The sequence below is a fragment of the Setaria italica genome, chromosome IX, assembly GCF_000263155.2.
Source record: "Setaria italica strain Yugu1 chromosome IX, Setaria_italica_v2.0, whole genome shotgun sequence".
Lineage (NCBI taxonomy): Eukaryota > Viridiplantae > Streptophyta > Magnoliopsida > Poales > Poaceae > Setaria > Setaria italica.
Window position 1 is genome coordinate 20,436,792 of NC_028458.1, and position 69,869 is coordinate 20,506,660.

Below are 69,869 nucleotides of genomic sequence, written 5' to 3' on the forward strand. Positions count from 1 at the left end.
ACTACATAAGTTTGCATGCTATTATGAGCTAACCTGAACACTACATTTGACTAATTAGTCTTTCTAATTTATCTGGTGTTTGCATTTATCAGATCAATTAATTGATTACTTCTTTGATTCCTGCAGGGACATCGATGTCCTGCCCTCACATCAGTGGAGTCGCTGCGCTTCTGAAGGCCGCTCACCCTAACTGGAGCCCTGCTGCCATCAAGTCTGCACTGATGACCACTGCATACACCGTTGACAACACAAACTCCTCTCTTCGTGATGCAGCAGATGGGTCACTTGCAAACGTATTTGCTTATGGTGCTGGCCATGTCGACCCACAGAAGGCGCTTTCTCCAGGCCTTGTGTATGATATCTCCACCAATGACTATGTTGCCTTCCTCTGCTCCCTGGACTACAGCGCTCCACACATCCAAGTGATCACTAAGATGTCCAACTTCTCCTGTCCGAAGAAATTCCGTCCTGGTGATCTCAACTACCCGTCGTTCTCAGTGGTGTTCAAGCAGAAATCTAAGCGGGTCATGAGGTTCAGAAGGGAGGTGACCAACGTTGGCCCAGCGACGTCTGTTTACAACGTGAAGGTCACCAGCCCTGCATCTGTTAGTGTCACAGTGACACCAACGAAACTGACGTTCAAGAAGGTCGGGCAGAAGCAGAGATACTATGTCACCTTCGCGTCGAAGGCTGGTCAAGGCCAAGCGAAACCGGATTTCGGGTGGATATCCTGGGCGAACGATGACCACGTCGTTCGCAGTCCGGTTGCCTATACATGGAAGATGTGAGTCTTCCTGGTGCCTAATCATGCCCCGGAGCAGGTGAAAGATAGATAGCTTGATCTAGTTTGCTGATCGCTCCACAAAGAGAATCGGCGTGGAGCACTCGACTGCAAACCTGTATTTGTTTCTTCCCTTGGTTGGTCGGTAACTCACCGGGCCTTAATATCTATCTCCTCTAGTCTTCAGAATCCGGCATGTAACTTGTGAAATTAACATGTGACATTTCCTTTCTTTTCTAGCTTATGTTTGCAGACATGACTCTTTTACTCCTGAAGCTGTGCAGAATGAAATGATTGGGTTTCTGTTTCTCTGCTACCTTGTTGCTTGTCAAGCCTTGTATTGATCTGATTTACTAATGTTTTGGACATGTTCGTCAGAATTTCAGATTTAGACTCTGCCCTCCACATAGGCTGCCGCTCTAAACGCTGGTGACGGGATATGCATCGTCCCCAAATCCGCCCCAACCATAATCGCACACAGTGGCACAACACATGAGAATTCTGAATTCAGATCCCAGAATACTGTGCCATTTCAAGGTACGTTACGTCGCGTACGCCACTAGACTGGCTCGATGTACATTACGGATCTGCTTTCTGGGACAAGGAAAACGAAAAGGCTGCGTGCGTTGTCTCACACCCACGCCGCCTTTTGCCCGGCATGCGTGTGTACGCCTGCAATGCAAAGCACGCGTGCTCCCCTACCATCTTCTTCCCCGCAGATCTCCGTTGGAGATAATCTGCATTACTATTGTTATATAATTTCTCTCCCTCTTTCTCCAGCATAATAGGATGACGGTAGCATAGTAGGATGCGTTTGTATCCCGCGTCACGTCGACCCAAAATTATAATGTGCCTTAGCCCATGTCTGCTTAAATTTACTTTGCATTCAGCCCAAATCAAAGTCTCGAGCTCATACGTCTCGTCTTGATTGCAATTGAGTAGCGGTGAGGTTTCTTGTGGTGGAACCTGTCCATCAGAATTCGAGCCCTCGATTCGGCGCTGGTGCTTGCATTTTCCTGGATTTGTTCTAGGATTTAACTGGCGTTATTCTTTTAGTGGTAGGCGATGTGCCCATTGATAGCGAGGCGTCAATCGTCAATCTTGAGGATTTGCCAGCTCAGTCTTTCTGATGTGCTCATAGGGATAGAGTTCCATGCGTGTGTTCGTAGGGGCGAGTGGGCGTACGTGTATGTGAGCATCTGTGTGTGTATGTACTGTGTGATTCGCAAAAAAAATACGTGTATGTGAGCATCTGTATGTACAGTATGATTCGCAAAAAAAAGCCTCATCTTGATTTTAACTTCCATATCTACATTGCATTTTTCTCTTCAAACCCGAATATACTTTTAAATCCATTTGGACTATTATTTTTCTTAGAATAAAGAAAGTAAGCAAATGCAGTTTAAACATTTTTTTTCAAAAACTCAACAATTTGAATGAACAGTGCATTTAAAATAATGTTGTAGGAGATGGATGGACAAACCATAATTTGATTAAAGGGGATGGATGATTAGCTGGGTTTGAATGTCGACCTTGAAACGTATTTTTCTCCTCTGACCTTAATCTACTTTAAAAATCGTTTGAGCCATTATGTTCCTTAGAATAAATAAAACAAAACCATATCAAATATGTTTTTTTAAATCAACATTTTGAATGAACCAGTTTAACTTTTGGAGAAGTCAATATTTTATCTAAAATGTTGATTGGGTTTTCAAAGTAATTATCTCTTAAAAAAATTTAAAGCTGCAAAACCATATTTCAAAGTAATCAGACGCGCACAGGAGGTTCTCCTAAAAGTATCTTACCAGAAGTTTTCATTCATTTATCATTTTCGCACTTGAATTGGTAGTTCCCTTGCCTGAAAGTATTTTTTCCCCATGATGAAAAGTGTTTTATTTTTAATTGGAAGTTTAATATGGTCATGACTGAAAGTTTTTGGCTTTAGAACCCTAAATTCTTTTGTTGTAGAGCCCTGAAATAAATTGTTTTGATGTGAACTGCAAGATTTAGGGGTACTATAGGGATGGAGGAGAGTGGTCCTCTCTAGCATCGGAGGTGATGCCGGTGAGGCTGAGGACGGTGGCGGATCAGGCGGAAGGCGGCGGGGGTGGGCAGAGGAAGATGGAGGCAAGCAATTTTTCTTTCTTTCTTTGTTTTTTTGGACGTGCGAGTGGATAAGAACGGCTGATGGGGCAGCCTCCTTTCCAAAATGCGATGATCAGTCTCCATCTTATCCATGATGACACAAACTAGATTCATTTGTAGAGCATCTCTTGTGCTCTTACACATCACCGATCGTTTATTTGTTCTCCGGCGGCGCCGTGTACACAAATGGTTCCACGGTGCCATCGTCTAGAGCAAGCAATGACTCCAGGGCCTCTACAACGGCTGACATCTGGGGCCGGGATTTGGGGCTCACATGCAAGCACTTGTGTGCTATCGCTGCAGCCTTTTGGGCAGCTCGAGTTGGGTACTGCCCGTTCAGCCCCTTGTCCATCACGCGGTTGAGCCTGCGAGAGTCGTTCAGGCACGGCCGCGCCCATTCCACAAGGTTTTGCTCTCGTGGTGGCCTGTTCTTGTCCACCGCCTTCCGCCCTGTTAGCAGCTCTAGTAGTACAACGCCGAAGCTATACACGTCGCTCTTTGTTGTTAGATGTCCTAACAAACATTAAGGAAGAAATGATAGATTGGTCATTATATCTTCGGACTTTTTGCTTGCATATGCATCTTGGTAAGAACAAATTAAAGCCAACCGAAATAATGTAAGCCTATACCAGTCATGATGTACTCGGGTGCAGCGTAGCCCTGCGTGCCCATGACCCGGGTCGAGACATGGGTTTCGTCTTCTCCAGGCCCATCCTTTGCTAGCCCGAAATCCGACAGCTTTGCTGTGTAGTCCTAAAAGAAGGGAAAGAACCACAGGAACTGAATGTTATGTTAACAAAAATTACAGAGGGTCTTCGGTATGGTGACCGTCTCACGCTATGCATGGAGGCACTGAATTATTCAACTGGTTACTACCGAATCTATGCATGTATACATACCGAGTCCAGTAGGATGTTGGAGGTCTTGAAGTCACGGTAGATGACGGGTTTTGCAGCTTCGTGGAGGAAGGCCAAACCTTTGGCAGCTCCAATGGATATCTTCAATCGCGCTGACCACGGCAGGGAAGCAGAGTATTCTGTACATCCATGAATCCATTTGGGCAGCAATGGTTAGCCAAGTAAATGTAAATCGGGAGAATACTGAAGTTATTGTTGGCGATTAACTTTTCTAAGTGTCGGTATGACTAGCTATTTGCAACTATTACTTGTCATCTATTACTTGATATTGTCCACTTGATCTAGGAATGTGGCTTTATCATCGGCTTCGGATCAAACTTCAAACCAATAACCTTTAAGGCTTTAACTAACCATTAAAAAATGCGAACTTGTCTGTGTGTATATAGTTGCAAAATGAGTTATAGGTATATAAACAAACCATGAAGTGTTAAAAAAAAACCTCTATGCATGAATCGCATCGAGGTCGTCAAGATCAGGTCATCAGATGCATGAGGAGAAAGACTGATGTATACATGTCAAATATATACGTGACAACATCAAGTCTATAAAAATCTAAAAAGCAATATGAATAGTCAATGTTGTCTCTTATATTTGGACATACATATAGACGAAAGCTAAAGGTAAAATTGCATATAGAGATTATGATAGTGACCACTATTGAGCGCCTCTGATTCTAAAAGATATAAAAAGCTAAAATGAAAATAGTTTAGAATTTGTATTATTAAGAAAAAAAAAGGAAATCATAGAATCAGCCGTACTTTTGAAGAGATGCTTCTCCAAGCTGCCCCTCGCCATGAACTCGTAGACAAGAAGCCTGTGCTGGTCCTGGTAGCAGTAGCCGATCAGTTTGACGAGGTGTGGATGCCGCATTTGCCCAAGGAAAATGACTTCGGCCTGCCCAGCCGAAACAAATAAACAATTCGTCACAAATGGATACAGGTCACAGGTCAGAGTATACATATCATCTTCTAAGTATTTTAAGGAATATTTTGACCACTGATACTTACTATAGTTGAATTATTTGACCAAATAATGCAGTGTAGGTTAGGTGGTTGACAAGTTGACTAAAGGTTTCTGAAAGCAAAAATTACGTCTGAAGAGGAGACGACTTGGCGACTTTCGTCCAATGTGATCACAGCTAAGCTAGATGGCAACACTACAATTTTCTTTAGAGCAGGGTTAAGATAATCTAGCTAGTTCTTGATTGTTAAGTAAAGGGAAAAGTCCAATTTTCACCCTTTCTTTAACTATAACAGAATTCTGATTTTCAACCCGCAACTACAAAACGGGACACGGAGGGCCATCCAACTGTCGAAACCAGACAAATTTGACCATTTGGGTAGTTTCAAGAGTGGTTTTGCATTTTCTAAAGTTTAGGTTTAATTAAAAAATTATAACTAATTCATTTTAAATTAGAAAAATATCAAATTTATGCCAAATTTTTTTCTGAAAATGTAACCTATCTATTGGTATTCTATTTAGCATTATTTGAATCTTAGTCGTTCATGTTCATTATGTTTAATTACGAGCAATAAAATACTTGGAATAGTAGCAAATATGATGTAAACAACTTCAAATAGAGTACAACAAATAGCCTACATTTTTAGAAAACTTTTGGTACTAAATTCATATTCTTTGGATTTGAAATGAATTAGTTATTATTTTTTTATTAAATCAAATCGTTTAAAATTTCTACAAAATGCAAAACCGCCCAAAGGTCCAAATTTACCCGGTTTTGACAGTTGGATGGTTTCAGGTTGAAAATCAGATTTCTGCTATAGTTAAGGTTGAAAATCAGATTTCTACTGTAGTTAGAGGGTGAAAATTGGACTTTTCCCTTAAGTAAAATACTAAAAGGGGTGTAAAACTAACTTTTAGGGTGCATTTGGATGTAGATATTGGGTTGCTGGAATTGAGTTGTGTACCAATACCAAAGCAAACTAGTTGTTTGCATGTAGATGGAATTGTTAGTTGGAATTCAATGAGATGAAAAATACCAATTCATGTTTGAGTTTGCATTTGGACGATTTGAAAATTCACCATCTCCTCCGCTCCACGGAGGCCGAGCTCCACGACTCCGACCCTTTGCTGGGGATGAATTGGACGGACTGGGATTTGACATGCGTTGCAGAGCGAAGATTTGGGCTTAATTTCTCACACAAAAGAACAAGAAGCTGAGAAGAAAAGCAACAGCAAAGTGCCAGCACAATCCATAGAAGTACACCAGCAAACGAGGAAGCCAATTGAAGCATGAATGGATCTGCACTACCAGTTCCATTAGAGCCGTGGAAGGGAACGACCATGAGGCACAGAGAAGATGAAATCGAATGGGGTATCGTGCTCCTGGTGGAAGGACGAACATGTGCCCAGCGGCGCAAGAGCAAGCGGAACTGAGAACCTGGAGGAGGTTGCCCGTGCTGCAGGAGCTCGAAGGCTCCAAGCTCGCCCGCGGCGGAAGCTGCTGCCGCCGCCGCCAGGGACGACGAGCTTGCCGCATCTGCATTCGCATTGAGGACGAAGGAGATTGATTCACACGGTCACGATCTCGTCTCGTTGATTCGCGTGCAGCTCTCTTGCGCACCTCCGCTGCCCATCGAGAGGATGAGAATGGGCGGCGCCCTTGCCGGTCAGCCCCTGCGGAGAGGCACACGCGTAGGGATGGCGGAGGGAGATGGAGATGGAGATGGGCCGCGGCGGTGGGATGCGGGGGAGCGGCGCACTTCACGGCCGGCGGAGGGACGCACGGGAGCGGCACGCGGGATGCCGGTGAAGGGGCGGCATGGCTCGCGCAGGAGAGGAAGGCGGAGGTGCAAGAGAGAGAGAGACGGAGAGACGCGGGGAGGGGGAGCGACAATGACCAGGAGACTGACAACTTTGCCATTTTCCAGTTTAGTTCTTTAGTGCAGTTTCAGTGTAAAGTCAATAAAATGCTTAAATATTAAGACAATATTCATCACACGGCCAACAATTCAATATCAGGTCCCGGAAAATCGGATTGAGAAGTATATACCCATTGTTTATTAGTACGTCTAGAATGGTAAACAGGTCCAAGGTCTCGGCTTCCTCAGTTATTGGTTTGATGAATGAACCAATCCTAGATGAGTAAGCTGCGTTGATTCAAGGAACTTTGGTGGGATAACTCAAGCCATCATGCTTATGTTGTGCATAATGAGTGAGATGGTGACGGACTAACCTATGTTATTTCTTTTTTTGAAACAAAAACCTATTTTATTTCTCAAACAAAAGTACTAAACAAAAAAATACGAGTGAGAAAGTGACGATGTAGTCGTCACATTCATCAAAGCAAACACTCCCTAAAATCAGCTACTCTAGGCTCAACCACCTCTGCCCAAACCATTCGAAAGTAAAAGAGACTATTGAATATGGCTGAAAAACGGATTAATATCTACTCATTTCAGATGAACAACAGTGCACACCAACCGCTATATTCTCGCAAATCTGCAGGGTGATTAACATTAATAATCAACTAATTAGCCGCGAGCATAGAAACTGTAGCTTACCAGCCATTCTTTGTGGCCCTGCGAGCCTTCGAGGTCGAGCAGCTTCACAGCGACGGCCTGCGGCCGCAGGCCGGGCCTGACCCGCTCGTCGACGCGGCCCTTGTACACGGGCCCGAACCCACCCTCGCCGACGAAGTTGGTCATCGAGAAGTCCCGCGTCGCCGTCCGGAGCTCTTCCACCGTGAACGCCAGCACGTCGGACCCCGCCAGCGACAGCGACAGGTCTAGGTCCTCCGGCGACGGCAGCGGCTCCGGCGGCCTCGAGCTGGAGGCCACCTTCGCGGCGTTCCTCGAGCCGCCGGAGCCGGAGTCGCCGGAGCGGGCGGCGTGGGAGGAGCTGAAGCAGCCGAGGCCGAACAGCGAGCTCCACGACGTCGACGACGACTTGGGCTTCCCCATGCGAGCGTGCGGTCAGCTGGTCGATCAGGAGTGGAGGGATTTTGTGTGGAATAGTCGTTTGTGTCGTGTGCTTATATGGGGTGTGGGCTGGTTTGTGGGAGTAGTTGCTGTCATCATCGGTCAATCAATCAGTTGTTTGGTTTGGTTGGGATAGCTACGTAATTGCTAATTAGTGGTTTCTGAGCGAGCTACTTAGCTTGTTTTGATTTTTTTCAAATTCTGCGTTGTATCAAAAAATAACAGATTATTATAACACTTACATTCCGTAATGGATTTTTAAGACTAACCAAATTATAATTCTTCCGACTCTGAATAAAAAGTCAATCATATTGTAAAATTTATATAGACTAAAATTTACTTAATGCATTACTAGTTTTACTTAAAGAATGCTTTTCATGATATAAATCTCCTTCTATTTAAGATAATACTTTTATGAGAGAAGCTACCTTAGTGCATCTAGTTATTAGTATCCGTGATGAGGAGCTAGCCGACAGGGGTTCAAACCGCAATTCTCACACATGTCCATGTGGTATTCATAATACCACGGTAACACACATCATTATACATTTCTTAGATATCACTAATAAAATTGTCATATTGGAATCCTGCTAGATCTTCACCCGGGAACACACGATCGTTTCAAGGACTCGAGTACTCAACTGCTATGTTAGGATAGATCGCTAGAATTAATGAATTAATTTGTTAACTGATGATAGTCTCGTCAAAAAATTACAGAGTTAAGACTTGTGGAGTGGTAAATACAACTCAGTTGCAAGTACCCTCTGCAACTCGAGGTAACTTATATTGTGCTTGCGAACTGCTCAGTTCATGAGGTTTGTTGTGATGGAATCTGGCCACCCGTGTTCAAGTCCTCAACTTGGCATGGTCCTTGTCTTTTTTTGGATTTATTTCAGGATTTAACCGGTGTTATTCTTTTCAGTGGTAGACGACGTGCACATCGATAGCGAGACGCCTATGGTGACTTCATCAATCTTGAGATATACCGGCTCAATCTTTCAAGGTGTTTTTAGGGATAGGAATTAGGATTGTACCTATATTCATAGGAGTGAGTGTGCGTGTGTGCATGTGAACGTCTATTGTTTTGCAAAAATAAAAATCCTTATATTATGCTTTTACAGAAAATTTTATATTGTACTTGCAGTATGTTTCCCGTCATCAAATTAAATTGTGTGATGTAGCTTATGCATGATCTCTTCATATTCTAATTCCAGTGCCGATTACTTCAAAAGAATACTCCGGTGCCGTCCTCGGAATAGCGTATCTTGCAATCCACTGCGATATTTAAGCTGGATAGGCAGAAGCTAGTAGCAATCACTGCCTGTTTATAATGACGTTAGTTGCATCTGATCCACTTCGTCAAGAGTCTCTACGTCTTGCTATTGTCCTACAGCGACTACTGTGGTTTGATTCATATGTTGTCGTAGATACGGACAAGATGGTGAGCACCATCGCTGCCTAGTTGCGATTCTTTTAATGTATTGCAAGAACAGGATGGCCCCAAGTTTCTCTCATGAGACACCAGCTCATTTAGTCAACATCGCTCTCGACCTGTTTTTCTCCCTTTTTTTTTGGTACCCTCTCTCCAAAAGCTGATATTCCTTCATCTAAAAAAACTGATTTGCTTCCTCCGCCCCAAATTAGAGGTCGTTTTAACTTTTCTATACATACTAATATCTATGAATCTATTTTATGCATACTAACATCTATGAATCTAGAAAAGTCAAAAGATTTACAATTTGAAACGTAGAGAATAACTTGTAAAAACATATGTAGCTCCAATTTGCCATGTTACAGTGATCTAGGCAGGGAAGAACGGCCAGTGTATGTTGTAATTGTCTCGTGTACTCTAAAGTTACCTGTGGCCATATATACCACGTTTCTCCTGGAAAATTTATGCTTCAAGAAGAGCATGTAGCTTTTCTCATTATCGCCATCGTTTGGTCATTATCTCTCTAAAGTCTAAAATCATGAATCTTAGTCAGACCTGTCATACTTATGCAGTTTCCAGGTCGTGGATAAGGAGTTGTATATATAAAGGGTTTCGAGGCAAAACTAGTCCATGAATATAATCACAGAGAATGTGTCTCGACAAATTAGTCCTTGCAATAACCTAAAAAGAATATGGCCTACTATATCTATAACATAGCCGATGGCTTGAGATGGAAGGCGTGAGACATAACAAAAAATAAAAGCAAATGGTGGATGAATATCAGCAACAACTGAAACAAGAAGGATGGTTATGTTATCACCGACCTATCATTCCTCTAATTTAGCTCCCGGGCCACCACTATATGCTACCAAGGTTAGCAAACCTAGGCAATTCATCGCGACAAGTAAGGTGACTGGAGGTGCTGCATCAAGAACTGGGCAGAGTGAACATGGCGAAGCGTTGAGGGCATTTCGATGTTTGACATGTCAACGTCTGGTACTTCCTCTGCTATTTCCTCAGTTGTGAAAGGAATGCTGCAATTGTGGAGAATAGGAAGGATCGTGTAGATGTAAGTTTAAGTGAATGAATCATGCAAATTAGAAAGACAGACCAATAAGTTCATGAACTGAAGCTCCATTGGTAACTAACCTCAAGTCATCGTCTAGAAGAAATGAATTAGACACAGGATTTTGAGTGTCATTGCTCACCATGTCCCTCATTTTGGCAACAACCTGCAAATAACCCACTGATGTTTAACTGAACGCCAGAAACTGGACTGCATGTCACAAAAAAGAAGATGGGAACATACATCAGCAGATACACTATGGGTACCATATTTGTCATCCCAGTACATCGTACATATACGATATATCTGTCTCACACTTAATGCCTGGCAGAAATCGAGCAAGATAAAGAGTTTTTTTATTAGGAGGACAATTCTATCGAAGCCTAACTTGTATACAGAAGTAGCAGTATTGAAATTTGTCTATACCGGGCAAATATTCCTCTTAATCTGCTCAAGGGTCTTTTTGCTTTTATGTGGAATGATCTGCATTCCATGTACTGGTTTGAGAAAGAAGCATGAAAACATTACTGTAATCTAGCTATCAAGAAATGATACTAAGTTTTACCAGAAAGTCAACCGCTTGCCTGATGAACTTCAGCTCATCCCAAGATGCACCTGCATGCTAAAACATAGAATAGAATAGGTATACTGTTGAATGCTGATCAAGATACAAATGAGAGCAAGACCTGCTGCAAACCTCTTCTTCAGCGTCTACAATCCATTTCTCAAGTACACAAAGCCCAGATTTCACATATTCTCCATTTGAAAACGTGCAGCATTCTCGTCGTAGGAGCATACTAGACATTAGAAAAGGCAGAACTAAATCAAGAGCTCGTTGACCTGAATGCTTTCTAAAATATAGTTGACATTGACAGGCTAACCTATTGAACAACTGTACATTAATGAAAGAGAAAACTTGAGTTACTAGCTTGCGGATGAAAAAAGAAGGCACCTGCAGAAAGATTTGTTTTCAAGATCAGTAAGAGTGCTTAGATCATGAAGAAAATCAACTACTCCTAAATAAGAACAGTGGGTTCCCTAAAAAAACAAGAGCAATGGACAGGTGCAAAAGAGGCTGTAAAGTTCAAATAAAGAAATTGAATACAAGCTTGTCTAGCATTTGTTTCTGTGCAATCAGGCCTTGCTCAAGATACGGTTTCTTTTGTACTTCATTGGGTTGTACAGTCAATGCCCCCACTTCCTGGGATTGTGAAAAGGCATTTCTTCCGTTCATTCAACAAACACTAATCGAATGGACCAGCTTTCTTATGCCAGTAGGACTCTCAAAATGACGAGTCAACAAGAAACCCTCAAAACAATGAGGTGGAATACAGTCACATCGGAGTCTTCATCTTCCTACAATTCTTTTCTCCATTCAGCAATTTTAGGATTCACATTTCGCTCTAGACTTAGAGCATGGCAAGTTGGTTATGGTTTATGAGATGTCTCGATTAGTGGCTATCTACTACCTAGTTCAAGGGATTTAGGAATTACACTTGCATGACTATGATGCTATAAAACCATGTAACTTTTAGTTGCCTCAAATGAAATTTTCCAATAGAATGTTTGCACATTTGGAGTATATACATCAATCATTTGTATCGAGTAACTCACAAAATTTTTATGTAGTCTATCCATCAATGAGTCCAAAAACTTAACAATCCGATCCCAGTGAGTACTTATTGGTTGCTGCACGGCCACGTCAGGCGAGTTCGCCCTCCTTCCACTGCCTCCTCGAGCAAGTTTTGGTGCCTTTTTATCAACATAAATAGAAGGTTGAAGCTGTTGCTTTGCAAGATGAACTGATAAAAAAAATGTGCATCCTCCAGCAAAGAACTTCCACATAGAAAAATTTGTGCTGGACGCAATCAGCAAGCCACTGGGGCTACAAGATCATATACCTGAATGCAAAGGCTTAAAAGTGGTGATATCTCTTTCTTTAGATTGTCACGAATTAAGCCAAAGATCTTCTCCAAGGAAGCAGTAAGTTGTTGCTTAAATAGCATGGCCGGGTATCGAGCATCAATGTGTGACATGCATGTCCGTTGTCCAAAGGCTTTCAAAGGAGACCTGAATGTCTGTAAGAATGTTCCGACAATCAATTTCAGATAGTAATTATACACTCCCTCTGTTGTAAATAAAAATGAACTAATTAACTTTTCATAAGCATCATATATTTAAAAACAGAGGGAGTATGTTTTAACAGATAGTAACGATATTAGTACTATAAGCAACAAGGTCCACTATTGCCTCTGTTTACATTTTCGGAATAGAATTCAGGTTCCCCATTTATGAGAATTGCTAACCCCAGCTGCCATGCCAGAATCCAGGTAGTTTTCTTGTATATTCCAGCCAAATATCCATTCTTCGTAATTTTCGTCTACTCTTTCCAAGCTTTTGTATGTTCTTAGTTTCATTGAGTCTATATCTTTCAAAGATACAAAAGTAACCTACTATTAGTCAGTACAAATCATACTGGCTAATACCAATGTAATTTGTTGCTGCTAGTAACAAGCTGATTTCCAGAGATAAATTGATCCTTAAATCCAAACAGCATGTACAAAAAAGAGCCGCAAAATTCAAGCTGAAAAGTGAATAAGTTGAATGGGATGGAACTCACTTCATTTGCCTTTTCACTTAAGTGAGTATCTGAAGACGATCGAGAGGGTGCCATGATGAATCCTTTTGACCTTAAATTTCTTTGTAACATGCATAGAAGGGCAGACGTATTTGCCAGCCAGTAGGGCAAAATGTCATTCTCATTTTCTGTCTGAAAAGCAAAATGTTGAAACCAATAACCAGAGCACCTCAGTCACATGGTTATCCATATAGAACAGGGTCTAACCTTCAGGATGCTATTAATTGTGTGAATTATGAAGTCAAAAATAGTAGTTCTTTCAGCCTCAAATACTCCCCAATGGAGAAGGCATTTGTAAATGATACAGGCTGCAACTGGTTTTCCCTTCTTGAATCCCATATCATCTTTGATGCACCGTTGGAGCACATCATGATAATCCTGAAAGTGTCACTTTTTTGCTTGAGTATGCTATTCATACCAAAAAGGAACACACATCCTGGAGATGACTGATATCTAGAAAGAAAATGTACATAAACATAGTGTTCTTTTTTATATTAGAGAAAAATATATTCACCTCATGTCTATCAGAATTCATCCTTGACCTTCTTGGTTCTGTAATGTTATGTGGGAGAGGTGCAAGTTTTGCAGGTGAAGATTCCTGAAGGCAGACAAAATTTCATTTATCAGTAGCCAAGATGAATCTAAGTTGAAAATGATAGTAAGGCTGCACTGTCTTACAAAGTATGACCTTGGGCTGCATGGTGAAGCCCCAATCTGATGGCTCTACGAACAAATATAAGAAAATTCATTAGAACATAGAAGTTCTTGACTCAGAATATTCAATTGAACAGAATACACATTTATTTATATAGAGAAAGAGAAAGAAATGGATGTATTTCTAGAATGAATAGGAAATAAATCCATATACCCCAGTTCGGCTGTGCCTTGGAGATAAGTTTAAGGCCTTCTGTCTCAATAAATGATTCTCATCTTCTAAATTTGAGATCTTATCCTCCAAGCTGTAAAGAAAAGGTCTACATATTTAGCAAATAGGGTTTGTCTATGTAATCATAATAAGAATAATTTTATTTCATGAGGATTTTTAGAATGGTTGAAAAATTGAGAGATGTCCATCCAGATGAATCAGACGGTGGAAAGATAGGAAGTACCTAAAGAAAAGTACTAAGAAATACCAAATACGTGGGACCACGTACCCAATTTAATTTAATTTTTTAATTATCTTTCTCAGATCAACGGCTAGCAAAAATTTAATAAAAAGGTACCTGGAAGTACCAACTGGTACTTATATGAGAAAAAATAATAAAATGTTTCAGTACAAAATGCTCATCTTTTAGAAAACACTTGATATTTGTATTCAAATACTTGACTCTAAGATATTACTGTAAAAAAAATCTTACTTTTTCAAGTTATCCCGGAGATGCACGTAGTTCTTTTCCACATCATGCAGCTTGTCCATATTATCATGGCTACATTTTTGAGCTTCTAATAGCTCTTGTTCCATTTCAGCATTCTTTTCCTGCATTACAGAAACACCTTAGAAATTAGATCGCTGATTCAACAAACCTATGAAAGCTAACATAATATGGACTGGGATTGATATGGATCATTCATTAAGGAATGCTTATATTACAACCTGTTTAGTTTGCAAAAGGCACTTGTGAGTAAATGCATGCAAATTAAGAGAAATCGCAAACTAGAATACAACTATATCAGAACATTAAGAGCAAAATGAATCAGTCACTAACACCACATTGGTGAGAGCTAAAAAAGTGAGTAGCACATACGGAAAAATTGGAAAGTGGCATCAAATGCTGAATGCATATAGAACATGAAGTAGAGATACAGACTAAACATAAATTTTATAGGTGGAAAACCACCTTCAGTGAAAAATTCTCCCTCTTCACTTCTTCTATTTGAGAAAGACTGCTACGCAGAGCTTCTTGATCCTTGGATGATAACTCTAACTGATGCTGGAGTGAGGCAATTTTCTTGCAATTGTTTTTATTTTCTTCATTTGATGCCTCTAATTCTAACTTCACAGAATCCAAGATTTTGAGAAGCTTAGATATCTCCAATGCCTTCGACTCTTCAGCAGCAAGCTGTGTACACACAGAGGATAATATAATTGATCGCTATCAAAAAAAGAATCAATATAGAGAAAAATTATATATCTTTGACAACAAATATAATAGTCTTCAACTGGACTGTTGAGAATATGAAGAAAACATAGATTATGCTAAACTATTTTGATGCTTTGCTGCTAATTGTTGTCCCTCAAGTCCTTAAAGAGTTAAAGTCCTTCAGGTTTTGGCATCTCTGTAGAGAGCATCATGTACTTGATAGGGTAATTAAAGCACTTCATTTTGAAAGTTTTTATATTAAAAGATATCTATCTCATCAAAGCATACCCTTTGCCTCCTCTCTAACGTGAATCGCAAAGTGAGATCTTCTAAGCTCTTCTCAAGTTTGCCTTTTGCTTCACGTAAAGCTCCAGCTTCATATGCAGCCTTGAAAATGGAGAAATTCAGTACTTGAAGAATGAACTAAAAATATCAACGTACTACATAATCATACTGCATGACATGTGAATCATCAATAATACAAGATATGGATACATTTGATAAAAAAAAGGTAAATGAAATGAACTACGGAATGGTACGCCAGTAGGTTTCATGCATCAACTAGTCACCCAAAGCTCAAGCTTTTGATGAAAGGTGTGAAATATACTTCACAAGGTTTCACACAGACTAGGCTAAATGTTAATAAATGTTTATTACCATGTACCTTGGTATGTAAAAATCCAGGACATGCAAGAATGAGATAGTTACAGTGTGGCCATCTGGAACGGAAAGGATTTTTTTAAGCATGATGAAATAGATATGATCATCACATGTAAAATTTCAGCTTTGGATTTCCTCAATGGATTATAAGATAGGTACTATCAATTCATCACTCAATTTCTTTATAGAACTATTTTTGGTTAATAATACAAATTTGGTGCAAAAAAACAGGAAATAGTGAATAAAATAAAGGTGATATTGTATGTCACAACTTGCGAACAAAATATATCTGCCCTTTATAGGAAACTTATGCTTACCTGTGGATGCAACCCAAACTACCAGTGAGTAAAAGTTACAAAGAAATATTTTATTTAGTATAAATTTAGGAAAGGTTCCAAACATTTTAGTTGTTATTTCCATGGTTCCAACCAGATACTTTTAAGATACATCAGAATGCAGATAGTTGCTATAGTTCATACATATTTAAGGTTTCGCAATGCCCTTTTAGCAAGCTTCTGTCTCCAACAGCACTGGATGAGAACTGTTGCCCGTCGGTATTGCTGATGGAAATTATGGAGCTTCTGCATCCTCCACCAAGCCTATGTATCAAATTGACAGGGTTCGTCAGTATACATCAACTAGATGAACAAAGGTTAAACTAAAAAAGCATAAGGATACAATAATAATTGAGATTTACAGAGGAATATTACATCCTCGATCTAATGAAACAATTCAATGACTTGAATTTAAAACTAATGATCCTACCTTGATCAATCAAATGAAACAATTCCCTGACTTGAATTTAAAACTAATGATCATACCTTGATCACCAGGAGAGAGAGAGAGAGAGAGAGAGAGAGAGAGAGGGAGGGAGGGAGGGAGGGAGGGAGGGAGGGAGATGGAGATATTTATTAATTGCACCAAAGATATTAACAGACTGAATTTAAGAGTGAGGCGGGGGTGGGGTTTCGAGTATCAAAGATGGGGCGGGGGTACGAGAATAAAAAATGAGAAAGACCTGTATAACAGTAGATGCTTTAGCATTCTTTAAGTGCTGCAAGGTCTGAACTGCTAAGATATAGCGAATGCCAGACTGGATCACAAGAGCAGCAGAACGAAGATGCAAATATGCACAACGACACAACCATCTTCGAGCGTATCTTTCGACCGAAACAGCTGCTGCTATCTGTCTCTTAGCTTCAAGCACATTTCGTGCTAAACACCCTGCAGAGCAACCAAAGCCAATGATCATTACTTTGAGGACCAAACTGATATTTGTAGTGCATCAATCATTAAAAATGTTGGGTCCTTACAATATGACTCCTCTAAGATTTTGCTAAAGTATTGGTCGATAAGATTTCTCCTAACTTGCTTAAAGAAGCTCATCAAATAAACAGAATATGGTAGCAGGGGTAAGTTATGACATTAAGGGCGACCACAATGTTGCAACAAAGTAGTCCATATGGAATAAATAATACATGCAACCCATCTATAAACATTGTGCAACCAGTCCATAGTGCTACCCATAGTGCTATTGGCTGCCCATATGAATAAAATATAAATTTCTCTCCTCTTCCTCCCTCTCTCTCATACTCTCACCTGTACTATTGCTGGGATGGTTGCGTTTGATATTTGTTTTATTTGCTTGTGGGTCCTACCTATTTGGTCCACTTGATCTTTACCATTGTGCAGAATTCAACAACTAAAGACCACTGACATAGATCCATTTATTTGGACCAACCAGTACCAAAATACATTGGGATCACCAAAGCACATTCATGAGAAAAGATGAGGATATGATCAAGAAAAGATTTATACTGTTAGTGGAAAGTAGCAGTTTTTGCATTTTTTAAAAGAATTTGTTTGTTACTTTATTTCAGGCATTTGGAACTGCGACGGCTTTATCACACAATAAATAAGCATGTTGTCTTGTAGAAAGAAATGAAGACTGAGCATGCAAAGTATGAAAACCACAGAAAGATCCATCATACCTCGGCAATATAATTGGATGGAGATAGAAGCTTTCCTCGTTGAAAGAAATTTCTTGCGAGCAACAAAGGTTCGAAAGTGACCCTGCACAATCCTGGAAGCATTGTCCAGAATCTCACCACGTCTGGAGTCCAAAACAGCAATCTGGCCAGCCCGGAGGAAAATTTTTGTTCTGCCAAGCTGAAGAATACAATCAGACTCACAATAGGTATACATCATTCAAATCTTATTTCCATAAAACTTTAGTTCATAAAAATGTCCATTCAGGGGTAGCACAAACTTTAGTGCACTTGAAGGGGCAAGCAGGTAGATTCAACCCTTCAGTTAACTCAAAATATAAAGCACTCAAAGGCCAAACATAGAAGCACCTCTCTCCATACACGACCTGTGCAACAATTGCCTCTTTGGTTCTTTATCTAATGCTGGTGATATACATATTTTGTCTTAAAAAGAGAAAGGGTGTGTCTACCTTTGCTTCTTAAATTTCATGATTAGTTCCAAGACCTGAAGAGTGACTTGCTTATATCCTTAACATTTTAGCTAAGAGACACAAAAAAAGGGAAAGCAATTACGAAAAATTGGCAGCAGGAAAACTCATAGGTGCTAGTTGAATGCAGTGCAGTTAAATGTTCTTAGTGTTAAAATAGACTCAACACAAAAGGGTACTATTTCCATGTTCCAAGGCTGGATAGAATTAGGACAATGTGTGAATTGAGCATAGCTCAATTGCTTATGTTCCTTGTGGTGGAACTTGCCCACCTGGGTTGAAGTCTCTAACTCAGCATGGGTGCTCATATTTTCAGCTCAGTAGAAGACACATGCTGTCAACAACGAAGCACTTATGGTGACTTCATAGATCCCAAGATCTGCTGGCCCAGTTTCTCGCAAGCGTTCATACGGGTAGGATGTGTGTGCATGCGTTCGTGGGGGTGAGTGTGCGTGCGTGTATGTAAGCATCTGCATCTGCACTATGTTTTTGCAGAAAAAAGAGAAAAAAAGAATTAGGATACCGTACTTGAAAGTTCTCGAGGTTTAGTTGCTTTAGGATCCTCTGTGTCAGTGATCTCTCATCAAACCTGCAATAGTAGAAGAAGAAATGCATCGATAATCCTTTACTCTATATTGATGTGATGATAAAACTTCCCAAAATGAAACATCATAGAAGTTGATCAATGCAAATATACTATTGAAAGTTGACATATTCTAAGGAGGTTCTAAAGTACTCATCAACAATGTTAAAATATTACCTTTCATCCATATGTTCTGGCACAAGAAGCCCAAAGCGATTAATGAATTCAGAGTATGTTCTCCGTGTGGGATAACCAGCAAGACTTATCCTAATGGCTTCAAGGACACCCTGCAGTTAAACCCAATAAATAAAGTAACTAAATTAGTAGCTTCTATGATTCCCAGGATGAAGCATATCAGAAGAAAGATGAGGTTCTGAAGCATATCAGAACAAAGATGAGTTAAGCAGAATGGAGAAATCATTGACATGAAACAAACTTCAATTGAGAAATCATTGAGTTTGGGGAGAAAATTAATGGTACTAACCCCGCTACGCAGTTGCTGTAGTACACTGCCATTTTCAAACTTCTGCGGACAATTGAGCGAATTTGGCTTTATGCAACGGACATAATGAGGTTCCGTTGAGCTAAGTGTCTCCATTAGTGCTTGGAGTTGTTGCTGTTGGGATTAGATAACTGACCATATCATAAGTATAATCAAACAAAAAAATGAAATTTAAAATAAGCATGTATTAGTCTTGAGGAATTTCAAAAATCTTAATGTTCAATTAACTTGAGTGCACAGTAGGTGCGCATGCGCACAGAGAGATTCATGACCGAACTCAACATGTTTCCCTGGCTGCAAGAATTTAAAATTTATATATATGTAATAATAAATTTAGAATATATTCTTGTAACAAAAAATATTGGAAATATGTTCTAGCATGCTGCTTTCTTGTTTCCCTTTATTATCAGTGAGCAAGTAATACAAATATTATTTGTACCATGCAAAAAAAGCTGTATATAAATATGTAATACCACACTGTGACACTGGCCACAGAAACAAAGATTAATAACCAAGAAACAGTAAGTAAATCAACAACTAGAAAACAATAATGTGCAATACTATACCTTAAATCGTGAAGCTACTGAAGAGAACTTATAAGATGATTTTGATGGATCATCTTGATGCGAAGCAAAGAGGCCAGAAATAAATGAGCATTTCGAGGAAGACAAAAGATTCTGGTGCTCTGCAATAACATAATCCCGGTTCTTCTCTAAAAATAAATCAGTTTGGTAGATCACCTACAAAAGGAGACCAGTTTGCCACATGTTTTAACCTAGTCAAGGGCAACAAAATGCTAAGCATATCTTACAAGAAATGTGGTTCACAGGACATGCCTTTCCAGCAAAATGAAATAGCGCAAAATCTGTGTTTGAGAGCTTTGGCTTTTCTAGTCTTGGATGTGCTCTTAAATTCTGAAACAACTTCATCGCAAAAGTTTCATGTGTTGACTTTCCAAGCATGCTGTTTAACAAGACTAGAAAGAAGTCAGAATGTTGAACTCATAAGTCTTTGATAAAAAACAGAAAAACCTTACCATGCTTCATCCAATAGTGAAACTATGCCTATTGGTTTCTGCAAAACAAAACATAAATAGCATAATTATATAAATACACAACTAGATAAGTAACATAACAATAGAAGAAAATTTCAGCACTAGATATGTATTTCCTGATGCAACCCACTAAGTATGCAAAATGTCATTTTCTACAAATCTGGTAAGATAAAATCTTGATAATATGCGCATCCAGTTAAATATCCACTCAGACACAAGCCAAAAAGGGATTCCGAATGTTAAATACAGTGATTAAAGGGACGATTATTTTGGAATATGTTTCATTTATTCAGATAATCTGCTTGCTTGAAACATAAATGGAGGAAAGATTACAAGAACAAAATACAACACTTCACACTGGTACTACATTACACTAATAACACATGCAGTGAAAATGCCATCTTTTTTCAGAAATTCAACTGTTCAATTACATGTACATCAAAAGGCAAAAGACTGTACCGACATTGCTCGCTCATAACTAGACCCGAAGCTATATGGATTACTTATTTTATGTACAAAATGTAAAATATTATTAAGAGTAATGTTTTGACATACTACAGCAATGCCACTTCTGTAAAAGTGGCACGTACGAGTTAGCGACTGTTGTCAACTGGAAAAGTGTGCATCAAATCAACTTGTACCCTTTCCATATTCGATTGGGAGAGCTAAAACTATTAGCTCTGTTTGCATTGCTATTAGATTATTCAGAATTCCGTTCAGAAATCTACTTAAGATACATTAAACAATATGAGCTGCACAGCTACAGGCCCAATGCCACGACTATAAGGGGGAAAGGAAAAAAAATTGATACATTTAGTCAAGCTGGTAAAGGTAAATCAAATATAACTAGCACACCATATTATGTGCAGAAACAATTCATAAATAGAGAATGTAACAAACTTCACTGACACATGCCACAGGTATGTCAAGACCATATCGGATTCATTATTTGTGCACACTGGTATGGCAATTGATAGAAAATCTGAGCGAACAACACAATATTGGCATATCACCATAGTATAACAGAGGATATTTCAAATGTAACTGTATATTCTCTTAGTCTTAGAAGTTTAGACCTTTTCAATAAGATCCAATATATCTTGGTTATCAACAAATTCAATGTAGCTCCAATTGATTTCTTCTGTTTTATATTCCTCCTGCTCCATCTTGAAAACATGCTGGATCAAGAAATTAAAAGAAAAAAGGAATCAAATATTTATATCCATGAAAGGGAGCATGAGAGGCAGGTTCATAAAATACCTTATTAAAATGCTGTTGGAGCTTTTCATTAGCAAAATTGATGCACAACTGCTCAAAGCTAGCAGAAGGAAGGGTCATCAGAAATTCACGAACGATAAAAATTAATGAAATAGAAGACTGTCAACAGTATTGACAATAGAGCTAAAGAATACATGTGAAGTTGCTACTACAGTGGGTTTGGAAATGCATTGTGCTATATGTACCTTTCAGCATACACTATTCTCTTCTTTTATTTCTCGTTTCTTTTTATGTGTCTGTGTCCTAACCTTTATGGGCATGTTACAATTTCTCAATAAAAAGATTCAACCAAAGTGTATGAATCCAAGGAATGCCGGGGTTTCCCGGCATATTGCAATATTATCAACTAAAATGCTGCTGTATCATATAGGGACACTAGATTCAGAACATGCCTACTACATTTTTTATCAATAAGGTTAAAACATGCCTACGAAGGCCTCTAGAGGCACTGGTACGTAGTGGAACCTTAAGGCGTGACAGTAATGTGAAGAGAGGCAGAGGAAGACCAAAATTGACATGGGAAGAGGCAATAAAAGGAGATTTGTAGGGATGAAATATACCCAAAGATTTAGCCCTGGATAGGAGTGCTTGGAAAACAGTTATTCATGTGCCAGAACCCTGATTTGTGGCTCTTGTTGGGTTTCAACTCTAACATATCCCAACTTGCTTGGGACTGAAAGGCTATGTTGTTGTTGTTGAAGGTTAGAACACCAGAAAAGGTGAAAGGGTGCAATAAGTTTCCTTTTTTTCATTACCATTGATGAGGTTCCATTTGAAGTTCTCTTACAACTTAGGTATTTTGTCAACGAAATCCTTACCCTATTCAGAAATCCTTGCGCAAGGGCATGCTATGCAACAGAAATCAGGGGAACCAAACATGCCTATAATTACTGGGTTACGAGCTTGCTAATTATTTGGCAACAAAATCTGGCATTGCTTTTGTTTGTACAATATAACAAAAATTAGCAGTGCATAAATAATTGCACTGGGTATTATTTTGAGTGTTACAGGCCAAAGGAGCCCAACTAGCCCAGCAGGCCCTATGGGCCAGGGGGGCACGTGGGTGAAAAGTACCCACATGTACTGTAGCAGCACCCCCAGGCAACCACCGTGTGTTTTGCAAAATAGGTTAGAGTTTAGGAAGAGTCTAGAGATTAGATTGCTTAAGGGTCAAGTCAAGTCTCCTCTATTTAATAGAGCCCCATGTATCCAATTGAATCAAGAAAGAAGTAAAGGGTTCAACCCTACAACTCTCTAGCTCTCAGGCCTTTTGGCTCTCCCTCTTCCTCCTGCGCCCCTTTCTCCCTGCGCCTCCACCACAACGGCCGCCGGCCACCACCCTCTCCCTCCCCAGTACGCAAGCCCATAACATTGAGACTTGTAGTTCATTCAAGAATAGCCACCAGCACAAACTTCAAAATTGGTTAAGCCGCTTCATGGTAGGCAAATATTAGGCCTTTGGTTTTCCTTTTTTAAGTTTGTACAAAATATCAGCATCCAATAAATACTTGTACTATGTATTTTTTTTTAATCATGCAGCTTCTTGAAGAATAGCCACCAGCACAAACTTAAAAATTTGGTTATTCTGCTTAAAGGCAAGGTAAGTCAGCCGCTGCTTGTTAGTTTTGAAAGAAAGACTGAAAGGCTGACCTGTTATATTTGAAACACTCAAAACCATAGATGTCCAAGACCCCAATCTGTGACCTTGACTCCACGTCCTGCCCAATGGACTTATTAATGTTGTCAACGAGCCTGCAGTAGCCACGCTATAAGCACCACATTCAAAAATGTAAAACAACATGAAGAGACACGGTCATACCAATCAAATAGTCGAGCATAAACAGTCTTTGCAAGAGTATCACGACCAATGACAGCTGCAGAACTGTCAACTGCCTTGATTATGTTTCCTTCAGGAGTTTTAATTGTACGATAGCACAGAGTTGAAAGCAAAAGCCCTGCATCGACCCTACAGATAAACAAACAAGACCTTCTATAAAATGGTGCCTAGACATAACATGATTATGAATAATGTTAAATTGGTGATGCTCACGAAGAATCACGAGGCATATGATCATGAGTACTGTTAATATCTTATATTTCCAAAAAAAAAAAGAACATCGTACTAGCTCCGTTCTTAAATATATGTTTCTACAAATATTTATGCAAATAGGTAGACCTACAAGTTAAATCTAACGTACATTTGACGATAGACGTAGTGGTACTCAATTTACTTTATTTAACTATTTCATTGAACAGATTTGTTGGTCAGTCAGTGGTGTCATATATTTAAGAACGTTGGTAGTATCTACAAAGCAATGTCCATACTGATAAAGCTTAAACCAAATGAGTAAGCTTTAGGCAAGTACTGGTAGTCTTCTCAAAAAGTTACAAGTTTCAAATGAGGAAGCAGTTTCATGAGCTTGATAAAATAAAGTGAAGGCCATGAGACATATTTAATCTAGAAGATTTAACAAAGTCATCGATGCATAAGGCATTCCTTCACTACATTTGATGGCATGGCATGGTGTTAATTTGGCCGTTAATAAAGAAAAACAGAAGACCAAAGCATTTGCCAATTTTGCGTGAACAAAATAAGGCTGCTACTTATGCAAAAGGCTTACTTTTGTGAAGGGGGCATATCCCTTTAACTTTGGGTTACTCTATAGGAGACTCAGGGTTTTGATGCAAAGAGTTCGTGGTGAGGCAACACCTGTTAGCTATCTATGAAATAGTTTATCAAAAAGCTGGAAAAACATAACTAACAAGAAAGAGAAAATGCAAACACACTATGACAACATCACAAAGTAACATGTTCACTTTGCTTTTTTGTGATACAGAGCAGAAGCAGGTAAGAAGACTAAGAATAAAAATTAATAAAATACTTACATAAGCAAATCAGCAGCTGTCTGGAGATGGAATTTGCATTTTTCATCCTTAATAACAGATGAATCAAACTCTTTACCAGGAGAAAATTCAATATTCCCTAGATGAAGGATAGCAGCCACAAGTCGGAATATAGCTTCCTAAGAGTGATAGGTAGTATCATAAGTCAAAGTTATTTATCAAGAGAAAAAGAATTGAGTGATTTTCTTTCCCAGTGTAGGAATGAGGCCAAGATGAACCTGATCAGAAAAACATATACCAACGATGTCCATTGCCCTTCGTGTTTTTAAATATTCCTCTGCATCACTGACCCCTTGTAATTCATACATATGGCTTTGATTCACATAGTTAAAGTTCCTAGGGTGAGCAAGCTTGTATTTGTCTGCATCCTGGCAATACAAATTTACATAGCATAAGGCATCAATTATGAGCTAAATACCTCTTAATTGTGGCGCATACAGTTTCATAGAAGTTTACATGATTGATAATACAACATACATTTATAAATATTGACCTGCAAGCAGGTTTAACCCAACAGAGTCCCAATCTCTCTCATGATGATGCAAATCATTCGATTGAGTAATCGACACAAATACCAAAATACCAAACTTTGAAACAAAATTGAGGATGAAATGATTCCATAAACCAAAAGCATCTATTTTACGAAATGAAAATGTCCATTTCACTCCCCCGAAGGTTTTCAGTTGTCCAGAATAACCCTCAAAACCATTTTTCTAGTTCACTTTATGTTCTCAAACTACTACCAAACAGTCACTTCACTCCCTTTACGTTTGAGGCAAACCTTCACTCCTTAGTGATATTTGTTCTTTTTGTTTCTCTTTACACAAGTCTTATTGTAAGTTGAAACTTCTGTCAGATTACAGATGACAACATATGTTATCTTATGATATATTCATAATTTTTCATGACTACTTGCATATCATGGGAGCTCCTGAAAGAGGTTTAATACTCGTGAAATGGAAATGTTTTGGCCTCCTGAAATATATTTCCAGGCTAAATTTTAAGGGGAACATCATAATTAGTCTCAGGGGTAACAATCAATACAATCGACATTAGGTCTATAGACAAACCTGCCCAGATGCACAAAGTTGATAAAAACAGTGGTAATTCCTTTCAGACTCAGATATTTGCACAACACGAGACCGTTCCAGGAGATAAGTTCGAACTGCAGCCCCAGATATTTTACCCGATTTGTCAAATTGAATTTCAACAAATTTCCCAAATCGACTGCAATCAAATAAAACTAGTAAGTAAAAATATGGTTATATGCAAGAAAACAGTACACCAGCAAGTATATCATGCTTATCTACAGCTTTTTTTCCACATCTTCGAGCATACGGATAGGAGTTTCTAGCTTCATTTATTTTGATCATGAGGGTTACACCTACACTGTTATAATTTTATGCTCAATCAATAACTATAGCACTGTCACTGTTCTAAGAATATAAAATGATAGATGTATCTAGTATTCTAGTTGCACCTGAACAAAAGAATCAAACAAGCTTTCTTTTTATGAAAAATAGTGAAACAAGTTGACTGACTCAAAGAAAATTAATGAACAAAGCTCACCTGGAGTTATCATTTCTCACTGTCCGTGCATTACCAAAAGCCTCCAACAGTGGATTTGACTACATTGAAATGAGAGCAGAAAAGATGCAGAGTTGAGAAAACATACAGGCAAAACTTATTTAGGGGAAAAACTGTTGGGAATACATAAAGCCTTTTACAGGACACGTTAATCATGGCCCAAAAGCATTGATGAGAAAACTGAAAGTTACTTCTAGAACTTGTTGCTCCACAGAGCGGACATCACCAGCTGCACGCCCCCCAACAAAAGTAAGGTATCGCATAATCAGCTTGGTGGTCTCCGTTTTCCCAGCACCGCTTTCTCCACTGACTAATATGGACTGGCTGCGGTTCTCGCTAACCATAGCTCTTCAATAAAGAGAGAAATGTGTCACATAACACTCCATATTATAATCTCTAACATGCTGTAAGCAGGTTTCCATGTTTCATACTTGTATGCTGCATCGGCAATGGCAAAAACATGCGGACTCAATTCACCGAACTGCACACCTCTGTACTGCTCCATCATATGCATATCGTACATATGAGGCAGCTTCGCGAAAGGATTTACAGCGATCAAGATGCGCCCTGTGTATGTCTACATAAATTAAACCAACAGGATAGTCAGAATAACAGATGGCACTAATAACACCACGCATCAGCAGGTGATCTAGAAACCCATGTAAGCATCATGTTCTGACGAAACATAACATTTAACACAGATGGAGAAAGGAACCGTTTCCCCCATTCCACAAATATTGGATACATGTGATCTTACACGAGGACATGATCCTCCTTTAACACGACTTGGTAGAGCAGCCGACCAATGTGCAACCAGTGGACATTGTGAGATCATAGAGAGAGTAGAAAAGGTGGGCACACTCACGTAGATCTCGTTGAGCGTGTATCGTCGCGCAAGGTTGCAGAGAACCCCAGGCTCGTGAAGGTAGACGAGCTTGGTCATGTCGTCGACGCCCCCAAGGTCGGCCTCCGTGTCCCGCGGCAGGACCTTCCTGCCATCCACCACAGCCTGCCCACGCCGCAACCCAGCCACAAAGTTAACCAAGACAATCCGCCGCCAGGCAATTCAACAAACACGTAGGCTGCAGCGCACGCAGCGGGGGCTTCGAAGCAAAGAGTTAGGCCGTTGCGCCCTCACCTTGACGCCGGTGGATAGAACGACCGTGACCGAGGGCTTCGAGGACGGGGAGGCGGGGGAGGAGACGACCTCGGCCTCGGCCCAGGCGAGGTCCGGGTGCTCGACCCACACGGCGGTGCCGGGGCGGAAGATCATCGCGGCGGCGGCGAGGAGGAGGCGGTGGCGGTGGGGGTCGCAGCCGTGGCGCTGCGGTTTGTGAGGGATTCCAGACGGTGGGAGTGGGACTAGCCATTTCGAAGGAGAGGTGGTCGGGAAGCGAGGGAGACGGCGGGAAGCGCGCTCGAGCGACCGCGTCTGGGGCGAACCAACCGTTGGAAAACGCAGGGAGCTCGTAACTCGTCAGGAGGCAGGAGGGAGGGAGAGAGAGCAGCCGTCAACTCACGATGCCACGAAGGGTGTGGCGTGTTTGAGTTCTTATTTTGTGTTTATTTTAAAACCATTTGTCAGATAAATAAATTACATGTAACCCCTTTCAAAATATAAATTTTGTTCTAAGTAAGTTTTTTAACTTAGTATAAATCTTAGCATGATCGATATGAGTTTGGTGCGCAAGTATAAAAATTAATAATTAAGAAATCCAGCTCAATCGCAATCAATTGATTGACAATTGCGTTTGTTCTAATACCAGCCAGCCACTTTATCCTTACCACCATCAAAACCTGGCTCTCGAGATGTCTCTTAGCTGCTAGCTCAAGATAATTTTGAAGATTATGCTGTGAGAGAAAACAACGTCGAAAAATGAGTGAGGCTACTCTTCTCTCCGCGCTAGTTTCATATGGTTTCAAGGAGTAGTAAGTTAGATTATTGGAGACATATTTCAGTTCGTACCTCATGTCGTTCTGTTCCGTCTTTCCTCCTTGTCTCTAGGGACTTCTTACCATCGATTTTATTGCTCCCCCTTACCTCCATGGGAGCCCCTGCCCGTACACAAGCCTTTCAAGCCTTTTGGTGTTCTCCACCTCACCACGCTATCTTCACGCTTTTCACACCACCACCATGAGAGGACCCTCTGTTGTGAGCTTGTGGCTTTTCTTCTAAGATGAATCGAATGGGTGAATCTACACTTTGAAACCTAATTACTTAAAATTTTGTTATAGTTAGGGAGATAAAAAAAGGGCAAAATAGGCAATTTGGTCCTGAACTATGCACAGAAGGTCAACTTTGTCCATCAACTTTCAAATTGGCCAATTTAATCCCTCAACTTTCGTTTTTGATCAAACTCGTCCTTGTGCTGATACGTGGCTCCATATTGTCATGAAACTAATACAAAAAGTCCTTTTTACCTTTAGCTCTTTTCTCTCTTCATTTTTCACCTTTAGAATTATAATAACGAATGATCCAAAATAAATATGAGGATACATATATTTGTCGACGGAGTATGGTATAGCATACCACATATGTTGATTTTAGAGCATGCGTGCACACATTAAGTTGTATATATACCAAACAAATATGAGTAAATATTTGTTTGGGTACATATATTTTGCCTATCAAATTCGTATGAGCACATAAATACTTTAAAGAGTACGAGTAGATACACTTTTTACAAAACTATATTTTGTGTTGGTTTAAAAAACATATTGTTGTGTGCATGTATTAAGGGAGTATAAGCACATACATGTTTGACCTACCTGAGCCAAGGGAAAAGGAGACCTTTTGCATTAGTCTTATGCAAACATAGAGCACTACATCAGCACAAGGACGAGTTTGACCTAAAAATAAAAGTTGAGAAACTATTTTGGCCAATCTGAAAGTTGAGGGATGAGCTTGACTCTTGGTGCAAAGTTTAGGAACCAAATTACCTATTTTACCAAAAAAAATTGTTGAATATTTGGAGCTCTAATTAGAGCGGGAAGGCAAAAAAATGTTGAATGTTTTAAATCATTTAAGCGAGTATTGTTTAAGGAAGTTTGACTTAGAACTACTTATATTTTTTATTGGAAAAGTACTCCCCTTCTTAAATTACAGATTATTTTAGTTTTTCTATATTTATGATTTTTTATGCACTTAAGTATATAATATATTTAGATATGTAATAAAATATATGGATCTAAAAAGACAAAACGACCGACAATTTAAAATAAAATGGAGGCAGCAGTGAAATACCTAAGTTCGATAAATTGAGAAGTGACCTCAGCGAGCTTGTTCAATTATTGATTGTAGCAAATTTTGTCTTAACTTTGTTTATGTTAAAAAAAAAGAAAGGAACTGTCTCGATTTCTCGTGATATCATGATTACCTTAGTTACACTACTAAGTTTCTGTTTCTAAGGGCTACTACTTTATTAGTAGTAACAAAATGTCTCGTATACAGCATGTACTAAGAGTACGTAACCTAACGATTGGGAGCTCTCACACTTTTTATAACGGCAACAAGTGCAGAGTGCAGGTACACAACCACGTCAAAATAATTCCTTGCAAATAACAAAAACATAGAAAATGCATGGTACCTAATGCAATTTGCTCTGCAAGAAAACTCTTGCGATAATAATCAGTACGGAGTAGTATTTTTTTCCCTCTCCCTCCCTTCCCAACTGCTCCAATAAAAGTCTCTATTTAACTCTTCTCTGAACACAACAAAAACTGCACACACATACAAGGCACTAGATGAAGAGCTCGAATAATGGAAGGGCCGGCTGCTCAGGATGCAATCCTGTTCGGGAATCAGTCCTGCGACCCGGATTGGAAGATGATGAAGGCCGTGAAGATCCCGACCACGCCGGTGAGCCCCAGCGCCACCGTCGGCAGGGGGGCGGTCAGGCCAACGTTCTGAAGCACCCCTTTGCCGGTGGTCAGCTCCACGGCCACCACCCCCACGAAGCCCAGCATCGCGCCGCGGCTTAGCCACACGTCCAGCCCGCCGCCGCCGCCGCCCTTGGCTCCCTGCTCGCACCTCACGCTAAGGGCCCTCGGCCTCGCGTTCCTCCTGCTACCTCGAGCAGTGGGGCGTGCTGACGTCACGGACAGCCGGGGAACGCCATTGCCTGCAAGGAGAAGACGCGAGCAGGGAAGTGAGGAAGATGGCATCATCGCACCCCGAAACAAATTTTCTTGTCCCAACAATGAGGGCGAGAGCATAAAAGTATAAAACAGCAAGAAAATCATGGCCAGCGATCGAATCTCCGAAACACCGCCAATAAAACATAGAGATTTTGATTGCTACCTGCTGCGGAGGCGAGACGGAGGCGAGGAGAAGCGGAGGAGAGGAGGGGATGAGCCATGGATGGTGGAGCAGAGAAGGGAACAGGAGCACTAGCACCTTGCGGTTGCTTCCTGATTCTTATCCGCGGGGGCCGGTGGGCGCCCACAGGTCAGCGTCAGCTGTCCACCAGTGGCCGGGCGCGCTTGGTTGGTTTGCTAGCTGGCCTTGCCTCGCCTGACTCGGCAAGGCAAACCTTGCCAGCGTCGGAGAGAAGTTTTAAAAAAAGCAACCTCGCCAAGTTTTCACAATGAGAGATAACCGACAAGTCATCGTAGCTTTGTTGTGCTTATAGGTTTTATCCCTAGCAAAGCAAGCATCGGCAAGACATCCAAGCACGCCCGTACTCTCCGTCCCAGAATATAACTTCATTTATATTTTTCAAAAATTAAATTTTATCAACACTACGTAAAGAATAATAATATAAAAATAATATTAGCAGATTTATTATGAACCAACTATTATAATATGTAATCTTTTTCATTTAAAATAAATTATTTTTAGAGATATTGACTTTAGAAAAGTCTAAACGTAGCTATATTTTGGGACGGAGGAAGTAGGTGCATCACAAAATCTACAACAGATTCGACATCTAACGCTTGAGCTGCTACAGCATATTCCGATCCAGCCATCATGGGAGCTCATCAAGCTGCACTATTCCAATATGATTCGCTCAAAGATCATACTCTCTTATCTTTTCTTCGACAAACGCCAAGAGAGTCGATGAGGTTGGGCTAGGGTTAGAGCTTCCGACTTTGAGGGGATTTTGTGGGCGTGGTAATGTAATGCGGAGGTCACTAGATTGACGGTAGCAATGGTTGCCAATACAAGCGGAATAACATGATACATGGTTATAGCTAACTATAATAGAGTTGGACGTAGAGGCAGAGTCAGAAAACTCAAATTTTTTCTTGTTACGGGAGAGAGAGGCCAATAATGTTAAAATTTTCAAAACCTAGTCATTTGTTTTTGGAAACTTGCATGTTTGGGGGCTGCTTTGCCCCTGCCCACCCCTTGCTTCCGCCACTGGTTGGGCGACGTTTGGATGAGATTGACAATAGGAATGTCATACTCGTACTAGTTAGAAGGGACTAGGCAGTAGTCATTGATCCAGCGATGGTTTGAGCCACCAATAAGGACCTTTTGCTTGTATAGTGGTTAGAAGGAAATGGATGGTGGGCATTGATACAACAATAGAGCTACAAGAGACGATGGAAGGGGGAAGCATGTAGGGCTTGTTTGCTTCAGGTCCTGGGAGACTTGCCTGGCTCAGGTAGCAACCCCACGCGTTGGATTTTGAGTGCCTGAGGTTGGATGGTGCTGCCTGGTAGGCAACAACCAAACAAGCCCGTAGTCATGGAGTCGAAGAAGAAAACTAGAAGAGAGAAAATGAAGGTTGCGTGAAGTAGTGGACGGTGGAGGGGTTCAATGGCTGTTGCTTCTAGCGAAAGCTACGAGACATGGTGCTAGCCCACGTGGGTTGAATGAACGGGAGGAGGGGTATGGTGTAGAGAAACATTCAACTCCGAGAAAGGTTGAAGAAGAGAAGGATGTTAGGAGATCCGCCATTAGATGTAGATGATAGTGTAGAAAATATTGATGGATTTTTCTTCAAAGATTCTATATAGCTACTACCTTCAAGCTATTGCAAAAAGGAGATAGAAATGGACGACATGTCATGCTGTGGTGGCAATGGTGGTCTATGCCAAGAATGGCCAACGGTTTCATTTTAGACTATTGATTGATGAGTTATCCTGCAACCTTTTACCATTATCACTTTTCAAACACTCCATTGAATGATGATGTAATAATAAACAACTATGTATGAATTGGATGATGCAAAAAGTCAAAAAAGCTAGTCTGAATTTCAACATTTCATAGAAAATGTTTTCACGTCAAAAATTATTTCTTGTTTTTCATGAAAAGTTCTAGGCGGACATTCCTGATACTTCAAATTTTAGTTCTTACACTAAATTTCACTATTTATTCTTAGTAAAATAATAGGAAAAGAAAAAACAATTGTATATCGTATATCCCACTAAGGCCATGTTTGTTTCCGATTATTTCTCGCTTACAAGCGAACATAGACCGACCCAAACTGTCTGCTTATTCCCCGTTTAGCAGACAATCCGCTTAGCTCAAAATCTTGGAAATAACGTGCGGACGGATGGACTTGTAGGTTAACGGTAGTTGCAATTCTAATTTTTTTTCCTAGATAGATGCACTTGTAGGTTACTGGTAGATGCAATTCCATTGTTCTTTAAGTATAGACTTGGATTTTGAATCAAGTATGTAGTATTCTAACAACATATTCTCCATACAGCTGGCTTACCAGACAATCCTAATTCCCAGATAAGTGAGCTCCATATAAGCAGAATCAAATAGGGCCTATAAATAGCAGTTCTACCAACCCTAATGTTCATGTAGATCCAACTACAACTTGATATACGTTGTTCCGAGAGGAAATATCTTTAGGTAGAGAAAATTCCTGCTAGTTGTAAACAGGGTACATCAGCATGGTTAAGAGAGTCACCCAAGTGGATACCCAAATAGTTTCTCCAGGAGTTCACAAGACAAGCATGGTCTGGTCTCACTCTTAGAGCAAACGCCAAACGTTACACAAAGAAAAAATAACATTTTTAGCCTTTCCCTCACTCTTTCTGCACACTTGACTATAACAAAATAAAAGAACGAGAACGATCTGAACAATCATCGATGCCCTCTCAGCAAACTGAAACAATGGATTCAATTAGATCAATAAGCGGTGCAAGCTCAGCCTTGTCGATCAACTTGAATTCCTGCACAAAGAACGAAACCGATTCAAAAAAAAAAGAAAAGGACAAGAATTAATTGATTAATTCAATCAATAAACATTTTCGGCTTGCACCTGAAATAATTCTGTTGGAAAAGATGTCACAATCACTGACGTGAAAGGGTATACATGTCAAAAAAATGCATGACGAAATGGCAAGAATGAAAGTTATCAATAACTTTTCTATACTTCCATATCATTTTTGAAATTCTTTGGTTTTCCTACAAACAAATGAAAACTCTTCTTTCTAACTGATCAGAACGCATCATTCACGGAAAATATTTTACCATGAGATGGTGCTGTATAGTGCTCATGTTGGAGCTGCCAGTGTGTGGGAGCACCTTTATCTTTTGTATCTTAGAACTAAAACCTGTTTTTATAACTCTATCCTACTTAATTGAAAGGCAGAGTTCCTACCATTTGCTTCAAAAAAGGCAGAAGGATCAAGGGGAGAATAAAGAGGCAGCATACCGAGGTGAACAACGTAAAATGCTTGAAGCAGGTGTTAAGGTGTGCCTCTTCCTTTAGGCTCACAATCTTCTGAAAGTGTGAGTGGTAAATATGGGCATAAACACGGAAAAGACGCTTGAATATCGTCTTCACAACTTCCTTGAAATTTTGTGGAAAAGAGGTTCCTGCATGGATGGTTGAAGGCAATCAATCCACATAAATGAGGTACTCTCGTTGAATTGATATATGACTTCTTAACAAGATAGTATCAAAATCAAATAAGTTGTAGTACCAATTTTCTGAGGGAAGATGGATTCATCATCAAGCTGGGCCTCTATCCAGTCCATCAAGTACTCCACATATTTGGGCGCTGAAACCTCAATCGGTTTCTTGATCTGCACCCCATCAGCCCACCTGTACTCAAACCTGGAAAAAGGATTTATTATCACCAGTCAAACTCTTGTGAACCAGATCAGGAGTTTTGTATTTGAGACCACATTCCTCTCCCAAAGAGGGCACATATCTTACTTGGGTCCTGCTGACATTGTTGGGCATGTAGCTGGTGTGCAGAATTCCATCAGAGTGCCGTACAAGATGTTCACCTGATTGAAGAAATCAACAGCTGTGAAGAATCAACAGCTATATGATCAGCACATAGGACACAGTTGCATGGTACACCTTTTCCTCTTAACATATGAGTAATGCAAAACTTACTATTAACAGCTAGCCATTCATTGAGATCCTCCCCTGGTGGCAACCGAACCGCATCCCTCAAATTTCCGCTTCCTAAGGTTGAATCTATGTGTTTTTTCAGCTGCACACCCTGCATCAAACACAGCAACAAAAAGGGAAGAAGAAATTCCTTAGTCCTCCACTATATTGGCAGAAAAGAAGTATTGCTCTGCATTTTACGAGAGCCTGTCAGCAAACTGTTCTCGTATAATTTTGATTGTCTTATATTTTTAAAAGACTCCAATCGTGCAATTCTCTACTTTCATGCGGCAAATCCCTTACCTTTTCTTTTCTTTCTTGGACGATCAGAGGGAGTTTATGAATTATGATCACAAATAATAAAACAAGGTGCCATAAACAATTTATGAAAATATCAAAGATAACCTTATTTCCGGACGGTGCATTCTTCTTAGGCCTGAATGTCTTTTGATTCCTGCTCATGAATAAGGTGCATCCACACAAAGATTGATCAGATACGTATAGCCGAACAAGAAAAAGCATTTACACGGAAAACTAATCCATGCATGTCTGGAAAACTCCATTGGAAGTTTGGAACTTCAATTACAATAGATGAACAAACATAAAATGTTTTTTATTTAAAAAACTCAAAATTGCAGCCAAGAGAGAACGTGCAAGCATTATTGTTCCCCAGGTCAAAACCATTAGTTTGTCGTTCCCTTCTCCTTCTATGTTTTCTACATATTCAGATAATAATCATTAAGGTTTCATTTGGATGTCGATATTGTAGGGCTTGGTATTGAATTGAATCCAATACCAATTCAGCCTAGTTTTGGAAATGGTTCACAATACCAAAATAATTGTTTGGATGTACATGTAATTGCTAGATGGAATTCAAGGAGGCTTCAAATACCAATTCTTGTTTGGATGTGCATATAATAGAATTTGGCATTGACTATCTTCTTCTCTCCATCGAGTCCTCCTCTTCCTCACCGAGTCCTCACCTGCGCCTCCACCTCCTACTGCTTCGACATGTTGGCGAGAAGGAGGGCCACGGTGGAGGAACGCTGCTGCAGCGCGGTGTACGCCAGCAAAGGGAGATGGAGGACCCCGCCGGGGAGGAAGTGGAGGAAGAAGAGAAGGGGGTGCTGCTCGGTGAGGGAGAAAGAAGGGGCACCAGGCGAGGAGAAGAGAAGGGGCGCCACCGGCAGCAAGGGAGAAGAGAAGGGACGCCGCCACCGGCGAGGGAGAACAGAAGGGCCGCTGCGCCGCCGTAGGCGAGGAGAAGAGAAGGGCCGCTGTGCTGCCACTAGTGAGGGAGAAGAGAAGGGTCGCCGCGCCACCGCCGGCGAGGAGAAGCGAAGGAAGTGCTTGTTGCGTCAGGGGAGCGGGCAACTGTTTCTTTTCGATGGGGAGGCGAATTCAGCGCGAAACAGAGGGGAAGTGCTCGGCATTGAGGGTGACGAGCTGCAGGTGCGGTAAATACCGGTTGGCATTGGCTCTGAATTCCAATTCCGAATTCCAAACCATCCAAACAGTAGGTATTGGAGTTAGCCAATACCAATTCTCAATTCCAAGGCTGAATATCAACATCCAAACGTAACCTAATGCAACCTTCGACACCTACCAGAGCTAGATTTTCTTAAGAAAAGCAATCAGTCCTGAAAAAGAGCAAATGATCTAAATGGTGGGAGGGGGGTTAGAGACTCAACATGCATATATGCCGATTGGCTTCGAAAAATCAAAAAGATCAACAGAATAGAACAAGAAGTATTAGGAAGAGGCCATACTTGCTCCCAACCCCGAAGAGACTCATCTGAATTTCCCCTTCACCGCTCCATCAAGAACTAGAACACGGAAAGAAAGAGACCAACCAGCAAGGTGGTGCGAGAACTGGGGGTATTGCTTTTGAGCAGGCCCACGAGAGATAATGAAATAGGCAGGAAAGGGTCGTCACGTGGGGTTTCTATTCTCTCCTCTGCCTGGGGCTCCCCTCCTCTCCTTTTGATATTTAACTTGTCACGCGGCTGTTGGATGCGATGCAAGTATGCAATAGCCACGGTGGTGGTGGTGGAGGTGTTAGTTTAGATGGAGTTTGGCGGGATCCTAGGTTCGGGGCGGAGAGGTTAATCTCAACCTCCACTCCTCCCCCTTTGGCTAGCCTGGCGGACGCACCTTTTTTTTTTTCTCCCCATCAAGACCCACCCCACCACATCTCTCCTTCTCTCTCATTATATTTAGGATCATATCGGAGACCATAATTTGATTTGGATCTCCACGCTCCCTTTTACTGTCTGACGACAAGAGGGCCAGACCAAGTCAGACAGGTGCTTCCATTATCGTAAGCAAACATGTGTATTCAGTTGATGATGTATAAATCACGACAAGTGCATTGCTACTAAAAATAGACTTGAGTTATGCATGGAAGGCATATACACGGAAAACTAATCCATGCATGTCCGGAAAACTCCGGTGGAAGTTTGGAACTTCAATTACAATCGACGAACAAACATAAAATATTTTTTCTTTAAAAAACTCAAAATTACAGCCAAGAGAGAACGTGCAAGCATTATTGTTCCCTAGGTCAAAACTATTAGCTTGTGGCCCCCTTCTCCTTCTATGTTTCTACAGATTCAGATAATAATCATTAATGCAACCTTGACACTTACTAGAGCCAGATTTTCTCAAGAAAAGTAATGAGTCATGAAAAAGAACAAACGATCTAAATGGGGAAAAAATAGCGACTCAACATGCATTATAACAACCTATTGGCTTCGGAAAAAACCAAAAGATCAACCGATTAGAACAAGAAGTATTAGGAAGAGGCCATACTTGCTCCCAAGCCCGAAGAGACTCATCTTAATTTCCCCTTCACCGCTCGATCAAGAACCAGGGCACGGAAAGAAAGAGACCAACCAGCAGGGCAACGCGAGAACCGGGGGTGTTGCTCTTGAGCAGGCACGCGAGAGATTATGAAATAGGCAGGAAAGGGTCGTCACGTGGGGTTTCTATTCTCTCCTTCGCCCGGGGCTCCTCTCCTCTTCTTTTGATATTCTCGTCGCGCGGCTGTTGGATGCGATGCAAGTATGCAATGGCGACGGTGGTGGTGGAGAAGGTGTTATTTTAGATGTAGTTTGGTGGGGTCCTAGGAGCGGGGCGGAGAGGTTAACCTCAACCTCCAATCCTCTCCTTTGGCCAGCCTGGCGGATGCACCCTTTTTTTCTCCCCATCCGGACCCACCCCACCACATCTCTCTCGTTATATTTAGGATCATATCGGAGACCATGATTTGATTTGGATCCCCACATTCCCTTTTACTGATTGATGACTAGGGGTCCACACCAAGTCAAACAGGTGTTTCCATTAACGTAAGCAAACATGTGCATTGCTACCAAAAATAGACTTGAGTTATGCATGAGAGGCATATACATGGAAAACTAATCCATGCATCTCCGGAAAACTCCATTGGAAGTTTGGAACTTCAATTACAATCGATGAACAAACATAAAATGTTTTTTCTTTAAAAACTCAAAATTGCAGCCAAGAGAGAACAGGCAAGCATTATTGTTCCCCAGGTCAAAACCATTTGGTTGGGGCCACGTCTCCTTCTATGTTTTCTACAGATTCAGATAATAATCATTAACGCAACCTTGACACCTACCAGAGACAGATTTTCTTAAGAAAAGCAATGAGTCCTCATAAAGAACAAACGATCTAAATGGCAAAAAAATAGCGACTCAACATGCATATATGCTGATTGGCTTCGAATCAACCAAAACATCAACCGAATAGAACAAGAAATATTAGGAAGAGTCCATACTTGCTCCCAAGCCCAAAGAGACTCATCTTAACTTCCCCTTCACCACTCGATCAAGAACCAGGGCACGGAAAGAAAGAGACCAACCAGCAGGGCGGCGTGAGAGTCAGGGGTGTTGCTCATGAGCAGGCCCGCGAGAGGTAATGAAATAGGCAGGAAAGGGTCGTCACGTGGGGTTTCTATTCTCTCCTCCGCTCAGGGCTCCTCTCCTCTCCTTTTGATATTCTCGTCGCGCGACTGTTGGATGCGATGCAAGTATGCAATGGTGACGGAGGCAAAGGAGGTGTTACTTAGATGGAGTTTGGCAGGGTCCTAGGAGCGGGGCGGAGAGGTTAACCTCAACCTCCACTCCTCCCCTTTGGCCAATCTGGTTGATGCACCCCTTTTTTCCTTCCCATCCGGACTCACCCCATCACATCTCTCCTTCTCTCTCGTTATATTTAGGATCATATTAGAGACCATGATTTGATTTGGATCCCCACATACCCTTTTATTGAGTGACGACTAGGGGCCCACACCAAATCAAACAGGTGCTTCCATTAACATAAGCAAACATGTTTATTCAAATGATGATATATAAATCATGACAAGTGCATTGCTACTAAAAATAGACTTAGTTATGGAAGGCCGAGTCTAGGAGATTCTCTTCACTAATCTATCAGTTTTGGCTACTAAGTGTGTGTGTGTATGAGCTTGATGTTATGGTCTCGTGATTTCGTCTTATAAACTTCTTTCTTTTCAGCACAAAAGATGGTGAAAGGAGTCTTTGTTGGTGGGTTCAACGGAATTGGTGGATTTGTATTATGAAGAAAATAGACATCCAAATTTACCTTAACGGTAACCTGAACTTGGGTGAAGGATGATCTAGGCATACATCAATACACTCAGCTAAGTAAACTAGGCTCAGTTGTTACTCCCTTCGTCTTTTCAGCTATGCAGCTATGAATCTAGAGTAGAGTATATCTAGATGTATAAAAAAATAATAAATATAGAAAAATCAAAATGACCTTTAATTTAATTTGAGATAGAGAAAGTATACGAAAGACATCTCCTGTAGAGAGAAGGTTGACAATATGAATATGTTTCTATCTTTGTTTGGAAGCTGTAAGGGATGCACTGATAGTTCTAGTAGTTGTAAATTTCGAGCAATGATCGCTTTCCTGATACGGTGAAGATTAACATTGTTTTGTTGTAATGATATGCTACTCTCGCAAGAGTTGTCCCCTGTATGCATGTGCATTGCTAGCATAATCTTCTACCTCAACTTCCCAAGAAAATCCAAGACAGTCAGTCATGTCAACGTGGTCCTGCATATTGTAATTTGTAAAGCCGGGGATCTTATTTCAGAGTCGAATAAAAAGCTTTTATCTTAAAAAAAGGCTAGGAAGGACCAACTTAAAAGCATATATGATATGTTGTGATGCGTGATCTTTCAGGATATTAGTGAACAGCAAGTTCGCTAAGCTTTTAGCACACCTTGCTTTTTCCCCCAGGAACGTGTCATTGGTTACATTGAAGCAAGTTATAGCCATGTTCCTTAAATGGAATCTAGAGATTTAACTAAAAGCATTGTACAACAGTTTAGATAATTGCTGTCTCTTTAATTTGCCATGCTAAACACAGACAACTAAAAAGGCAGCTTGTACAGTGAATCGTCTATTTAGCTCTCTGTAAACTATTTAATTCATCCATAAAAACAATAATCAAGTGTACACTTGATCTTTGTAGCCATTTTGGTGCTCAATTGGTAGAATGCATGATATTAAATTAAGTCATATAAAATCTTAAAAAAACATAAATATAATATGTATATTTGTATCAATAGGTACTTCAAATACATGATATGATTTAATAAAGTTGCAATACCATTACGTAGGTCTAATTTTGATTTTGCCCCATAACGCTGCCATATGTTCAGCCGGTTTGATGTTTATCAACCGTCGGTGAAGGAGGTCGGTGAAGCCATGGCAGATCCACCTGCACCATTCTGCTCCGGCAAAGCGTAGCCACAACTCCTCTACTCCGGCGCCGCCACAGCTTCCCCATGACCTTCTGAATCTGCACCGCCGTTGTTGCTTTCCGCCCGACGACGACACAGCGGCCTTGCACGTTTGAGCCGCAGCGGCCCTCCGCTGACGAGACACCTCCGCCTTGAGCAGATCTCGCGCCGCCACCGCTGCCTTCTTCTCCGTTTGCTGCATGCTGGCTGTCGCCGCTGGTAGGGTTAGCCGCCAGTTGAAGGCGGAGGGGATTATTTAGGGAGGAGCATGGTGGAGAGGAAGAATAGGGGGAAGAAGCACATGCTTCTTTGGTGCCGGACGGAGAATCGCGCACGCGGCCGAGCGCATCGGATCCACGCCACCGTCGACGACCCGAAGCAGGACGTACAACGCGCTTCAGGACTCGGCGTCTCGCGTCGGAGCACGCGCGCGTGCCGTCGACGAACGAGACGATGGCAACACCCTTTCTCTTCAATTAATGACTGCCACGGAGGCTAATTGTGCTGTCGTGTACGCAAATAGATGGCAGCCGTCTCTCTTTGTACGTTCCCTAAGTATGTAGGCACCATCAGGAAATCTTCAAAGCCCTGGTATGGATCATGACCAACTCTGCAGCTCAAAGCATCGCCAGACCATGACGAGAGCGCATGCATACGAAGAACCGAGGGTAGGACAAACGATCTACCAAAACAAAACAGCCATTTTAACAATTATTATCCTCCGTAGACGAACTTTCCGTATAGGTATTCTTTTACAATACAATACCTGAAGAAGCGACTATTCGAAGAGGGCTCTCTTAATAAGATTAACCTGAAAGACCCACTACCCAATTGTCTCTCCCTCATCTTCGGCTTCCCAGCGTTCCGCTCCTCGGCCAGCTAGCCGACGGTAGGGGCGTCCGAGGTGCCAGCAGGGGCGGCAACAGGAGCGCCGAGGGAGCCAGCCATGTGAGAGAAGGTGCGGATGTTGCGCGAGAAGTGGAAGCTGGAGACCTAGGGCTGAAACCTATACTCGTGATATCATGAAAGAGACATTTAGACAAGGAAAGATTAGATTAATTATACAGACTCGTCAGGGCCAGCGGCACCCAAAGCGGGCTGCCTGCCAGCTCATACACGTAACAGGGCCCGTAGGCTCACTAGTGTACATACAGGTAAATACAATCTAACAGTGATGTTTTGGTGGAAGCGGGGGAGCTCAGATCCAAAAGGTAGTACGAGAAAAGAAAGAAGGGGTGAGGGAGAACTGGAGAAGTAGGAGAAGGACACTCCTCATTAGCGTGCATGTGTCCTCGAACCTTGATACTCTCTCGCATCCCTCTCCTCCACGGTATCCCACTCCTTCCTCCATTGTTGTCGGCAACAGCACATTGCTTCTCGTCTCTCTCACTGGCACCGCACATCTTTCTGGTCCTTTTTTATCTTAACAATGTTTTGGTTCCCCCCCCCACATTATTAAGAATCTTATATCTGTGCGCTAGTTCACTACTATAATAATGTTTCTATGGAGTTTTATCCCGCTAGCTGTTCTGTGAAGGATCTTCCATCCCGGACAGAGATCATTCGGTGCAATAGCTCTGAACCCCCTGTACCTGCTGCACCTCCCTGCTGCCACTACCCTCCATGTCGGGCCTCCCTCCGCGTCTGTCTAGCACCGGCATCTTGATCACCCTGGCGCCACCATACTCTCCAGACTCGCGCAGCCATCGATTATTGCTGCTCTCTCGCTAGACGCCTCCTTATGTCATGCGTGTCAGTTAGGCAAACATGTTTGCCTACCTTTTGCTGTGTCCACTTCTCGAGCGTCGCATAAGTTTGACATTATACATTGTGATTTATGGACATCTCCTGTTCTTAGTGTCTCTAGTTACAAATACTATCTTGTCATCCTCGATGATTGCTCACACTACTTGTGGACTTTTCCTTTGTTTCTTAAGTCATGTTATCTAACTTTTTCGCTTTTGTCTCCACCCAGTTCGGCACCACCATCAAGGTTGTTCAGTGCGACAATGGCCGTGAGTTCGATAACTCCAGCACGCGCACGTTTTTCCTCTCCCAGGGAGTTTACCTTCGTATGTCGTGCCCCTACACCTCCTCCCAGAACAGCCATGCTGAGCGTATGATCCGCTCCATCAACAACGTCATTCGAACCCTCCTTTTCCAGGCTAGTGCCCCTCCATCCTACTGGGTTGAGGCCCTCCACACCGCTACCCACCTCCTCAACATTCTACATACTTAGTTTTGTACACCGCACCTTGCACTTTTCGGTTCCGAACCCACATACGATCACCTTAGAGTCTTCGGGTCAGCCTGCTACCCCAACCTATCCTCCAAATGCCAGCACACTATTTCTCACTCCAGTGCTGAGGCCGAGTATCGTGCTATCGCCAACTCCATCGCTGAGGCTACCTGGCTCCATCAACTCTTGCTCGAGTTGGGCGCCCCACCGACCAGAGCGACATTGATCTACTGCGACAACATGAACTTAGTGTACATGGCATCCAATCCGGTCCATCACCAGCACACCAAGCATGTGGAGATTGACCTGCACTTCGTTCGGGAGCGCGTGTCTCTTGGCGATGTCCACGTACTTCATGTACCGACGTCCTCACAGTTCACCGACATTGTCGTTGTCAAGATTTGAGGATCAAGACTCTAGACTAGTAAATTTCTTTTATGCGCGTAAGGCTTCGGATGGTGGCGTGGGAGACACGGGGTTAGACTGGTTCGGGCAAAGGAGGCCCTACGTCCAGTATCGAGGCAGCTCGTGTTGCCTACGTGGGGTTCTGTAGTAGGGGTTACAGATGTGCGAGAGAGAGAACTGATCTCAGGTCTCTTGGGTGTGCACTGATGCTCTAAGTGGGTGTGAGTGTGTTCTGTTGGCCTGGAAGCCTCTTTTGTCTCAGGTCCTCGATTCTCCTTTTATAGCGTAAGGACCACCGGGGTTACAGGTGAGACCGAGTGTGGAGAGGAGTAAAAAGATAAACAATAGCTAAGTAAAATACAACATAATGAGAGGATCCAAGTTTCAGGACCGCCACCCCTCGCTCTGGCCTCCGGCTCCTGTCAGTGCGTCCGCCGGAAGAGGGCGACGGCCTCCAGGTCTTGTCGACGGTCTCCCTAATGGCCGCTGCCACCAGGCATGATGATGATGTTCAGTTGCGGCGTCCGTGCCCGTCGGGGAGGACGGCTGGTCCTGTTATCTCGCTGATGACCCGTGGGACGCGGACGTCGCATCCCTGTCGCCGGAAGCGCGGGGCGCGAGAACGGGCGGAACGGCCTCCTGTGCCGAGCGGCGCAGGCCATGAGTACCCTATAGCAAATCGGAGGGAGCCGTGGCCGCTGTAGCTCGCGCCGCCGGTCGTGCATGGATACTTGTGTCGGGTCGCGTTAGGAGCGCCAACTCCTTTCTGCATGTCAGGGCCGCGGCGCATTTATGGCGAGGTCGATAGGGGGACCCACGAGATCGTCATCCTGATCCTCCAATCCGCACCCGAGGCGAATATTCATCTTGTGGACCCGAGCGAGTCCGACCCCCGCGCCCAGGGTCGGGCGAGGCGGAGTTTCTGTGGTGGGGGTCGGGCGCTCCTGACCCCGGTCCCCTGGGTCGGGCGAGGCGGAGCTTAGTCTTCTAGGGGTCGGGAGCGTCCGACCCCGGGACTCCGGGTCGGGCGAGGCGGAGTTTAGTCTTCTAGGGGTCGGGAGCGTCCGATCCCAGGACTCCGGGTCAGGCGAGGCGGAGTTTGGTCTTCTAGGGGTCGGGAGCGTCCGATCCCAGGCCTCCGGGTCGGGCGAGGCGGAGTTTGGTCTTCTAGGGGTCGGGAGCGTCTGACCCTGGGACCGCGGTCGGGCGAGGCGGAATTTAGTCTTCGAGGGGTCGGGCGCTCCCGACCCTGGGACCGCGGTCGGGCGAGGCGGAGTCCCGCCATCGAGGGGTCGGGATTGTCCGACCCCGGGGCCCTGGGTCAGGCGAGACGGAGTGGGATGTTCTCTGCCTCTAGTGGGTCGGTGGTAATCGTAATTACCGCAGGAGGGCCTGGGTCTTCATGACTGTTGCTTTAAGCGGCATTAGGAGGTCGTTAATATTTCCCCCCAACAGACATTTTCACCAAAGGACTGCCGTCTTCAGTATTCACTGAGTTTAGATCCAGTCTAAACGTTCGATGCGCTGACGTTCCGACTGGGGGGTGTTAGATTGTATTTTACCTGTATGTATACTAGTGGGCCTACATGCCCTGTTACGTGCATGAGCTGGCAGGCAGCCCGCCTGTGGGCGCCGCTGGCCCTGGCAACTCAAGGGTGGCAGCTAGGGTTTCTCGCCTAACCCTAGCTGCCCCTACGCCTGGTCCCCCAGGCCTATATATGATTGTAGCATGTGCTCCTGTATAATCAATCTAATCTTTCCTCGCCTAAATGTCTCTTTCAACCACGCCCATCGCCCCTCCCAACTCCAGCAACACCATGGCGATCAGAGCTGCCATCCACAACCACTCCTTACCACCGCCACTGCTAACCACTACTATCTTGACACCCTTACCACCGATCTTTCCCAATCTATCTCCTCCACTTACATGACGGATAACAATGCGTTGTCTCATTGTCTTATCTGAACACCACCGTGCTGACTACCTCCCCAACCTAAAACTCCGAACCACTCCAATCATGAACCATAACCCTAACTAAGGGTGCATTTGGCACCGCTCCAAACCTGCTCCCTACTGCTCTAGCTCCTGCTTCATGCTGCTCCCACTCCCAACTGCTTTAGCTCCCTGAATAACCCATTTAGTGGAGCTTCTTGCTGCTCCAGCTCCGACAGGTGCATGGAGGAAGGCAAATCAAGCTCCTCCTCCCATGAATCGATCTCAGCTAGTAGCAAATCAAGACCTGCTGCCTGCAAATTGAGCTAGGCAGGCCAAATGAGGGAGGCGAGGTGAGCATAAGGAGGCAAATCGAGCTCCTCGATTCGTGTGGCGAACCTTGCCGAGCAGCAAAGCTCCAGTGCCGGATCAGGAAGGCGAATCGACTCTGATGCTTCCACGGCCAGCCTTGAGCGTGATGAAGCGCGGAGAGGGATGAGCGGTCGCCAGGCCTGCGGCAGGCGACGAGCGGCTGCTGGACCTCCGCACTAAGGGATAAGCAGCCGCCGGTGTGGCGATGAAGATGAGTGGCCGCCGGGGGTGAGCAGCTGTCGAGAGTGGTGGCGGACGAGCGGCGCACGAGAAATAGCGGCAGGCTGGTGGGTTCAGGGAAGAACGGAAGGGAATCGGGGAAGGGGGGAGCAGGGTTTTTTTTCGCTCCCCACTCCATGTGGTAGCGGAAGAATCGCTTCAGCTCGATTCACGGAAGATTCAGACGGCCAAATTGTCGTTTGGTAGCGCTCTGCCGATTCTCGCCCGGAGTGGAGCGGCTGGAGTGCTACCAAATGCACCCTAATAACCACCTAGCGTCATCGCCATCAATGGATCTAGAGGCTCGTTTCTTCCTACTCTAAATGGAGTCGTTGGAGCATCGTAGGAGTGTCGTCGCGATTCCCTTATCCATTACAATTCCATTATCCTTATTCTTACTTCCTTCACCCCTTTTTTTCTCATTATATGTACTAGCAAAACGCACGTGCGTTGCTACGGTAAAAGATCAACTGTGTTTTTCAAACTAATGATATTTTTTATTTCCATCACTAAATTTTTATTCCACTTATGGGATGTCTACACATTTAATAAAAAAAATTTGAATTAATTATTTTCTTCAACTCAAATAACCATTAAATTAAAAAAAATTTATTCAAGCATCAGAGTTAAATCAGCCTCCGATGGCCACCAACGGGGCTCTTTAGTCTCGGTGGGTAATATCAACCAGGACTTAAAAAGCACTTTAGTCCCGGTTGTAAATGCCAGTGGCCCTCGGGAATCTGGTGGGTGTTTTGTCCCAGTTGCAACTATCAACCGAGACTAAAGGGGGTCTTTCCTGGACAAAACGCCCCCCACCCCTCCACCCACACACACAAGGCGCGCGCCCCAGTTTCTCTCCTCCTTCTCCTTAATTCCAACGCCCACAGGCCTCCTCTCCTCCTCCCTCCGACCCACCTCCTCTCCTCCCTCTCTCTCTCCTCCCTCTCCTTCTCCGTCGGATCTAGCCGGCCCCCACTCCCTCTTCCCCGGCTCCTCCTCCCTCTCCCCCGGCCGAGGCGGGTGGCGGGCGTAGGCCGGGCGGCGCGGCCGAGGCCGGGGAGGCGGCTCTGGCATGGCCGAGGCGGTAGGGTGGTTGTGGCGGGCGGGCGGCGCGGCCGCCCGGGGCTGAGGCCAAGGCCGGGGCACCTTGCAACTAAATCCCTCTAATAAGTGGGACCTACTTGTCAGGACGGAAAACAAAACGAGGCAGAAGTCTTACTTGGTAGAGATTTTGAGTCAAGAGGGCTTTCTTGTTAAACGTGAAATAAGATACCTCCTGTTTTAGATTGTCCAAACATACGGCACAAGAAAAAAGAAGAAACTAAACCGCTCCTCTGTTGTTTTTCAAATCTATTATTCTTCTTTTTTTGCAAAACAGTGTCTTTATCGGCGAATCGCCTATGAGTGGGTGGTGTGAGATGGGCGAATCGCCGATTTGCTAAATTCCATCGCCGTCAAGAAAAGAAAAGGTGTGCATATTTCCTTCAGCTGTAAAGCAGGAATTAGGGTAGTTAATTACTCCTTCCGTTTCAAATTATAGATTATTTTAACTTGGTTCGTATATCTAATAACGATGGTCTGTGTCCGTCGCAATACCATGCGGCCGAGCTAGGCACGCACCGTGGGAGTAAAGTCCATGCTGCCTTCCTATTCCTAGCGTTTTCACATGGCAGCGCAGTCCAAGTGACTAGCACAGTTCGAGTACTAACATGATCGACAAGCGGCTCGCGGCATTTACACATACGCTAGCGAACAGGTTCTCAGGAACACGAGACGTTTTACTACACGTCGCCGGCAGCCAGCCTAGAACCAACTCACAGAAGAGGCACTGGATCCGGTCAAAGATGGCACAAATTCCCCTCATGATCATGGATCATGCTATCTTGACTGCCGAATGCTAAACTGCAGCACAAAGCACACGTCTGTTTATTTGAGATTATAATCCATTTAGATTATATAATCTAGATTATGGATCATGGGTACTGTCGTTGTCAAGATTTGCGGATCAAGACTTAGACTAGTAAATTTCTTTTATGCGCGTAAGGCTTCGGATGGTGGCGTGGGAGACGCGGGGTTAGACTGGTTCGGGCAAAGGAGGCCCTACGTCCAGTATCGAAGCTACTCGTGTTGCCCACGCGGGGTTCTGTAGTAGGGGTTACAGATGGACGAGAGAGGGATCTGATCCCAGGTCTCTTGAAGGTGCTTGTGCTCTAAGGGAATGTGAGAGTGTGCTGTTGGCTTGAGGGAAAAGAATCAGAGCCCCCGTCTCTGGCCCCCAATGCTCCTTTTATATCGTAAGGGGACTGCCGGGGTTACAGGTGAGACCGGGTGGTGAGAGTAGTAAAGAGTTTAAACGTAGTATGGTAAAAATACAACACGAAGGGAGGAACCAAGTTCCTTGGTTTCCCGGCGTCCACGCCGGCCTTCGGCGTCTGCCGGCGCGTATGCTGGAGGAGGAGGGTCGCCGCGCGCCAACTGTGGTCGCGCCCTGCATATGGCCTTCTCGGTGGCTGTAGCCGCCGGGTCATGATGAGGGCATTTCGTCGTGACTCGGGTGTCCGTTGGGAGGGACGGCGGATTCCGCCGTCCTGCTGATGGCTCGCGGAGAGCGGACGTCACATCCCTGCTGCCGGGCGCACGTGGCCCGAGAACGGGCGAGTCTTCCCTCTGCTCCGGGCGGCGCAGGCCATGAGTGCCTTGCGGCGAATGGAAGGAGGCCGCCGGTACTGTAGCTTGTACAGTGCGGCCGTGCATGGGTACTTGCAGCGGGTTGCGTGAGGAGCGCGGTCATCCTTCTTCCTGACAGACCTGCGGTGCATTTATGGCGAGGTCGATAGGGGGACCCACGAGATCGTTGCCCTGATCATCCGGTCCGCGCCCGAGGGGAATATCCGTCTCATGGACCCCAGTGAGTCCGACCCCCGCGCCCAGGGTTGGGTGAGGCGGAACCTTGCGGCGAGGGGTCGGGCACTCCCGACCCCGGGACCGTGGTCGGACGAGGCGGAGCCTCGCGGCGAGGGGTCGGACGCTCCCGACCCTGGGACCGCGGTCGGGCGAGGCGGAGTCCCACTCATGTTGGGCTTAACGGCGATTTCGCTATCTTGGATGGGCCTGGGCCTTCATGATTGTTGCTTTAAGCGGTATTAGGAGATCGTTAATAAATCCCCCCAACAGGTACTATGGTAAAAAATATTTTATGATCATCATGGACCACAAATAATCTCAAATATACTATTCTTACGTAAATTATTTCAGATTATTTGTAATCCAAAGATTAGTTTTTACACTACAACCTTTATTTGTAATCCCAAGATAAGTTTTTACACTACTACCTTGAACCGTAATCTAGCTTAGGGGTCAGTCTAGGAGGCATGGTCGTATTTGGTTCCACAAAATTAAAGTTTAGTCTTATCACATTCCGAATCCTTCGCATCGAATGTTTAGATACTAATTAGAAGTATTAAATATAGGTTAATTACAAAATCAATTGTATGAATGAAGGCTAATTCGCGATACGAATTTATAGTCTAATTAATTCATGATTTAACCATATGCTGCTACAATAAATATATGCTAATCATGAATTAATTAGACTTAATAGATTCATCTCGCCAATTAGTCATGATTTATGTAATCATGAATTAATTAGATTTAATAGATTCATCTCGCCAATTAGCCATAATTTATGTAATTAGTTTTATACCTTCTGACCGGTATCAAACACATCTCGCGAATTAGCCATAATTTATGTAATTAGTTTTATACCTTCTGACCGGTATCAAACACCCGATATGACCCGAACAAACACCCGATGTGACCAAACCAAAAAAATTAGTCGCCTTAGCTAAACTTCGCACCACCTCAGTGAAGCCTCCTATGCTGCACTGTACTCTAGCTAAAATAAACCAAAGCTATACAAAGTTACACCCCAGATCACAAGTCAAGCAGCAAAGCAATATCCAAATCCAGATCCAAACATTATTATTAACGCATATAAGCCGGGTACAGATCTGATTGCTCCAACGGTACACTTACAAGTAATACAAACAAACAAACATGTCATCTTTTTTTTATCTCCGGCAACAAAACAGATTCAGCCAAAATACTTATTATAGCACTTGAATCAACTGGAGAAATTGGATTGCATCGCCTCCTGGCTCACAATATACCATGCCATGCAATATATCGGCAATGCTTGGGTACTATATGTACAAGAGCGCCATGGAGGGCTATTCCTGACTTGCTTATTGAATGGATAGCACTCCTTTCTATGGTAGCAGCCTCTAATATTATGCAATGAGGCTGCTCTGGATGCGCTTGAGACTGGGACAAACCACACGGAGCCTGGCAAAATCCAGAGCATTGATCTGCAAAAACATGGGTGGCTTAGAAGACCGAGTTTAAACACAGTACACATGATTGGAATAGTGCACAAAATATGTTAGCTTACCTTTGGACAAGAATGTACATTAAGGATCTCCAATGCGCTACAAAGGGATATTGCAGATTCTAATTCCTCCTCTTGCAACATGGTGCATGCCTAGGACAAAGACACAGCATCAGTTAAGTAGATGCAACAGTAGCACAGAAAATAACTAAGTATATTGGGCAAAAACTGAAATGATACATGCCCAACATTGGTAGTGAAAATTATCGATTAATGAAACGAAGAGACACAAACTGAGGGCTTAAACTCAACTAACTAATGGAATTAACAAGTATCAATGTGACAGGCAAACAAAATCAGAACCAATTCATTCGTTCGCGGAAGCCAACCATGCTAGTCAATAACTTCAAAACAGAATTTACATGAAAATAAGTACCAGAAGTTGGAGGTTGGTCAATCTGGGGCAATCAAGCTTCAGAACCTCCAGTGAGCTACAGTTGCTGAAACACAAGTAAATATTGTAAGGCAAATTCACTATTACCAGGGGTTATGGTGTCCCCATCACCACAGGTATAATAATCCAGCATGTTGCGGTGTTTCAAAAAAATTGAAAAAGTAGCATGTACATCATACACATAAACTTAAGTAAACCTAAAAATATTCAATTTAAAATTCATCTATGATATCAAGATTCAAAAAACAGTGCCCGTGGCACATGATGAACAATGATTGATTGGCTGCCTGTCTATTTTGATCCTTGAGACGTGCCCGTGGCACATCTAAAACGAATTTGAAATTGCTTTTTTGCTGGTTTTTTAAACTTAATGTGGACTGCATGCATGATTTTCTGACAAAACTTTGCAACAAGCTACATTTGCTAGTGGGAATGCTGGAAACCCTACATACGAAATTCTCCCTCTTGTCGTAAACACAATCAATGCAGCACAGATAAAAATGGCAAGTGTAGAAATGGCATCGATGTTACCTCAAGTTTAACGAGTGAAGATTGGAGCATGTCAAATCCACTTCCTTCAAGTTTGTTGAAAGATTAAGATTGATTTTGGACAAATTTAGAAAGTTTGCCATTGAAGGAATAACAACTTTCTTAATGTTTGGACATCCAGTACAATTGAGAACTTCAAGCAGACGACCAGATTGCTCGCTGATCTCTTCATTATTGGCTGGTGCAGAATTTGGATGGCTAAAGTCAACCGGCATATCAACAGAACTGCAATCATTGCACACCAATTCTTGCAAGTTTGTACATCCGTTCAAGTTCACATTAACCAGATTTGTACAGCATGCAAGAAGATCTTCTATCGCAGTCTGCCCAATGGATGAGTAGGACAGATCTAGCTCAACAAGCAATGGAAGAGCACCGTCTCTGTAAAGGGCATCTAACGATGAGTCACCGAGGTACTTGCAGGCTGAAAGTTTTAACACCTGAAAAAAGAAACCATTAGAACAGACTAAATCAGTACTCCATTTTGTGTATGACGCTCTGTTATATTTAACAATTAATTCCAAAATCACTCATTTCCAATTAATCCCATGTACGAAACCTAAATGGTAGAAGGGAATGATAATAAAGTGAAATGCACGGCTACTCCAATCATGACAGTAAGAACATATACTCATTTGTGTTGTTCACATAATATTACATAGGATGGAAACTATACAAAAACATTTAAGCGCTACATGCACATATAAGCAGCACAGAAAAACAACTCTAAATGTACAACAATGGCACATCCATTTCAATAAGGTTTTTATGTTTATTTACTACATTCCAACAGAAGTGGTCTAAACAGGATCACAATCAAGCCTACCTTCAACTGAGGACAACTGTCGAAAACAGGCTTCAAGCTGATCAGGAATGTGTAAGACAGGTCAAGCAAGGTCAGCTTATGAAGACAATGCAAAGAAGACAATCCATCGATGCCAATGGATAAGCATGATGACAGGATAAGATGTTCAATCAGAGGGCAAGCCTCTGCCATACGAGACAGTGAATCATCCTCAAGCTGCCTGAACATGTAAAAGACAGTGAGTACAACAACAGTAAGTACCAACTACTAAAATAAACCAAAAATTTTGGAAGTGCGGCACAACCTGCAGAAAGAGGCATCTAAGGATGTCAAAAGGGGGCAATTGATAAAAGCCTCAGAAAGCACACCACAACCCTTCAGCTCCAATATAGACATATTTGGGGCCTCAATGCGTAGAACACTTAGTTTTGGACAAATTCCCAGATTTAGGGATTCAAGACCAACCTACAAAAGAAGCCATACAACCAACATCGGAATGTAAATATATATCGTTTACTGTAAGAAAATAAGAGACCTAATTACTTCTTTGCTTCAGTTTTGCACTTTGGTGTTTGCTTTCCATCTATATAATTATACCCTTTCAATTTTAAAACAAATAGACCTAGTGACCCTTTTTTACTAGATCCATTTGCCCCATGTCTTTATATAAATCAAAGAGTTATCAAAACTCACAAGTTCCTCATGAAGGCAATGTTCTAAAACAAGGTCATGTAGCCCAGAAAATCACCCAATCTACATAGGTCCAATCCAATCACTAGTTATTAAAATTTAGGTAGTTCGTTTCGCAGATTTATATGGTATAACTTCTCTTCTGATCATTCTAGCATCCATTGTCAATAACTGCTTAGTTTTCAAACCTGTACGCATCAAAAGAGAAGCATTACATGCTTTGAATTCAAATTTCAAATAGAAAGATGGTTACAGGTCGGGGTAGAACACGTCATTGTACTCATTACAAGGTCAATGAGGTGATTGAACGAGTACATGCCACTTTGCTCGACTGTAACCAGACAAATCAAACTGCAAGGCCAATAATGACCAACGATAACAGCTGCGTACTGATTGCGACAACACCCCCTGCGTCACTCCCGCGTGGGAGACACGGGCGGGCGACCCCCGTCCTCCCTTCCCTTCACCGCGCCGCCGCTCGAGCCAGCCGCCGGAAGTCCGAGCGGCCCGCAATGGCGGCGGCGGGGTGGCCTTTTCCGCCTTCATAACTGGCGGGCGCGGCCGCCTCATCATCAGAGGAGCAGCACGTGGCAGCGGCGGGGCCAGGAGGTCGCCTGTGGCAGGCGCGGCCGCGCAGCGAGGCGCCAGGATGCGCCGGAGCCGGAGGCAGCGCGCTAGCCCAATGGAGGAGGTGCGGCAGCCAGCGGCGGTCGCGACGCCCACAGAGGATAGCGGCGCGGAGGAGGTGCTGCGCGCAGGGCGGCACAGGGCACGGCACGGAGGTGGCGCCGGCGTGGAGGAGGCATTGCACGCAGGCAGCACAGGGCGCGGTGCGAGAAGGATGACTGACGGCGAGCGAGCGAAGGTGGAGGTACGGCGGCGTAGTGCGAGGAGGCGCGGCGGGCTGCCATGACTGTGGCCGGGAGTGCCGAGCCATGAGCGTGCAGGGGTTGGGATGCTCCAGCCAAAAGCCCTCGCCAACGTTCTTGCTAGTGGAGATGACGGTGCCCCCTAGGGCGTCGTTCTTCCCGTTGGGGGTGTCATGTCTGAACTACAACCCTGCTGCACGGGGTCCTCTGGGTGAAAACCTTGTCCAGATTTTGGACGAGCGACGGTGGCGCCATTGGCGCGGTGCTCTCCTTGGAGACGTCGTCTCTAGAAACCCATCTCGGTTTGTGGCATCGCTGGTCCATTAGTCATGGATGACCGCAGCTGGTGGCGACAATTTCACCGCGTCGCAAGCTGGACGGGTGTTGCCGAGGCCACATGGAGGCGATCATAGTTATGGTGGCGACCACGGGTTGTCGCATGGTTGTCGGTCTTGGCGGACCGCGGCAGCTGGCGTTGCTTGGCAACGGTCAATGCGGCATGGGACTGCGTCGGAGGACGGCGCTTGCGGCAACGGCATCGTGGGACAACTAGGCTTGCAGCAGACCGCAGCGGATTGCTCAGCTTGATTGGGCTACCCGGTGCGGTACATTGTCGGAAGACGGCGCAAGCGACATCCCTGGCTTGCTGACATGGCGACGAATGCTTTTGCGTGGGTGAAGCAACGAGGCGAAGTCAACCTGCGGCGGCAGCTTAGCTGATCGACAAAGATCTTGTGGAGCAGGGCAACATTGCTCACCACTCTGACAGCAACAAAAGAAACAGATCCGTGATGTGGAGTACTATAGCGAGCGTGGTGAGGCCCCCGCGCGTGGTGTTTCTTCGAGGCGACGAGAGCGAGGTGGAGTTCAACGGCAGATGTGGCAAGGCCCCCGTGCGTTGTGTTATCGTGGTGGTGACTGCGAGCCAGCCTGCAAGAGATCCAGATTTGGTGGTATCACTCTGTCAGGTGGAGTGTGGTGTTGCAGCGGCACTACAGCAATGGCCTTCTCGGTGCAGTGCAATTAGCTTCTATCGGTTCCCTATCGACGCAAGGCCACGCCTGGAGGTTTCGGCGAATACATGAGCATGAATGCTGGTGGATGCCGCTGTGGCGAGGGGAGTGGTGAGGCTGTGTTAACGTCCCAATCCAACTGGTCGGGTGTAGCAATTGAGTTGAGTGGCTACCCGCGTTGATGTCCCAATCCAACCGGGCGAGTCTGTTTTGTTTATCTTTTCTTTTCCTTTTCCTACCTATGGCCTCCCAGGTTGTAGTCTTGTATTTTTTCTGCTATATCAATGAAACACGCACTATCTTGTGCAGTTCGTTCAAAAAAAATAATGATCAGCCGGCATCTTCCAATCACAGTCATGTGAGAAGGTAATGGAAAGGGGTGTTGTTCACAATAACAGTGAACCAGGTCAAGGTAATCTAGGCATAGGCATCCTTAACATTACAAGTAACTGGGAATTTAGTTCATTACAGCTAATCAGTTAAAACTCGAAGATTAGATTTGCTATCAATCAAAGATAAAACTGAACCGAATTTGTTAGGGCACAATAAAGATACTAAAGAGTATTCTACATCTCCTTATTTTATGCCAGAATATTAATCCATTTCCCCCTACTTTTCTCTGCCTTTGTGATGCATTTAACCCTAGTCCATGCTTCCATAGCACACTGTTCAATAAGAGTAAATTACAAGTTCTCTACTTTTCTGGAAGCCAAAGCCTTGCCTAAAAATTGCCATGGACCATCATATTCTTTCCAAGTGGTGAAGACAAAGTCGCATCTAATATCAGCTAACAGTTCACTAACAGTTCAAATAACATGTATTGCACCTCAGAACCAGAACTTATCAGTAGACTTACCGGAGAGAATGCTGCACTTTCAAGGTGGTCGCAGCCATCAAGATTCACATTTTGCAGATTTGGGCATGAGAGTCTTAAGAATGTCATCGAGCGGCAACCAGCAAGAGAGAGACTAGCCAGAGAACTGCTATTCAGTTCCACAATGCTCAAACTCTGGAAAGAGAAAAAACATCATCAAAATTTCAGTATAGCAAAATAGGTTGGCACTAATATCTTGAAAATACAAGAACAATAGGAACAAACTGAAAGCGAGAATTATAACAAAATGACAACAATGTAGAACAAGATGGAATACCATAGCTCAGATTTAAATAGCAATATATTTTCTCAAACTTAACGCACAAAAAGGGGGCATAGATATAACACACCATACCTCACAATTGTCAAGGATCAATGATCTGAGCATAGGGCAACCCCCTCCATCACTAAAGACTTCGCAAATTGCATTTGTTAATGACTCACAGTCACTAAGATCCACATCAATCAAGTTGTGGCATTGCAGCATCAAGCTAGATAGGCTCTCTTGTTTTTGCAGCACCAATTTCTGCAGACAGACACCAATTTAGCACTCAGTAATGTTCACAAGTATTATCCAATAACTCAATAGATACCATAACAAACTTTCACATAAACATAGAGATAACCTCAAGTGCAGTCGATGTTATGCTAACACGATGAAGTGCTGAACATCTGGAAACTTTGATGTAAGAAAGCACAGGGCTTCGCAAATTCAAATCAGCAAACCTAAAATAAAGGGCAAGACAGTATATACTAAACAATAACAATTGAAAAGATTAAAAAAACATAAGAAAAAATTTCAGACAAATTTATAATGCAAAACCAGTCCCTACTCACTTGCGTAAGTGCACAAGACTTATATTCTTAAGATTTGGCAAATCCAGTGACACAGATGTCAACAGGCTGCAGTTATCAAGTTGTAGCGCCTGCAGCAAGTGCCAAAGAAGCTCCATTAGTTAGTTCAGTAGAAAGTATGCAAAATTATACCAAAGAAACTGAATCACTACCTCAAGCAGACGGCTATAAGCTATTGCAGCCATGGAAGCAGATGTAATTCCTTCGCAACTTAGTAATCTCAAGTCTATCAGCATAGGAAGCCTCACAGACTTCATTATCAGACCCAAAAAAAAGTATATCAGGTATTATTTTTCTGCTGATAGTTGTATGCATAATTTATTGAAGACATGAACAGGAAACAGAGCACAGAATAAGACAAACCTCAAATGAAATGTTGGGGCAGTTAGATGCATCAAGAACAGAAAGATGTGGGCATGCGCCAGCTATTTCACGCAGTGTCTCATCAGTAACACAAGAGCAAGATGACATATCTAGTTTTGCCAACAATGGGCAAGTTGTAGCAGCTTGACGAATTGCATTGTCAGAGAGCTTATGGCAGGATTGGAAATCCAATTCAAGCAACTGAGGACAGTTGAGTGATACATGAGCCATGCCAGTTCGCCTCAATGACAATATTTTAAGTTGGGAACATCTGGATGATAGAGTAACATATATTGGATAGCTGAACACATCTAACTATATGCATATACTACCAGAAAACAAAAGAAAAAAGGTTAATCACCTGACAGATATTCTGAGTGCACGGCACTTCAAAATTTGAAGCTCACGCAATCCATCATGATTAACAGTTACTTCTTGGATGCCACTCCCAAGAGAAGCATCAGTTACTGTTAAAGCAGTCAATAATGGACACTCAGCCAAAGCTTGAAAAAATGCTTCTCCTAGTTGTCCCTTGCCCATTGTTAACGTCTTGAGATGCCTACGAGATACTTCATCCAATAAATACAATAAAAAGGCAAAAGAATGAGCCAGCAATAGAGAAAGAAACTAAGGGAGAAGAGGGAGGACCTTAAAAACATTATTGCTTCCAGCACTAGTATTTCTGCATTTATGACACCGTGCAAATTGAGTTCTGTTACATTCTGATAACGACGGCAAATATCAACAACTGCAAGAACAACATTAGGGTCAGGTAAAAATCCATTGCAATCACAGAGAGTGATGAATAATGACAAGGATAGGTAGATTTTCTTTGCACGCCACAGCCTTCAAAAACAACAAGATGCTTAGTTTCGATGAAGAGCGTAAAAAGGTAATTCATATTTATTGATTAAAAACTATAAATCAACGTAATATGCCTCAAACTAAAAGGGCTTTGTAGGTATTTTCTTACAAATTGATGGTTTCAAGTTTGAAAGTGAAATCAACATGACAGTTATTTGCAAAAGTAAGGTGGTAGAAAATAAATAAAAAGCTAGCACTATTTTGACTTACAACTATTAGCAAAAGTGGCATGGAAGAAAACAAAACCAAAAAACTGACTTACAGTTCTGCAGTGATATCCTAGTGTTTTCGAATTTCAAACACTTCCAAAAATCTGCATGCACACTAGCAGATCGCCACTGTTTGCAGGCAACACCTGCTCTGCATAAATCCTTCTGACCCAAGAAAGAGAATATCTGCCATGGAAAACCTAAGAAATTAGTACATTTCAAACAAAGAAAAGCATGCAATATGTTTGCATTATAACAAACTACAAAAAAAAGGAACGCTGGTCACACCAGGTGCAGGAGATCATCAGAGAGATCCATTTTTATTCCAACATCTTCAGAATTTCTTCCACCTGAGTTTTCTGCATCATCAACTAGCTCATTATTGGCATCTCTTGAGCTCTCACTACCACCATCATTAGGGAAAAGTGACAGGCCAAATTCCAATTCATGTTCTGGGGAACGAGACTGCTTGAAATGAGCATGTTCATCAGAAATGGGCAAAAATGGTGATTCAGAGCCAAAGGCACTGGCACCAGAATGCTGTGGGCTTTCCCTGCAAAATAAAAGAGCCTCTTAGCATAGCTCAAAACGGATGCACCAACATGTCATCCATGATGTAATCATTAACCAATGGTGATGATAAACAAGAGAGGACAAAATTCTCCAAAGATACAGTAGATGTGACTTTCTTGTGCTCTCTGCTAATTGTATACGAAGAACAGCTACATGATAATATCCTCTTGCATAGCTCAACAAAAGACTATCTAGAACAATTTTAATACCACAAAAAAGTTGATCATTTTACAACAGAAGAAACGATACAAAAAAAATAGAAATGAAATAGGGAAACGATACATATAAGTACAGTCATATATTTGCATACAAGGATAGACCGAAAGGCTGGAACTACCTAAAATTTTATTTAATGTGGCCTGATTCATCTAATTCTATAGAATGTCAAGAAACTCCGATACTATTTAGGAGTGTCTATGTACATGTATTTTTCACTTTATATGATGCAGTTTTACAAACACAGTGGAAGGGAAAACCTCTTGTGACTAACCATTTTGCTAAGAATCCACAAATCAGCATATTGCATTTTTGTCTAAGGACTACAATGCATATTACAGTTCTAAGCATGTGAAAACAGAATCCAGCTCTATGCATGCAGTTGACTTATTTTAATTATCATCTTATATGTATCTGCATGATGCAGCACAAATGCCATGAGGTCGTAGGAAAGGAAATTAACGAGTACAAGGAGGTAAATGCCCTGCAATAGATTCAACCTAGTCTAGGTCTCTAGAGCTTCTAAGCAATTCAAGTGTCATGACACCAAGGATCAGGAAAGTTTGATAATACTATTGTCATGGCATGAAATATATGCTTATACCTAAGATAGCTACAGCAAGCACTTTACCAATTGATCCATTTCCAGGTTCTTTATCAAACCAGGGAAAGCAATCAGTCCGTTGCAGGGTGCATGCACAAAGAACTACACGACACCTTGAATATCATCGCTAATGTGGGCTAAGTGTTTCAACAGGCATAAACATCCAAAAAATGCACTGCTCAAATTCCCATGCATGAACCAAAACATATCTTAGATATCTTCCATGTGCTTGGAAAAGAACAAGACCTTAGGTTACAATTCAATATCGACTATGTCATGCATGAAGCGTAGATACTTTTCAGTTTCACCAGCCAAGATTTCCTAAAACTACAATCAACAAATCAAAATAAGAAGGCGCAAACACAAAACAGGACTCCATAGCATACAGAATATTTGAAAAGCAGAGGAATCTTCGCATCAACTTACTCGCCAAAGCGCCGCACTCTGAGCCGTTTATTCTGCAGGTCTCTGTCTTCATCCTCATCGTCCAGTTGGCCCACCCAACCTCCATACTGCCACCCGCACGGGGGTCGTCTAGGATACCCCCGAACATGTCATGGAACCCGAGAGACGGGATAGGTGGTACGCCCGAGGCCCTTTCCCCAGCCCGCGAGCTCCCGGCGGCGGCGTCGGGGTTCCACTCCGGCAGAACCGCCGTCCAGTTGAGCGAGCGGGGCGCGGGCTCCTGCCGCGGCGGGAGGTGCCAGCCCCGCCGCCCCAGAGACAGCCCGAGTTCCAGCTCCTCCCGCACCTCCTCATTCCTCTCCTCCTCGTCACCGGCGCCAGCGCCAGCGCCCTCCACGCCCTTCATCCGCACCCCATCCGCCATGCCTTCAGGCCAAAACACCAAAACCAAACCCTAGAACCACCCCCGGCGCCATTTCCGGCCGCCTGCCCCCCGAAACCCGCCTCCCCCACACGGAATCCGACGGAACTCACCCTATTTCACACCACGGCACGGAGAATTCCACCGGATTCGGTCGAATCGGCCCGGCCCGCCCCCGCAAGGCGACCGCTCCTGCTGGCGCGAGCGATCCGGGAGCGAGTCCCCGGCGAGGTGGGCGGTGGCCGCCTCTCGTCGCGTCCGTACACGTGCGCTCGGCTGGGGCCGCGCGAGTCGGACGGATCTGCGCGCCGCGGAGACGGCGGCGGTGGTGGTGGCCGCAGGCTCGCGAGCGCGCTCAAGGAAGGGGGGGCGAGAGAGGGGTGGGGGATTGAGAGGGACGGCTCGGACCGAGGGAGTGGTGGGGCGCTGCCCTTTTGTACGGTGCGGTGATGTAGGCTGACGGGTAGGGTCGCCCGCAGCGGGCCCCAGGTGCTAGTGAGGCGTAGTTTTCCGATGGGCCGTGTTCTTGCGTGGGCTTTGCGCTTGCTCAGTGCGCCTCGGGGCACGGGATAGTTCCGCGCCCGCAGTCGATGACCGGTGGGGCAACGAGTTCGGAGGAGGCTCCTCGGTGTGACGAAATGGGAGGTGCTAGCTCAATGACATGTCGGCCATATTTACCAGTCTGGTGGGCCCTGCGTCAGTGAGGTTGTGTTCGTCTGTGCAGTTGGTGAGCGGCCATTTATTCCGCACGTCACTCACTGACATGTAGGGTAAGGGTTGTGGGGCAAACTGTCAGTGTGCACGGATCATGGTCCTTGCTTGTTTGGGTATGGCTGACTGACGTGGGCTTTGACTGCGAATTTGCCCACGAGACAGGGAAGGGACAGGGTGGGCCCACTATGTCTCTCGCGGGGGTGTGCTACTGGCAGTATGTTTGCGTAATTCTGTACCATGGCGGCCCCACCTGTCATCCAGCATGTGCCTCCGGTGGTGGTTGCCTACGACCACGGTCAACTGTGATCTAAGTTTGACTTCGCACCGTTAATGTTAGGTTGGTGGCTAGTACCAAAGTGGGCTAATGGCTGGGACCCAGCTGTCATTTTCTACTCGGAATCCAGCATAAACTTAAGCATATGCCCTGGTCGTACATGAGGTCTCAACAGTTGTTTAAGCAACTCTAATGTTTATTTAAGAAAATTTGATCCAAAAAAAAGTTTCAGCTAGTAATAATTGTCCTTACCAGTCGAGAACTTGTTACCTCTAGCCACCAAATAGTATTTGATATTATGCGTGCATTTTAGTGTTCCTTAAAAAAACAAAATTTAAATTTGATTTATCGATACCTCTCTCATATTTTAAGTTAAACTTTAAAAAATGGTATGGATTGGTTAGTCTTCAATAGCATCTGTTATATTTTCAACATGCTTAATAACATCAATACACGGTTAAAGTAGTGTCTCTATGTTAAACAACAATCATTTGGAGACCGGAAACGTCATGAACTCTAAGTATGCCCTCAAATAGGAGAAGGCATTCAGTTATCAACCATACAGTTTTTTTTTTGTTGCCAAACTCCTATTTTCCATGCAAGGTCAATTACACTACAATGGCATCCAGATAAATACCCATTTCAACGTGCGAATGTGAAATGTTGGGACAATGAGAGAAGGGATTAACATACTGTGTTACAAATAATTTGGAAATCTTATATCGTGGAAACGCAACAAATTATGCGTATAGGCGAGGAAATTTTCAATAAACCTTCAAAAGGTTAACATGACCTAACGAGGACATACCGTTTACACTTGAGAAAAAAATTGGCTATTACTTGCAATCTTACACATGAAATTGAGATTATTTGGATTTTTTTACAGTGTGTATAATATCACCTACCCTATATATGTGGCATTCTGGAGAACTAGTATCCGTTCCATGAAAACTCAACTGGGAAGAGAGAAAGAAGAATTCCATGACTAATTTAGTTAGATTTGAGGCTGGCATAGGCTGCAAGAGAAAAAAAATAATAACTGAAACTCATCGTCTCATCTAGGACAGGATACAAGAGTTCTAGTTTCTCTGATAAGAATTATTCCTACCAACACACAATCAAGGGATATCTCCTGCATATATGTAAACAGAAAAAGAGTAGCAGAATACTTAGACATATGAACTCCCAAAATAGAGATATCCAAGCTGTGCCAAAACAGCCTCATATTGCAACGACTTTCAAAGAGTGGAGTACCATAAAAAAATGAAACTGTTGTCCACAAGGCCGTCAGAATTCACAAATCTACTCGCACGAACCAATATTGTTACAAATAATCATGTGGTTATGCATAACCATGTGCTAGCTTAGTATGAAGGGGAGAACACAAGGTCCACGATTTTTTATTTCTCACTTATAGCTGTATAGGAGAAGTCAAGTATTACATGGAAATCATGAGAGGAACTTATATAGTGTAAATGCCTCAAATTTATGCAAATAGGCGAGCAAATTGTTAATAAATCCTCAGAAAATTTGCATAATATAGAAGAGGCCATTCCTTTTACACGCTAAGCAGAATGTAAAGATCAAATTAAATCCCATTTTACAGACCATGAGATAGAGAGAGAAAAATATGTATAGTAAACAACGTGGAGATCGCCTTTTTTCTAAGCAACCCCTTTTCTTATGTCCCAAAAAGGGTTAATTTTGATCTTGAGGGAAAGGATAATTAGCATGTGTCCACCATAATTTCTTGGTCCTTCAGGTTTTTGCAGAGTCTTGCACTTAATTTCCATGAATATACAACATATTTCACATGATAGCAACATGATTATGGTGAGGGCCCAGGCAGTGGCGGAGGACCCGGTATGGCCTTGATTTTTCGACAAGTACCCCATGTATTCTACTGTTTTGTCTGCCGGCAGCCATCAGAGCTCTGACTCTGACATTCTGAACATGAGGAGAGGGCGCAGGGAGGAAGAAACATAGTGTTGGGCCTGATCACAGAGTCTGAAGCGTTATACGTAAGAACTGGGCCAATGGATGGGCTATTTTTTTTAACAGGCCAACGTCTCCTACTCCCAGTCCCATCTCCCCTCCTGCCTGACTCGTTGATTAGTAATTCCCTGTCTTCCCAGTAACGTGCGATCAAAGACAAAACGACGAACCCTAGCACGGCGCCGGCGCAGGCGCACGTGTCCGGCGACGGCACGAGGCAGCGATCGAGTCTCGATGGGCGACGGCACACGAGCTGCCAAGATCTCGCGTCACGGCGGCGGCGGCCGAGCGATCGCACTGCTGAATTACCGAGGTCTCCTAGACCTAAACCCAATTAAGGCTTCATTGTCACCTGGTCTGTCTCTTGACTTGCATCTTTTTTTTGTGTACTCTTTAGATCATCTCTATCTATATGTTAATTTGTAATTTTTACGTACTTCTAAGTTTTACAGTTGACATCGGTGCATTTATCGTGTATACAGACTACTATCGATTAAAATCTTACTTTTAAGGCTAGTTTGGGAGCCCAAAATCCCGCTAGGATCCCGACCTTTTCCCAACGCGCGTGGAAACGAGGCACGAGCCAAATTTCGTCGCCATTTGGAAGCGCACGCCGCGGGGCTGGGCCATCCATTCCTCGCATTTTCCCTGGGGTAGATCCTCACCACCTCGAAGGTCCGCTTCCCCGTGCGGCTCCCCGAGCGACGCCGATCCGACTCCTCGTCCAAGTGCCGCCGCCGCCGCTCTGAGCCTCCGTCTTCTCGTCTAGGCGCCACCGTCCCTCCACTTCCCATCCAAGCGCCGCTGCCGCTCCTAGCCTCCGACTCTGTCAATCTGCTTCCATGTCCATATGTCGCCGTGTCCCCTCGCCGTCGTCTGCAACGCCGCCTCTACCCACAGACCTCTACCTCCGCTGCCTCCTCCGCATCTACCATGGCGCCTCAACCTCATCTTCCTCCTCGACACCCACTGTGATGTACTGATGTGAGTTCTTCCTCCTTCCTCCTCTTATCAGATTGCCTAGGATTGCTCTTCTCATAGCTGTAATGTGAGTTCTTGTAGTTAACATCTCGATTCCCAATTCTTCTGTCTGAGATCCAATCCCAGGAATATCAACTAACCAGCACGAGCACCAACACTGATTCAATTTTTTTAGTTGGATATATGTGTTCAAGTCCTAGATGAATCAGATATATACTCATCAAATTTTTAAGATGAACACAAACATTGCAGTAAGAATGTATAGTTATATGTTTCTTGCCTCTTTCATTTTGCTTATCGCATTCTCCTTATCAACCATCCATTTGTTTGTGCTGTCATTTCAGTAGGTTATCTGAATCGGAAAAAATATTTACATTGATGCTGCACAAGTCATCTTTGGTCTTTACACAATCCTAGTAATTAGTTAACTTTACTGCAACAAAAAATGCATTTCTTGTTTCTTAACTAAACTGAATTTTAGTTAACTTTGACATCTCACGAGCTACTACTGAATAATTTTCTGCTTAACACTATTGGTTACTAGTAACTTAGTCAATTGTCTAATCGCGATGAATACTACCAAGGGTGGTTGTAAGTTTTTTTTTAGATCAGGGTGGTTGTAAGTTGTAACACTCGGGCTGTGTGTATCAGACACATGTGCAGAGGTTGGAACTATCTTTCATTTTGTTTTAAGGAAAAAAAAGATAGCGGTAGTACTGATTAAAAAGCAGCATTTGAAAGCAAACTTACTGGAGTGTCTCTTGAATCTTCATATACTGCGATACACTGACGATGTTATATATCTTGCTCAATGCATCTGCTTATAATTGTTTGCATATGACGGAGAAGGTGACTGTATAAAATACCCTGGTTAAATCTCCCCTTGCTTCCAAAGGAAGCCTTAGTTTGGCTACTGAGAGAAGGAGCTCAGGCAAGGCACAAGATCTCTGGAGGGTGCATAGGGGCTTGATGATGGTGACTTAGGTACTCAATCTCCATATGTTTTTTCAGTGAGCAATAGTTTGTAATGTGCCTTTTTATTTCAGTGAGCAATAATCTGCCATCTGCTATACCTGCACTATAGATAATGTTCTTTCAGTTTGCCAAGCAGCAACTACGAGTAGCTGAAACCTAGATATATAATTGTCAATGTCACTGATTGCCCTTTTGATTTCCAATGCTGCAACTAATCTGTAGATAGCTGCATGTAGACATCTGTTCTATTTGAGTTTGCATAATTCTCTGAGATGAATAGACAACTTCATCTTTGTCATGCCTTAATTTTCTGTGCTTGAATCATGCCACTAATTTGAAATAATTACTGCTCCTGAGATAGTTGATTGCAATCTGTTTCTTGCAAATAGGGTGTATATGTGAAAGTATCATGACAAACTACTTTGATAAAAACTTTGTTTGGACTGCTGCTAATATATGATAAATCTCTTATACAGTAATTATATCATGCGGTAACAGTTGAGTTAAAAACTTTGTTGCACTGCTGCTAACATATGCTTAATCTCTTATACAGTAATTATATCACGCGGCAACAGTTGAGTTAAAATCATGGTTTTACAGCTGAGTAGATGCTTAAAATATGCAAAGAGCACCTGTCCATTGGATGATTGCTTCTTTTTTACGACCATCAGTTCTTTCCATGTCCTTGTCTGTTGTTTCAGACAAATGCCTTTCAGTCTTGTATATTGCTAGTTTGCCACACTTTCAGTTCTTTGTATTCTATTCGGGCAAGGCTTGTAGAAGCCGTATGAGATAGCTGATATCGGTTCAAAGCTGAAGAGTACACCGATATTACTATGTATGTACCACTAAGATATTGTTCGTAACTGTTGACACAGACGTGATGTATGGCTGGCTTAACTCACTCTTATCATGGGAATTATTTAGCTCCAGGCTGTGCTAAGTTTGCGCTGAATGTGTAGCATGGTAGTGGTGGTGGCTGGTTTGTGGTATGATCAGCAATAGATTAATAAAATAGTATATTCATTTTCATTTACGATTTTTCAATGCTGACTATTGTTTATTATTTTTTCAGAATCGATAAATAGTGAAGTGTTGGAGAAACATGAATACGGGAAAGAATGTTGGAGGGGAGGTCCTTGGCTTATTTTACTAGCTAATCTCTTGTACAATAATTAGATTATGCGGCCACAGTTGAGTTGAAAGCATTGTAGCTAATTAAGTAGATGCTTAAAACATGTAAAGAATATATGTTCATTTAGTCCAGCTGGATGCGAATGTAACTTGGTGATTGATGTTGCTTGTTGATCTTGTAGACATGTTTACTGATTTTATTTATGAAGTTGCTATTTTTTATGATTTTCTGAATTTTTTTTTCTGATTTTTAGGTATTTTTGAGGAATTTTTGAATAGTGGGCTATTTTTCTGCATGTGTATAACCGGTGCGGATCTGCCCTGCCTCCAAACAGTGACATCGGAAAAGGGATGGATCTCTGCAAGCTGGGGAGGGATGCATATGCTCCAGGGATTTCCCTGTGGAGATGTGCTGCCCGGCTCCTTGCTGCCAAAGGAAGCCTTATCGTCTATTCGACTTCGCCATACCTTAATTTTTTCCATCCTCCGCCTCTGATTGCCATTGGAGGTGGCTTGCTTTCTTCAGTGGGATGTTAAAAAAATGAGAGATGGCGTGTGGGAACAGGATCAGGACAGCGCCCTCGCTCGGCCTTGCATCCTTGGCCCAGAGCTCGGACTCCAGCTGGAGATGACCAGGGGCCAGGAGGAAGCGGGTGTAGACTCCTGTGCGCCATGGGTGCACGCCCGAGCGGAGGGACGAGGAGTGGCCGATGCTCACCTTGAGAAGGAGAAGGGAGTTAACGTCGTTTCATCTCGACGTCACGGAATGCTAGTTTTAGTTGATGGATCAATCTTTCAATGATATTTTACGGAACCGCGAACTTTTAATGGTATTTTACGGATATTGCGATCTTTGATGCTACGAAACTAATTTTCCCTTTGGTTATTATACTAGTAATGCTTATGATTTGCAGCATGACCACGATTTCGCTGGAACTCAGTGTACTAGGTACGTTTGACTACAATTGTCCAACCCACTACTCTTTTCACAAGAATTTCTTATTTCTCTATCTCACGCTAAACAACCCACTACTCCTTTCGCTAAAGAATTACCCTTTGAAGAGGCAGCTTCCATATCTTCCTTTCTTGTAGCAACATGTCTAGTGAAAACTTGAAGAACCTTTCGGTTTGAGCACTTAAATTGACATATATTACCCCCCAAAAAAGCAGCCTGCTGAGACTAATCATGCTAGAAACAAGTTGTCAGGAAGGAGAGCTTTAGACCTTGTTTAGTTGCCCAACTTTGGGATGTCAAAATTACTGTAGCAACACTGTAGCGTTTTCGTTTGTATTTGTGAATTATTGTTCAAATATTGACTAATTAGGCTTAAAAGATTCGTCTCGCAAAGTACAACAAAACTGTGCAATTAGTTTTTGATTTCGTCTACATTCAGTACTCCATCCATGTACCGCAAGTTTGATGTGATGGGGAATCTTCTTTTTTTTGCATAGTAACAAAGTTGGGATTTTGGAGTGAACTAAACATGGCTTGGCTTAGGTCGGCATGGAACTTCATGCCGCACAACTGATCCTAACGATAAATGCCCACGACCTGAGCCCAGGGGCGGAGCTAGCCGGCGGAGCCACCGGTGTCAGTTCTACTATACACTGGTGCCAGCTTAATGGAACAGCAGCATGCAACAGTGATTCTTCACTGATTCTGCAGCATCTCGCCGTTGTCAGCTGATAACGACAAATAGCCCTGGGTCCGCCCCTGGCAGGTGGTGCTTGCTTGCTTGCTGATTTGAGGAGAGTAACAGAGAAGGATTGAACGGAGAGATTGCTACTGCTGCTTGGATTGGAGGGCACCTGCTCCTCCGCACAGAACAAGCAAGCAGCATGTCTCTTTCTTGCCTGCTTCAATTTTTCACGCGAACACTAAATCCACCGCCGCAATCTTCAAGTCCATCAAATCGATGGGCACGAGCCACCAGAGGCTGGGCTCCACCCAAACCTGCCTCTATGCCTGAGCAGGGCGTGGATGAGCTCACTTCTCCACCGTCCTTCGTCCACAAGCTCTTGTCGCTGAGGACCAGCACCAAACAGTGGCTGGGCCTTCGACTTCGGGATGGGCCCCCGGGCGTCGTAGTGCTTGCTGTTTCACGGCATTGCTGAAAAATTGAGCATTAGTACTAACCCTTAGTACCGGTTGGGGCATTAGTACCAGGTCTAACGGTTAGTTCCCATAAATCCCTCAGTCCGTCATAGCGCCCGAGCGAGGGTGTAAGGGCGGCGCCTAGCGCCACGACGAGGCACAGCGAGGGCCCTGGCCTGGGTTGCAGTAGGGGTGCCACTGCGACATAGCACGGGCACTGGCTTGGTGCGGAGGGAGGCAGGCGACGATCTGGAGACGGGCATGCGGCGACTTGAGGCCGAAGGGGTGAAAGGAAGAAGCAGCGGTGTAGCAGAGGGACCAGGAGCGGCGGCATTCAGCTTGGGAAAGGAAAACGCGAAGGAGGAGACATCTAAGACGGACAGTGTTGACGGCAGTTCCACTAACACGTCACTGAATGCTATTTTAAGTTGACGGTTCAATCTTTTTATGATATTTTACTGAACGACGATCTTTCAGTGGTATTTTTCGGATACAGTAATCTTTCAATGCTATGAGACCAATTTTCCTGTAACCAAAAGAATAGAGCAAATATTCATCTTTGCCATGCTCACGGTCGCTTCTTTCTTTCACGCGGCTGTATCTTCACTTATCCCTTTGGTTAGCTGGCTCTACATAGTGCTTTTACAGCCTTATATCAACCATCCAAAGACGTGCTTCGGATGTAGATAGCACAAAAGATCTTCTACAAGATGTGGTATCGGAGAAACCTCTTAGGGCTAGTTTGGTGGAGCTCCCACCGGCTCCAGCTCCACTTGACATGTCACTGTTCATGTATTGTAGCTATACTGTTTACGGGAGCTGATTTTCTCTCTCCTCCTCCTCCCCCCTCACAAATCGGCAAGGAGCTGGTGGAGCCACAAATTTTGACTCTACCGGCTCCAGCTACTTTGACACCCTGCCACACACAGTGCAGGAGCCGGAGCCGGATGGAGCGGCACCAAACGATCCCTTACAAACACTCGTTGTCAAGTGGACCCTTGGTATGTTTCTGAGCATGGATTGAAAAGTTGCAAAAAAATCTAACTACATGTTCTAAGCTAGGCTGAGGTTTGCCAACATCTCATGAAAATACTGCCTCTATCCTTACATACAAGGATTTCTAGAGTTTGAATTTTGTCCCGATATTATAAGATTTTTGAGTATCCAATCAAGCTGGTCAATCAGGAGTTGGCCCGGCCTTTAATTGTGCCAACCAAATTAAGAGATGACCAATTAGGAGCTGTCACACCCATCAATCGTGCCAATCAGATCCTGGTTTGACTGCTTCAATGGGGGAAAAAGTTTTCATACCCCTCATATTTATTTAGAGATTGAGAGAGTACCCTTTCAAACTTACATCTGACTAACACTGTAAAGTAATATGTCTCGCATAGCGTCCATGTGATCGGTACAACTACAAAATCCTAGTCCTAACACTCTGAAATGTTTGCATTCTCGCCTTTTCTCCTTATTTTGATTTTGGCCCTTGCAAAAGGTAACAAATGTGCTGCGAAGGAAAAAGGACTAGTTCATGTGATGGATCTTCTTAGTAAGTTACTCTTATAAGTTTTAATGTTTGGTAAGTCTTAACATGATAACATCAATGGATGAATGTACGGAACGGTTTTTATTTTGCATATTATCTTTACGTATCTGCAAATTGGAGTTGTAGGATGCTTTATGCAAATTTTCTTGAATGGATCTGTACTGTATCTTTTGTTGAACAAAATTGGTTATTACTTACAATTTTTTGTTTGATGTTTATTTGATTGAAGTGTAAAACCTCCAAAAAAAAAGTTAGAAGTTATATAAACTCCCTCAAAACAAAGCTGCATACGTATGGGAGGTGAGATATACAAGCATGTGAAATTTCATAACCAACTCAATTTCATTTGTAAGACGTGATTTTTATTTTGTACAGCATTAGAACGGACTAGCACCAGGTAGGTATGGCATATGAAATCCTCTTTATGTATTGGAAGGAAAGAACCCCAACTCTGGAGGCCCGACCAAACTTATGCACAGCTTACACCGTACAGGGCCATAAACTGCACACAAAACGGTTGAATCTTGCATGTATACAAAACATTGCAATAATCAGTGGTGTAATGAATCACCCTTGCTCTGGTGACAACTGTAACCTGATTAAGTGTTGAGGTTCTTGAAGAGCTCGGGCAGATGGGCATTCGTGAGCTTGGTCCGTTTTGTGATCTCGCGTTGCTTCTTGGCCTTAGGC

At 43.1% G+C, this 69,869-nt stretch overlaps 7 protein-coding genes across 11 annotated transcripts in view; 1 reads left to right on the top strand and 6 right to left on the bottom strand.

Annotated features, from left to right (window-relative positions):
* LOC101756073 (subtilisin-like protease SBT1.8) overlaps positions 1-1,097 on the top strand; it is a 3,959-nt gene extending 2,862 nt beyond the window's left edge. Inside the window, exon 2 of the mRNA XM_004983056.3 lies at positions 127-1,097. Within this exon, the coding sequence (XP_004983113.1) occupies positions 127-788 (662 nt within the window). The 3' untranslated portion in view covers positions 789-1,097. The remainder of the gene's footprint in view (positions 1-126) is intronic.
* Positions 1,098-2,996: 1,899 nt separating this feature from the next.
* Positions 2,997-7,811, bottom strand: LOC101756475 (serine/threonine-protein kinase RIPK). The gene is made up of 5 exons (XM_004983057.3): positions 7,365-7,811; positions 4,602-4,737; positions 3,826-3,962; positions 3,556-3,679; positions 2,997-3,439 (listed from the first exon to the last, which is right to left on the bottom strand). Exons 1-5 carry the CDS (start codon positions 7,761-7,763, stop codon positions 3,081-3,083), a joined length of 1,155 nt encoding a protein of 384 aa, XP_004983114.1. The 5' UTR covers positions 7,764-7,811; the 3' UTR covers positions 2,997-3,080.
* Positions 7,812-9,796: 1,985 nt separating this feature from the next.
* LOC101756880 (protein OPAQUE1) lies at positions 9,797-27,672 on the bottom strand. Of its 5 annotated transcripts, XM_004983058.3 has the most exons (38): positions 27,181-27,668; positions 26,908-27,051; positions 26,474-26,619; positions 26,234-26,390; positions 26,025-26,083; positions 25,526-25,682; positions 24,674-24,823; positions 24,438-24,574; positions 23,371-23,517; positions 23,202-23,303; positions 21,534-21,591; positions 21,350-21,451; positions 20,256-20,293; positions 20,056-20,182; positions 19,786-19,959; positions 19,202-19,333; positions 18,895-19,004; positions 18,663-18,723; positions 17,650-17,827; positions 16,677-16,882; positions 16,138-16,257; positions 15,287-15,385; positions 14,756-14,977; positions 14,276-14,394; positions 13,786-13,876; positions 13,596-13,640; positions 13,432-13,515; positions 13,125-13,295; positions 12,900-13,049; positions 12,181-12,357; positions 11,894-12,031; positions 11,161-11,231; positions 10,977-11,076; positions 10,845-10,901; positions 10,706-10,762; positions 10,523-10,603; positions 10,363-10,445; positions 9,797-10,247 (listed from the first exon to the last, which is right to left on the bottom strand). In XM_004983058.3, the coding sequence occupies exons 1-38, from the start codon at positions 27,313-27,315 to the stop codon at positions 10,106-10,108; spliced, it is 4,527 nt and encodes a 1,508-aa protein (XP_004983115.1). In that variant the 5' UTR covers positions 27,316-27,668; the 3' UTR covers positions 9,797-10,105. The 5 variants fall into 5 exon arrangements, 3 of the variants coding, with proteins under 3 accessions (XP_004983115.1, XP_022678945.1, XP_022678946.1); XM_022823210.1 differs by lacking the exons at positions 10,523-10,603; positions 10,706-10,762 and having other exon boundaries at positions 27,181-27,670; XR_002675887.1 differs by lacking the exons at positions 9,797-10,247; positions 10,363-10,445 and having other exon boundaries at positions 10,845-10,894; positions 27,181-27,672.
* A 1,897-nt stretch (positions 27,673-29,569) lies between these two features.
* Positions 29,570-30,529, bottom strand: LOC101757559 (stress enhanced protein 1, chloroplastic). The gene is made up of 2 exons (XM_004983060.4): positions 30,343-30,529; positions 29,570-30,163 (listed from the first exon to the last, which is right to left on the bottom strand). Exons 1-2 carry the CDS (start codon positions 30,398-30,400, stop codon positions 29,844-29,846), a joined length of 378 nt encoding a protein of 125 aa, XP_004983117.1. The 5' UTR covers positions 30,401-30,529; the 3' UTR covers positions 29,570-29,843.
* A 2,572-nt stretch (positions 30,530-33,101) lies between these two features.
* LOC101758242 (MOB kinase activator-like 1A) lies at positions 33,102-37,188 on the bottom strand. Its single transcript, XM_022823601.1, has 7 exons — positions 37,163-37,188; positions 34,757-34,808; positions 34,355-34,463; positions 34,169-34,262; positions 33,933-34,066; positions 33,662-33,825; positions 33,102-33,176 (listed from the first exon to the last, which is right to left on the bottom strand). Exons 1-7 carry the CDS (start codon positions 37,186-37,188, stop codon positions 33,102-33,104), a joined length of 654 nt encoding a protein of 217 aa, XP_022679336.1.
* Positions 37,189-49,266: 12,078 nt separating this feature from the next.
* Positions 49,267-59,860, bottom strand: LOC101758648 (F-box/LRR-repeat protein 15). Its single transcript, XM_004983063.3, is given in 18 exon segments — positions 49,267-49,681; positions 49,765-49,854; positions 50,138-50,201; positions 50,687-51,144; positions 51,531-51,729; positions 51,814-51,974; positions 54,938-55,090; positions 55,311-55,481; positions 55,582-55,681; positions 55,793-55,881; positions 55,963-56,061; positions 56,174-56,444; positions 56,535-56,732; positions 56,822-56,921; positions 57,300-57,432; positions 57,535-57,799; positions 59,066-59,129; positions 59,132-59,860. Coding segments are annotated over 18 exon segments (3,030 nt in total). The 5' UTR covers positions 59,469-59,860; the 3' UTR covers positions 49,267-49,603.
* A 9,918-nt stretch (positions 59,861-69,778) lies between these two features.
* LOC101759054 overlaps positions 69,779-69,869 on the bottom strand; it is a 2,232-nt gene continuing 2,141 nt past the window's right edge. The window contains exon 4 of the mRNA XM_022823552.1: positions 69,779-69,869. This exon is cut by the window's right edge and continues 245 nt beyond it. Within this exon, the coding sequence (XP_022679287.1) occupies positions 69,779-69,869 (91 nt within the window).

Bases quoted from the DNA above. Each gene is read 5' to 3' on its own strand.
- LOC101756475 (XM_004983057.3), bottom strand. From the start codon at position 7,763: ATGGGGAAGCCCAAGTCGTCGTCGACGTCGTGGAGCTCGCTGTTCGGC. The intron at 3,680-3,825 runs GTATGTATACAT...CCCTTCTTTTAG, and splicing joins CCAACATCCTACTGGACTCG to GACTACACAGCAAAGCTGTC. The intron at 3,440-3,555 runs GTATAGGCTTAC...AATGTTTGTTAG, and splicing joins ACCCGAGTACATCATGACTG to GACATCTAACAACAAAGAGC.
- LOC101756880 (XM_004983058.3), bottom strand. From the start codon at position 27,315: ATGATCTTCCGCCCCGGCACCGCCGTGTGGGTCGAGCACCCGGACCTC. The intron at 24,575-24,673 runs GTTCATCTTGGC...TATCACTCTTAG, and splicing joins GTATATGTTTTTCTGATCAG to GAAGCTATATTCCGACTTGT. The intron at 10,604-10,705 runs GTATAGACAAAT...GATTTCTGCCAG, and splicing joins TTAAGAGGAATATTTGCCCG to GCATTAAGTGTGAGACAGAT.
- LOC101758242 (XM_022823601.1), bottom strand. From the start codon at position 37,188: ATGAGTCTCTTCGGGCTTGGGAGCAA. The intron at 33,826-33,932 runs GTACTACAACTT...CCATCCATGCAG, and splicing joins CATCTTCCCTCAGAAAATTG to GAACCTCTTTTCCACAAAAT. The intron at 33,177-33,661 runs GTATGCTGCCTC...TTCTTTGTGCAG, and splicing joins ATTTTACGTTGTTCACCTCG to GAATTCAAGTTGATCGACAA.
- LOC101757559 (XM_004983060.4), bottom strand. From the start codon at position 30,400: ATGGCTCATCCCCTCCTCTCCTCCGCTTCTCCTCGCCTCCGTCTCGCC. The intron at 30,164-30,342 runs GTAGCAATCAAA...TTCTCCTTGCAG, and splicing joins CCGTCTCGCCTCCGCAGCAG to GCAATGGCGTTCCCCGGCTG.